The sequence below is a fragment of the Arvicola amphibius genome, chromosome 6, assembly GCF_903992535.2.
Source record: "Arvicola amphibius chromosome 6, mArvAmp1.2, whole genome shotgun sequence".
NCBI classification, from domain to species: domain Eukaryota; kingdom Metazoa; phylum Chordata; class Mammalia; order Rodentia; family Cricetidae; genus Arvicola; species Arvicola amphibius.
This window is the reverse complement of record NC_052052.2, coordinates 136124572-136195864: the sequence shown is the minus strand read 5'-3', so window position 1 is coordinate 136195864 and position 71293 is coordinate 136124572. Positions and strand designations below refer to the sequence as shown.

Here is a 71293-nt window from a genome sequence, read left to right as displayed (position 1 = left end):
TGCCCACAAGGCAACCACACCTATCAGATAATGCCAAAACAGCACCCCTGGCTGAAATGGTGTCTGAGGAAGCCTCCAGTGTATCTGAATAGGAAATAGCTAATAATCAAGTTGAAAAAAATGTAAGCTATTCCACTGTTAAATGTAAAACTGATCTTTTTTCAGTGTAACCATTCCACAAGGGTTTTCTTGAGAAGTAATATCAAGCTTATATGAGGAAAAATACCTTGACTCACAAGTCAGCTGGACTACAACACTTACTTTGACTGTAACAATCGCCATCGTTCCCAGCTGCAGTTCTAGCTTGCTTAATTATCTGGAACTGTGAATCCTTATCTGAAAAAGAAAAAGCCAAATCAAGGTCTATAATCTCAGTAAGAATTTTTTTTTTCCAGTCCACTAGGTGATCAGTTTCCAATTAGTTCAGAAAACATAATTAGGCATTCAGGATTAGCAGGTATAAATTTAAGCAACTAATAACTAATATCTCTGAGAGTCCAGACAACATTTGAAGTGTATTAGAATTATCATAATCTTTAAGGTGTGGGAATAGTGTGCTTCCCTGGAAAATAACAGACTCTAGGTTCAGTCTCCAGTACCACAAGAAACAATGAAACTTAGGCAATCAACAGGGCAACAGTGCACCAAAAGTCACCTACATACCTGAGTTGAATCAGGACGTCTGTTTCTAGAGATCAATCAAGACTTTGTCCATATACTGCAAATAACTGGAACACATTTCCCATTTTCATCTTTACCTTCAGCTCCCAATGGATGGACCACGATCCCACCCTCCCTTGTACCTTCAGTCATTGTTGTATAATCATATTTTTGTTACAACCAAGAAGGGAGGCATGTACCCTACTATATAATTGTTTCTTTTTGTTGTTTTGAGACAGGGTTTCTCTGTGTAACAGTCCTGGCTGTCCTGGAACTCACTCTGCCAGACTAGGTTGGCCTCAAACTCACAGAGATCCTCCTGCCTCTGGCTCCCAGATGTGTGCCACCATGCCTGGTCTACTACACAAAATCCTGCAGTACTTTCACCTCTGTTAGCGTGAGCCCAATCCTAGTTTTACATTACACGAATTATCTTCATTGTGTATTAATTACTCCTATTACCACTGATCACAAGCATGTCTATAATATCCATTCTTTTGCTAAAGAAAAATATAAAAACTAGACTATTTTTCAATTATAATCTAATATACTTACTCAAAGTAACTGAAGGAATCTTCAAATTCTCATAGAAAAAAGCAGGATTACACATTTCATCCTAAACAGTGAGAAAACAAAAAGAGAAACGTTAGCTAGTATTCTTAAAGACTGCACAGTTGTCTGCTTTAAGATTTGATAGAAATAATACCACTACTGAAGTTTCTAACAATTTGTGAAGTCAGGCAAAGTACTGTGTTCTAAAGGGATCATAATATACCCTCCTGACTTACTGATGAATGGATTACACGATATGATGCAGTAAACAAATGTTACCTCTTCCTCTTTGGCATAGCCCAGCTTCCTCAGTCTGCAAGATTCCATGTGCTTTGCTAATGATGATTTAGGCATATGATGATTGGAATCATAAGGGCATATTGTGATTTCATCCTGCAAAAATCAAACAGAAGGAGGAAAATAGTATTTAAACAACAATCTAGTACTTCCTTTTCTGCAGATCTCCCTTATTTAAAAAAATTGTCTCAAAATTCTAAAGCCTCAGTCCTCTTTCCAGTCCTTCAGAGCTTAACTTTCTTATTTTTGCTGTTGTTTGTTTGTTTTCAAGACAGGGTTTCTCTGTGTAGCCTTGGCTGTCCTGGAACTCTCTCTGTAAACCAGGCTGGCCTCAAACTCAGAGATCCGCTTGCTTCAGCCTCTCAAGTGCTGAGATTAAAGATATCTGCCACTATTATCCTCCTGAGCTTAACTTTCTTAACGATTGATTCACTATCTTCCCAGACTCACAGCCATTGGTATATGTTTATCACTACACCTCTGTCATCACTACCCGACTGACACCAGCCATTAGTACTCTTCCTGCTACTGAAACCAAAGAACATGTCACAGTTGTTGTATCTGAGCTCCTGGTGCTGGTGCGCCTGGTAAACTTTGACTCTTCTTTATGTACACACATGTGTATAGGAGCACGTGTGTGCAAATGTGCTTGTGGATGTACACACATGCGTATAGGAGCACGTGTGCAAATGTGCATGTGGATGTACACACATGTATATAGGAGCACGTGTGCAAATGTGCATGTGTAGGCTGGAGATCAACCTTTTTTTCAACCGCTCTCTATTTTTTGAGACAAGGTCTCTTACTAAATCTGAAGCTCACCTATTTGGCAAGACTGGCTAAACAGCAAGCCCCTAGGTCTCTCTCCAGTACTGAGGTTACTGGTTCTAGGAATTCTCACGTTTCTGAAGCAAACACATTATCAACTGAGCCATCTCTGCAGCCTTTGTTTTGAGGCAGGATCTTGCTATGTAGCCCAAGCTGGCTTTGAACTTAGGGCACTCTTCCTGCCTTAATCTCCAGAGTACTGGGGATTACAGGCACTCATCACCACATCTAGCTTCTGATAAATGTTTATTTCTGCCCCTCTGGTTCTTGAAGTTGCTCCTTTTCAATGTTGGTATTTCATGCAATGCTAATTGTTAGCCTCTGTCATTCGATAACATGCTTCCCAGCCAATACTCTGCCCTCAAGTCTCACTATAGCTTAGTTCCCAATCTATGTCATGAGGTCATATCTCCCTCAGGTCCCTTATACTAGGATCAAGGTGGCTCAAGGGTGCTCACCAAGCAAGTCTGATGATCTCAGCACAATCCCTGAAACCCATACAAAGTTGGGAAGAGAGGAACTGATTCCACAAAACTGCCCTGACCCACCCCGCATCATACAAACACAATAATTTTCTTTAATAGTTTTAATAATTATTAAGTATGTTGTACTAAAAGCCCAACATGTACAAAAATAAATTCAATATATTCATGGTTTGTGTGACGTTTGGTCTTAATTGTCAAATTGATAAAATCTAGACTCACCTAGGGCCTCTGAGCTCATATCCATGGAAAAGCATCTTGATTAGGTTAACTGAGGTTAAAGACTGTGAGTGGAACTACTCCCGGGGCCAGGTTTCTACGCTATATTCTTGGTTCCAGAAGCAATGGCCAACTGCTTCAAGCTTCCCTATTAGCACAGACTTTACCTTAAAACTGTAAGCCTCCTTGGTTTTGCATCTGTTGCTGTGATAAAACACCTGCAGAAGCAACTTAAAGAAGAGCTCATTTGGCTCACAGTTCCTGGTCACTGTCCATCTGCAGAGAAGCCAAAGCTGTGCAAACGCGAGGTAGCTATTCACACCCACAGTTACGGATGAGACAAGAATGTATGAAACGCTAGTGTTTGGGTTATTTTTCCCTTGAGTTAGTACAGGGCCCGGCCCATAAAATGGTACTCCCCTCTTCAGGGTGAATTTCCCCACCTTAATTAATCCAATTAATAAATCCCTCCCTGAGATGTCCACAGGCCAACCTAATTTAGATCATTTCTTATTGAGACTCTGTCCCAGATGATTCTGCATTGTGTCAAAACTAATCATGACACCATCCTTTCTTTTTTTTAAATGATTTATTTTTATTTTAGGCACATTGGTGTTTCGCCTGCATGCACATGGGTGAGGGTGTCAGATCTCCAGGAACTCGAGTTACAGGCAGTTGTGAGCTGCCATGTAGGTGCTGGGAAGTGAACCCAGGTCCTCTCGAAGAGCGCCAATGTTCAAGCACTGAGCCATCTCTCCAGCCCCACACCTTCTCTTAACCTTGCTAATGTTGGGTATTTTATCACAACAACGCGGAGGTACCTAAGCCTCCTAGCACCCAAAGCTGCGTTCTTCCCATTTCTGTGAAAGGAGCCACCTGCCCAGAAACTGCCTCTTCCCTTGTCACCACATCCAAGAATTGCCTAGTCCTGACGTTTTTACTCTTAAATGTCTTTGAAATCCTCTTCAGTCTCTCTATCCCCAGCGCCACTTCTCCAATTCTAGATGCTCCAACCACCTCTCTGGATAACAACTGCTATCTAATTGTTCTCTATCTCTGCTTCTGGGATGGCTGCTCTCTACCCCAGTCTCCACAATGCAGCTATTTTTGAAACCCTAGCTCTGCCATTTACTGACTATAAGATACTGGGCAACATAATCAACCTTTCTTTGACTCAGTTTCTTCATCTATAAAAGGGGAGCAATAGACCCTCATCTCAGAAAGATAACATGGAGATTAAATAAACATAAACACGTGGGTTTATACACAGAAAACATTTGAGTAAGGGCCTAGCACATGGTACGTACTAAATAACTTTCCACATATCGACTAAGTACACGCACTCTTAGAAACCACAAGACCTGCATTCAAACCCCAGCTGCCAGTTAGCATCCGTGTATCCACTCTGATGGTTTTGCTTCCTCATCTGCAGAATGCTGGCAATCATTCTCGCCTCAGAGGGTCATGGAGAATGTTAAATGGGGTAATGTACGTGCCGTATACAAGACATTAGGTGAGGGTTAATATCCTTTTGCTGAGCAAACCATGACCTAGAAGGGGGAGATGGGTCCTGCTCAAAGGCCTGGAAATTTCATAAATCATCTAATACATAGCTCAAAAATAGTCCATTCTCCCCCAAACCCACTTTACAGCACCGTCACTAGGTTTTAATCCATGAGCTGTAATTGGTTATTCATAACTCCAAAAATAATTGTAAAGGAACAATGGAGGGTATTTTCCTTCTAATTGTCACTTCAATTTTAAGATATGTACATCTAACATATCTTAAATATTTCCATTGGCTGGCTTAAACCTTGCTATTGCAGCATAGTAAACGCATGGGAGTATAAGAAATCTCCATGCAATGCAAATTCCCCTTCATCCTGGGCCGATCAAAACAAGTCAGAATAATTCACTCAAATACACTTCTTTAAGGGTCAGCTGCTAACTACCATTCCTTAGTGGCGTCCTTTCCAGAACCAGTACTATCCGAGTGGAAGGCGTCCGGATTTAAGGCAGAGAATAGCGAACTCGACAACCCCCCCTCCCGCCCCCGGCTTTCCTGACACTGACTCTTAACGCAATGCGAAATCCTTATGACAGATGACAGAGCAAATCACCAAGCCCACAAGCAGCACCCCCGGGACCTGCACCCCACGAGCCCCATCCGCCTCTGCACCGCACCGGGGTGGAGCGCTCGGAGAGACCTGGACCGAACGCGCATCTTTCCTTCGGCGAGAAGCCCACGGCCCTGAAAAGGCCAGGCCACCGCGTCCCTCACCTCGGCCGCCGCCTCGTCCCCAGGGTCCAGCTGGTCCAGGCTCCATCCCAGGGACGCCGTCACCTCCTCCAGAGTCCGGCAGCAGCTCTCTACGAACTCGCTCAACTCCTCTTGCAGCCGCCGCCGCTCCTCCAAAGGTGGAGGCTCAACCTCCATGGTCGCTGCTAGCCTCCCGCAGGAAGTTGTCGAACGGCTGGCCGCGCGCGCGGGTTTCTGGGAGCTGTGGGCGGGGCCGAGGGATGACGCCAGCCTATAGGAAAGAACCGCGGGAGCCGTAGTTTTGGAAGGTGTCTTCCCGGTTCTTCGGGGCCAGATTTCGTTTGCGAATAGCTGGTTTGTACTTGCATTCTGGTTTACCAGAGCATCATTCTCCACGCCTCTTCAGCGTCTTTAGGAAAAACGATTTATATCGACAGAAATGCTTAAAGAAAAACAAAAAATAGTATCGGTATAGCCTTCCTCCAGCTCATTAGCATTTTGCCACTTTTAATTACTCTAAATGTCTTCATATCTTCTTGACTCTTCATCCCTGATGTTAGTATGCACGTCCTCAGAACATTTTCCTACATAATTGCAATGCATGAACAAACACACAATTCATAAAATCGTGTAACGTATAGTTTATCTTCCGAATTCTTCTTACAGCAATTGCATTACGTTTCAACCAATTGACTATAATTAGTTATAATCTCTTAATTTAAGACAGCCTCCTCTCCTCTCTCTACAGTTCACCCTTCCCCTTTCTGAGACAAGAGTGTCACTATGTAAGGTGGCTATCTGGCCTGGAACTCAATTTGGATACCAGACCTGGCTCTGCCTGCTTCTGCCTTCTGAGTGCTGAGGTTATAGACTTGCACCGACCAGTCTGGGGTAGTAATAGAGAAGCAAAGAGAAAGAGGACTGAAAGTTTTCTTTGGGGCCTTTGGTGGGCGGTTACAAGTGGTAGCTAGGAAAACAGAATGATGTAATGTCAGATGACAGATAAATATTTCTCACTCCCAATCATTTCTGAGCATGGATAGGACAGAGAAAGGAAGAATCTTTTTTTTTTTTTTTTTTTTTTTTTTTTGGTTTTTCGAGACAGGGTTTCTCTGTGGCTTTGGAGCCTGTCCTGGAACTAGCTCTTGTAGACCAGGCTGGTCTCGAACTCACAGAGATCCGCCTGCCTCTGCCTCTGCCTCCCAAGTGCTGGGATTAAAGGCGTGTGCCACCATCGCCCGGCTGAAAGGAAGAATCTTAAACAACAACAAAAAAAACAAACAAAAACAGTTACTTTAGTTCTGGAAACCAAATTGCTTTAGCTTCAGCAAATATTATTTTTTTAACCAAAATAAAAGAGCTTGGCAAAAATGGTATGACCATAGCTAACATAGACCCTAAGAATATATTCCCTACGTGTTCATATGACTCTCCACTGACCTTTTGTTGCAGGTTTAAAATGATTCTTCCCACATAGTGTCATGTGTTCACATTTATTAATGGGCATTTGTCTCAGTTTCTTTAATGAAATACTTTGACAAACTCTATTTAAGAGGGGGTGGTGAAACTTCCCCAATAGGTTTATATGTTTGAATACAGCAACATAAAAGTAGCTAATACATGGGGAAAGGGTTTGTCTGGGTTCCCAGTTCTGGGTTACAGTCCATCATTCCAGCAGAAATCACACTGGTAGGAGCTTGAGTTGTCTAGCCACACAGCATTCATGGCAAAGAAGCAGGGAGTGTGCCCCACACTCAGCAACCTCTCCCCTTGTCATTCAGTCCTGCCATTCAGCCAGTGGTACAGACTTCATTTAAAGTAGCAGCCAGCTCAACCTGGCACGGAAGAACCTTGGGAACGACCTCCTAAAGGATAGTGGGAGCAGACAGATCTGACCAAGCTCATCTTCGCAAACCACCAACTTCAGTCACTCTTGGATGGCTTCTGACTCGTGTCTGCCCTCGCTGTTATTGAGATATGCGATGATCAGCTGTCGTTCCTTCCTTCTGCTGTGAAAGAGCTAGAAAATCTCCAGAAACCTAATGTTAGCCATAACAAACTGAAAATGTGCTCTAAAGAAACTAGAAAAATAAGAAACCTGAAGGTGCTGCTTATCTAGCAAAATAAACTGACTTGTGTACTGGAGGGTTTTGAACCTTTCTAGTTTAGAAGATTTAGGTCTTTCAAACAATCATCCGAAAACTCTGCCTGCTATTTTTGCTTTGTCTATCCAGTCTGCTGCAATCCTATCTGTAGAGTAGACAGCTGAAGAGTCTGCCCGCAGAAATAAGCAAGCTAAAAAGATTAAAGCATTTGGGTTATAATTCAAGTCTCTTGGAGCCTGTGCCTCCTGGACTGGCCACTGTGGAATTACTTTATTTGCAAATAAATAGAGTATTCTATTGGAATCTCATCTATGCAGGCTATTGAAAGAACTACGTGTAGAGGAAGAATAGACTGAAGCATCAGAGGCAGTGGTTCTCAATCTTCCTATGCTATGACCTTTGACCCTTTAATTTAGTTCCTCATGTTGTGGTGACACCCTGTGGTTGTTTGAAAGAAAATGTCCCCCAAAGGGAGTGGCACTATTAGGAAGTGTGGTTTTGTTGGTAGGTGTGGTCTTTTGGGGGGAAGTTTGTCACTGTGGAGGGGACATTGAGGTCTCATATATGCTCAAGCTATGCCCAGTGAGACAGACCACTTCCTGTTGCCTGAAGGGTCAGGATGTAGCTCCTTCTCCACCCTCAGCTCCTTCTCCAGCACCATGTCTGCCTCTATGCTGTCATGTCCCACCGTGATGATGATAATGGACTAAACCTCTGCAATTATAAACCATCCAATTAAATGTTTTCCTTTATAGGCATTGCCATGGTCATGGTGTCTCTTCACAGCAGTAGAAACCCTAAAACACCCCCCACCCATAAAATTATTTCCATTGCTACTTCATAACTGTAATTTTGCTTCTGTTATAAATTGTAGTGTAAGTATCTAATATGGAGGATATCTGAAATGTGACTCCCAAAGGGGTCATGACCCACAAGTTGAGAACCACTGCATTAGGGGCACTGTCTTAAGTGCTGGATGTGATCCTTGTGCCAGACCTGAGGGACAACAAGTTAAACCCTCCCAGAGGAAAGAGCCCTGCTGTCATCTTCAGGAAAGCTTGGCCTAAGCAACAATGATATTAGTAATCTGCCCTGTCCATTGGATATCCTCCATTTGAGGTTCCTGATCCTGAACAGTAATCCTTTACAAACCATTGAAAGATAAATGGTAAGAAAAGAAGCCACGGAGTCCTAAAATACCTACAAAGCAAGTGTGAAGATCAAAGACTGTGTACCTGAGACTGCCTTGGCATTGCCAGTGACTCCAGAGTCGGCGATCACACCATTGTCACACTAGGGCTGCTAGGCTGGAGTGATAGACAAGCAGCCTTCATTCCCAGAGATGTGTCTGATGCTGTAGAAACACCGTCACTTCTGCAGTAAGAATCATCTGTGCGAAGCTGTATATCTAAAAGATTGACAGCGGATGCCAATCTTAGTTTTCACAAGTCTTCCTTTGTTCCCTGGGAGTTAGGCGTTTTCCGCAGCTTGACAATCTGTGACTGAACTTTTTGAGTTCTTTGCCTGAAGGAATCAGCGTCACTAGCAGAACTACAAACGATCCGGCTTCCCTTTGACACCTGCAGTGCTGCCTGCAGTGTGCTCCCCACCTACACTGAAAGTGGCTCCAACCTGCTAACAATCGGGTTGGCTCCGTGGACCTCCAGACAGGGATGCTGGTGGAAAACGTGAGCGCCTGAGCCTTCTGCACAGTGACATGCTACAGACTCTACGGCAGCTTGGCGTCTGTGTGTGTTTCGAAACACTATTGCCGGATAGAAATCCGTTCCACATTCCTTGAGTCATCATATTAAGGAAAGGCACAGCCACTGTGCTGGAGTATGAGAGATCAAACTCCTGCCTGACTTATATTCGGCTTCTCATCTTGGAAAGGCCAGGGCTGACCTCTGGTGACTATCTTCAGTGTCACTAGGTCACCTGCCACACAGTATTCACTGCCACTAAATGTTGGCTCGTTGACCACTTAACAGTTTTAAAGTGTCCTGTACATTCATAATTGTGTTCGTGACATATAGTGCTGTAGTATTCAGATAGTATTCATAGATACTGCTTTGAATATTTTTTTAAGAAGTGTATTTTTATGTGTATAGGTGTTTTGCCTGTATATGTGTCTCTGTACCACATGGATGCCTAGTACCTTTGGAGGTCAGAAGAGGGTGTCAAATCTGCTGGAGTTAGGAGTTACAGATGGTTCTGACCTACCATGTAGGTACTGAGAAATGAAACTTGGTTCTCTGGGAGGGCAGCAAATACTCTTAATCTCTGAGTCTTCTCTCCAGCCCCTGTTTTGCATATCCATTCCCTAGTAACATCGCAAGAAATTTTAGTTAACGGGATTTAATATTTTCATAGTGACACAGTAATCATTTGTATGGAGGTGGCCCCTCCCTCTTGCTTTTTTTGTCATCCATATAATGTAACCTGAACATGCTTATCCAGCTATAGCTCTTTAGGGATAAAAGCAACGACTTTATTAAGTGTTAGTCTTCGAGATTTAAAAGAAAATATGACTTTCCATCACCTACAATATGACGTCGCTGTGTGGTTGGTCTCAGGACATGTTTGTGTTTGGTTTTTTGTTTAAGCTTTTTTTTATACATATAAGATTTTATTTTTTTATTTTTATTTTTTTTGTTTTTTTTTCTTCATGGTTTATTTTTTTATATTTAAAAATTTCCATCTCCTCCCCTCCTCCTCCCCCTTCTCGTTTAAGCTTTTAACTTTTTTTTTTTAACTTCCTGTACGTGTGGGTGTGCTTCTGTCTGACCTGGTCTGTCTTTCTTTTCGTTTCAGCACTTTGACTTCAAAGTCTACTTAACACCGTGCAGGTTAAGACTAGAGTAGCAATTATGTGATCATTCTCTAAAACGGAGTTTGATATAGGCAGGCTTGATTCAATAGGGCAACATGTAAACATTTTTGTTTATAATTAAATTGTCAGAAGCAAGTTTCTGAGTCACCACGTGATTGTGTCAGCGGGTGCGACCTTACGGATGGCTGGGGCGTGTTTATCTAAGGAAAGGTCATTGTTAAGGAAGATACATGCTAAACGTTTATAATAAAACACATGAGAAAATACTATCCCTCACAGAGGGGTTCCTGCTCAGAGATTCATCTCAGGTGACTCCAGATTTTGTCAGCTTGACGGGTAACACCAAGCACCCTAGCATTCTGTCCATGTCTCTATTTTATTATTTAATAAAAATTTGGGGGGTGTTTTAAATTTGGGTTTTAAAATGTAGTATTATTATTTCACTATCATTATAAGTCTTGTTAATAGCCAAGTTGCCGTAAATCTGACCAGTGGAAATCATCCCTCCCTCCTCCATGTCTGTGACACAGCTCTGTTAGTGTTCCGCGCTTCGCTCTGACCCAGGCGAATCTCTGCTTTTGTAGGACTCAGCCTTTCGTCTCCCTGTCTTATTTTGATCCCCCAGAACTGAATATCTCTCCTTATCAGATCCATGCTCCCCTCCCGGCTTCCTTTACCACCAAGGGAGAAACTATGAGGGAAATTTTGGTTGCCAGTCATTTCCAAAGGCAAATAGTATAGCGCCCACCTTTTAATTTTAAAAAAGAGTATCGTCATTCAGTAAACAATAAGAAAAGAGTGTTGTGAGGAAAACATGGCGCCAGTAGAAAGCGAAGGGGGTCAGCGGCTTCAAGCGGATGTGGAGTTAAGGTTGAGCTCTAGGGTCTTTATTCACGCTCTGCCCAGAGTCGCTGCTTTTTGTTTCATTTTCAGAGCCAAGCGGTAGATGTTGATCACAGACTCACTAGCTGTGCCCCCTTCCTTTCCCAGCTCTGCCCTCACCTTCTCTTCCAGAATGCAGGCCACAGCTAATCCCTGCTGTGGAGGTTAGAACACACAGATGAGGTGGGTAGGCAGCAAACCAACCAAGCCCGCTCCCACCCCCAGAGCTGCATGATAAATTTACGGTTCTACCGGCAGAGGCTCCTTGGCATGTATGTGGGGTGGAACTTCGCGCCAGCAATCCTAAACTAAAAGTCAGAGACTCCTTTGTTTGGGGAAAGATTTCTCTGAAGATTTGTTCTCTGTTTCTCCCCAGTTCTCCCTGTCCATGCTGGCCACAAAGAAGTTTTGTTTGTTTGTTTGTTGTTTGTTTGTTTTGGGGGGTTCAAGACAGGCTTTCTCTGTGTAACAGTCCTGGCTGTCCTGGAACTTGATTTGTAGACCACCTTGGCCTCGAACTCACGGAGATCTTCCTGCCTCTGCCTCCTAAGAGCTGAGATTAAAGGCCTGTGCCACCACCACCTGGCAAGGGAGACCTTTTCTAATCGTCCACTTTAAGCTCTCCTTCCTAACGCTGTCTCAACCCAAGGCCTAATTATAACTCCACTGGTTGTGATGTTTTCTCACCAATAAAGCTCATTATAAAGAGAAATGAGTGAGTCTTGACTTCCGTATTCATCCAACTGTGGCTTCTTTCCCTTTGCTCTTTATTGTAGCAATGGGGAAATCTTAAGGACAGTTTTGAAGATGGCATGATGACGGCTGTAGAATGTCTGCTTATATGGATGCCCAATGTGTGCGAAAGAAGTCAAAACCCCACCGACGGCAAGTACGTGCTGTTTCTACGACTGTCCCATGTTTTTAAAGATGCGTTAACATTTATTATCAATATGTGCTAGTGAGGTTTTGTCAATATAACACGAACTAGAGTCACCTGGCAAGAGGAAATCTCAACTGAGAAACTGTTTCTGTCAGGTCGACTGTGGATGTGTCTGTGAGACATTTCTCTGATTCATGATGGATGTGAGCAGTGCCATTCCTGGGCTAGTCCCAGACCATAACAGCAAGCAAGCTGAGCAAGCCATGGAAAACAAGCTAGATCCCCTCGCGGTTCCTCATTGAGCTGGTGCCTTGGGCTGTAAGATGGAATAAACCCTTTCCTCCCCAAGTTGGTTTTGCTCAGTACCAAAGCATGTATGTGAAGGTCATAGGACAGCTCTGTGGACCCAGTTCTCTCCTTCCACCTTTTCATGGCTTCCAGGGATCCAACTGCAGGCTTCAAGATGGCACAGCAAACACTTTTATGCACAGAGCCATCTTGCCAGCCTAAACGTTCCACCTAAGAGTTCAGTTACAGAAACCTGGAGGACACAGGGAAATTTTGCCAGATGACCCTATTTCTCTGGTTACTGTAACCCCACTGATTGTCTAGGTGTCTCCTGTCCCCATGCAAACTGCAAATGTCTTGCGGTCAGTAAATTCTATTGAATTCTTGCAGAACCTTGCCCAATACCAGACACAATATGTGTTTGAAATGTCTTCCACAGCCTTGTCGTGGAACGGTTGGTCCCCCAAATGGTAGAGCTACTTAGCGATGTTGGAAATTTTAGGGGGCAGAGCCTAGATAGAGGAATTAGGTTACTGGGCGCATGCCCCTCCCTTCCATTTTCCCGCCCCTTCCTGCACACCCTGAAGTATCCTCTATCATGTATCCTCTGTGCCATGAAGTTCTGCTTCCCTGTGCACTCAGAAGCAATGGAGCCCAGGATTATGGATGGAAACCATGAGGCAGAATAAATCAGTCCTTGCAGATATGCTCATATTTCATTTTTCAGTGTAGAGTCAAGAACTCTTCAGGGACCATTATCATAGATCCAAGAACACATTTTTTCCTTTTGAAGGATAAAATGCAATATTACTTATTTTGAGGCTTTCCAGAAAGAAATCTCAGCCATTTTATTTTTTCCCCAGTATTATGATTTTTTTTTTTTTTTTTTTTTGCTGAACACATTATCCAGCACAAACCGGAACAGAGCTTTGGTCCCTAGAAATATTACTTCCATAAGCTTCTTTCCAAGGAGCTAAACTGAAAGAACTAAATTCAGAAGGCCATCTCTTCTTTAAAACAATAAATTCCAAGCTAGTACTTTCAGGGGTTTTCTTATGAGGTTAGTTAGTAAATAGTGGTTGAAACCTATTTTATAACACATTAAAATCAGTCACTAAATGTCCTTGTATGTATAAGGCCTAATTAAGTCAATACACAAAAATTTCCAAAGTCTGAAAGTTTATTGCCAGAACAGCAAACTTCATAAAGACACCTTTTTAAAGCACATAGAAAATGACAAGCCAAACAAACAGAAAACCTTGACTAACAAAAAAAGCAAAGTTTGCTGCTGCTGTGGACATAGTCAAAGTAATACCAAACCGAACAAGTGCATGTAAGAGGATTCAGGTAATACAATCTATGCTCTCAAACTAAAGGAAACTTGGGCCAACATGCTTGGAGTGGGGAGAGAACAGTCTTCTCCTAGTACAGAGAGATGACTATTTAGGTGGGAAGCAACAAAATGAGGACTAAGGCACCAGCAGTCAGCTTCACTTCTATCTCCAAGTGCAGAAACTGGACTTTATAGGCCAAGAAAAGTTACAGAAAAATGATCAAAACACAGAAGAGAAGCAATAAATTCTAAATTCAATCTGTGCTATCCTTACAAGTGATTGCCACTGCACATTCGCTACAGGGAAGGACACTACATTAGCTGAGCCAAAAGCTGCAGAGCCCAACGAGCCTTTGCTACGGGAATTTTATTGCAACTACCTTTTAAGCCTAGAACTTTCTACCGCTATACTGCAAGCACCAGGTTTTCTTTGTTATTTAAGATAAATTCGTACAAATGATTCTGAAGTATGGCCACCATTTCTGACCACTAGTGCCCAATGGAGCTACTGCTAAATGAATAGGAGTAGGAGTAGGAGGAATTCCCGGTAGCGTCGAAGCTTCCCCTCCGAGACCCGCTGCGGGAACCAGAGCGGGAGCCTGAGCGAGATCCGGACCGCGAACCAGAGCGGGAACCTGGGGCAGACATGTTATAAGGGCTGGGCAAGCCCTTGGAGGACACGGAGGCAGCTTCCAGAAGGCGCAACCCAGTGATATCTTCCACCATGGAGCGATTCATGGCATCCTTGTAGGAGATTTTTAACTTGGTTTTGGGGCAGGTGAGGATTTTGGCATAGCTGCTGATGTCCTGCAACCTCTGCGCTGCACGGCCATCAATGAAACCTTTCCGAATGGCTTCTTCGGTGCTGATCCTCCCATGCACTTCTGGGTCGACGAGGCCTCCCGTGAGGAACTGGAACTCCAGGAAGCGCTGGCCTGCCTCATAGGGGAGCCATTTTTCTTTCACTGCCTCCGCTGCAGACATCTTCTTCTTTCCCTTCACACCTTCAAAGCCAATGAAGGCTTTCTGGGCAGGCTTCAGCCTGGTGGCCATATCTTGGTCGATGAGACCCTGGGAGACCGCATCTTGAAGAGACAGCTTCTGACCCGTGGTCGGGTGGATGATGCCGCCAGTGCAGGCCTGAGCCTCCAGAAGCCTCTGACCAGTGATGCTATCCACAATGCCTCTCTCTATACCTTCTGTAATAGAGATTTTCTCCAGGTTTTCTGTGTCAAAGATGGCCGCAATGGGGCTTGACTCCTCCAGGGGTTCAGACAGAGAGCTGCTTCTGATGGTTAAATTTCTAACACTGGATACGGTGGAGATCTTACTTACTGACTCATGTCGGGAGCTGCTAAAAACATCATCGTTGACACCACCGCTCAAGCTGCTGCTATTGCCAATGCCATTTTTCAAGGAGATCATATCAGCAAACTGCGTGAGGCTAAGGCTGCCGGATCGGTACTGATCAAAGAACTTCCTGTCCACGAGGCCTTTGTCAATAGCATCTTGAATGTCATACTGGCTGCCTGTCTTCCTGTCTACCAGGACCACCCTGGTGGAGCCATCTGATCCCGTGATGGTTATTTCTTCCCATTCACACTCCTGCTCACAGAGCTCTTTGAAGGTTTCGTAATCAATAAGGCCTTTCTTGTAGGCCTCCTGAACCGACATCTCCTTGTCGGTTTCTGGGTCAACGATGACCACTCGCCGCTTTCGGAGGGTGTTCTTTTGTGATGTCTGCACCTGCTTCTTCTTCTCTCTCAGAGGCAAAAGACAGAGCCCCGTCTCCTCGTCTTTGATGCATCTTTCCTTCAGCTGCAGATAGGTAAGGTTTTCTTCAGTGTTTGGATCAAAAAAGCCTTTGGTGTCATCACTTGGGTCTGAGAGGATCTCACTAAGCTCCTCGTTAAAATATCCCCTCTTATATGCCATGTCGACCGGTAAACGGTGGCTCTCCTTTGGATCGATGATACCGCCAGTTGCGATCTGTGCTTCCAGTAGGCGGATGCCATGGCCCTTCTCGATGAGTTCTTTGTTCATCGCTTGGAACAAAGAGATGATGTTTCCGGTTTCAGGATCATTGTACCCAGTGACAGCTCGCTCCGCAGACAGCAGCTTCTCTTTGAACTCAATGCCCACCAGACCTCTCTTGTAGGCTTCCTCCACGGGCAACCGCAAATTGCTGACGGGATCCACTATAAAACCAGTAGCCGCCTGGGCTTCGAGCAACTCCAGAGCAGTACCGGGTCGAACTAAGCCAATCTTCATAGCTTCATAAATGCCAAGCTTCTGCTTAGTGGTCTCGTTATATATGCCTGCGATGCAGCTTGAACCCTGGAGGAAGTCCTTAATTCTCTCACCAACCTCGTCATAAGAAATCTGACCGGATTCCAGTTCATTTACAGTGGAGGGTCTCAATATGCCAGAATTAACCAGTTCTGTGACGGTCACAGGTTGTCTGATTCCCTGGAAGGACATGCTTCTCTTCTGTACTGACAGCAGGAGCAGACCCGTGTGGGGTTCGATTCTGCACCGTTCTCTCAGCTGCATGTAACTGACCTTCTTCTTAGTGACTGGATCCACAAAGTTTTTCTGACTATCTCGGGGATCATTCAGGGAGCGATATAAATCTCTATCAATCAGCCCACGGGCCAAGGCGATATCTTTTGGCAAAAAGACACTGTTGACGGGGTCTACTACACCCCCTGAAGCAAGCTGGGCTTCCAGCAGGCGCATTCCGGTTTCTCTGTCAATCAAATTCTTCTTGATGGCTTCTGAAACAGAGACGGTCTTGCCTGAAAACGGGTCATCGAAGCCAGTGATGGCTTTCTCCGCTGTGTAGATCTGCTGGCGGTCGTCAAAGTCAATGAGATCGCGAGCTATGGCGTTGTCTACAGTGAGCTTCTCATTCCGATGGGGATCGATGATACCACCTGTAGCTGCCTGGGCCTCCAGAAGCATGACCGTGGATTCTGGGGTGATGAATTTCTTTCTCTTGGCCTCCACCAAAGAGTATTTTTCCTTGGGAGAAGCAGAAGCACCAGCGATGGCCCCTGCGCCCCGGAGGAAAGGTTGGATCTCGGAAGCCACCTCCTCCACTGACTTCTTCCCCTTCAACAGCTTGTCCAGCGTGGCCTTGTCGATCAGTTGGCACTCATAGAGCTGCATGGCCGTCACCTTCTTCCTCAGCCCATCAAACACCAATTTAGAGGAGTCCACAGTCCACTCATACTCTGTCTGGGTCTCCCGGTGGGACCCATAAGGGCGCTGCCTGAGTTTGTCAATCTCCCTCTGGAGACGGCAGCGCTCAGTTTCCAGCTGGGACTGAGTCTCCCTGGTAGAATCCTCCAGCTTCCGCCTGCACCTCTCTTCAATCCTCTTGATCTCCGCTTGGAGCCTCTCGATCTCACTTCTGAGGCTGTTCTTCTCTCTCTCGCTCTTCTCTCTTTCTGACTCTATCTTCCTAATGGCCTCCTCCTTGCGGGAATACTGCGTTTTCCACTGGTTCAGGTCGTTCTGGATCTGCTGTTTCTCACTCTCCAAGCGTTGCTTCACCCTGCTTTCTGCCTCCAGCGTTGCTTTGGCACGGTTCAGCTCATCCTCCAGCCTCTGCAGCCTTGCCTTGTCTTGCTCCAGGACCTTAATTTTCACCAGCAGGCTCTCTCTCTCCTGAACCACTTGAGTGCACTGACTCTTTGACTCCTGAATCCTATTAGATGCCTAGAATTTAAAAAGAAAGAAATGGAAAAAATATTGTTTAGATGCTAACATCTGATCATTATAATTTAACCTCTTTTCATATATATATATGAAAAATATATATATATATTCATATATATATGACATAGTCTCATTTTCATTTTCCCTGTCTGTATTTTCCCTGCATACACTGTTAATTTGTTACAGGTCTGGAAAAAATCATGAAAATGTAGATTGCCACTTTGGTAAATGGCTTCATACTTACTGTTTTGTGTTCCTTTTCCATAGACAGAACTAGAAGTTGTAGGCCTGCCTTACTTCTAACAGTAATTATAGTTTGAAAAGGGGGGGACAGTAATTTTCTTCCAAGTTAACATCCCTGCTGTACCTACATCTCACCTGGTATATTATACTGAAATATTTAATAAAGCAGTACAAATTTACAAATACACACACAACGCCCCGCCCCACACAAATATTGTTCATAGAGGTCAAATATATTAGAGGTTATTTTAAAATTAGAACGTGTTATAAGAAAAGTCAAAAAGAAAAAAAAATGTTAGGTTCCTAATCAAAAGACAATATGGTAATGCATGCAGAAAAGTCATCTAAGCAAGGTGGAGATTTAAAATTGTGTAAGAATTAATAAATTTCACTGAGAAAAAAATTGAATTAAAGATATACATATAGACCACGAAATAAGAACCATCTCCTGTTTTAGTATGTTAAAATTTTGATGTTGGGAATTGAACCCAGGACCTTGTGCATGCCAAGTGCACGATCTACCACTCAGTGAGAGCCCCAGCCAAGAGCTACCTTCTAGAAGGAGAGTGGGACATTCATGGGAGCATCTTAGATGTTTTTCTCATGCTAAAGCTTTTAAAGTAGGGCCAAGCACAGGTTCCCAATGGACTGGCATTCAACGCAGAGACAGGACAGAAGGGCACATGACATTAGATCTAACAAGTAGTAAGTGCGTGAACAGGAAAAAGGAAAAATTAGATATTCTGAAGAAAACAGCAGCAAGAGAATAGGTCAGATTAGAGCTAGCGTCAGGTATTTAAGAAGCAGTGAAGCTTTGATCAAATATTTGTGAATACCTCTAAAGCCTGCTTTTGGAATTTCTCAATTTCCTGTCTCAAATTTTCCCTCTCTCTCTGTAAATCATTAATGAGCCCCTGTAGTTCCAGGGTTCGGTTGTTGCTGATCTGCAGCTGGCTCCTTAGCTCCGAGATGGTTGCGTTTTTATCGCTGTCCGCTTCGCTTCGGCCTCTTCGTAGGTCATCGTACTCCAGCCTCAAGTTGCGCAGCTCTTCCTCCAGCATCAAGTGCTCCTTGGTCAGGTTCTCAGTGAGAGACTGTAACCTCTCGATCTCTATTTTACTCTCATTGAGGCTTCTGCTTTTGTCTTCTATGGCCTTCTGGAAATGCTCATTCCTCAAGTGAGCCTGCTTGACATTCTCCTGTTCCTGAACCAACTGCCGCCGGAGGGCCTCCACATCCAGGGAGAGCCTCCTCAGCTCCTCCTGGGTTCTCTGCTTCTCCCTGAGGTGGCCATCCAGCACATCCCTCTGCTGTCTGAGATCGTCCTCGCTCCTTTTCTTAACAATGGATGCCTGTTCCAGTTGCTGGGTCAGGCTGGTGATTTTAATGGCTTGCTCTTTCAGCGACCTCCTCATGCCTTCCAGCTCCTCCTCCAGCATCTTCCTCTTGGAGGACTCATCGGAGGCCGTTCTTTTCAGCCTGTTCAGCTCCTCTTCCACTTTCTGCTTCTGCAACTGCAGATCCTTCAGGGAGCTCTGGAACCTCGTGATGTCCTGATCCTTCACGGTCCTCTCCTGGGAAACCCTTTCATAGTCAATTCTCAGGCGCGTCAGTTCCTGCTCCTGCACCTTCAGTTTGCTGATGGTCTCGGTGGCGCTGCTGTTGGCTTTCTGCAGATCATACTGCACTCTCTGTAACTTGGCATTTTCATCCTCCAGACATTTCCTCTCATTGGTCTCTTTCTCTACCAGTTGTTTGAGCCTTTCGATCTCCTTGTTTTTATCCTGGATGGTCTTGGCAGCATCATCTAGGGACTGCTTGTATCTCATGCTCTCTTCCGTTCGCATCTGTGTGACCTGTCGTAGCTCGATCTCCAGCTGCTGTTTCCTCTGAGACATCTCTGAACCAGTGGCCTTTTGCTGCTGGACATTTTCTTCAACCCTCCTGAGATTCTCGGTGGTCTGGGCTAGTGTGTTCTTCAGCCTCTTGACCTCCTCGGACAAGCTCCTGTTTTCTCTGGTGAGATTGTCTATCTGAGCTCGGTAGCCACTGGTGTCCTCTTCCTTTTGCATGGTCAGCTGGTGGATGGTGGTCTTGGTGATGTTGATCTCCGTCTCAAACTGGTTTTTTAAGCTAATGATCTCCTCATCGTAACTGTTTCTTACCTTACTCAGTTCATTTTCGTATTCCCAGCGGCGCTTGGCCTCATCCTGAAACTCGGCTTTGAGCCTTTCGATCTCTTTATTTTTGTCCTGAATCGTCTTGGCAGCCTCCTCCAGGGACTGCTTGTGCCTGGCATTGTCCTCGGAGCGCTGCTGGATGACCTGCTTCAGTTCCATCTCCAGGTGTTGCTTCTTTTGCATGATTTCGGAGCCACAGGCTTTCTGCTGAAGGGCGTTTTCCTCAGCCCGCCTCCGCTGCTCCGTGGCCTGCAAGATGCTGTCGTTGAGCCTGACAATCTCATCCTTGAGATCTCGGTTCTCCCGGGTGACTCTGTCAAGCTGGTTTCTGAGATTCTTGGAATCGTCTTCCTTCTGCATCGAGATCTCCTTGATGGTGGTCTTCGTAATGTTAATCTCTGTTTCATACTTGTTCCTCAAATTACTCATCTCCTCATTATAGTGGTTTCTTACCTTTGCCAGCTCATTTTCGTATTCTCTCTTCCGGGCGCCCTCCTCCTGCAGCAGAACCCTCAACCTCTCTATCTCGTACTCCTTCTCCTTGATGGCTTTCTCAGACTCCAGCTTCTGCCAGCCAAGGTTCTCCTTCTCACATTGCCTTGCCTTCTGCAACTGGTCATAGTCATTCTTCTGTTGGTCAAATCTGTCTTCCACGGTCTTTCTCCTGCGCTTCTCATCTTCGATCTCGTATGTCAGCCGGGTGATCTTCTCATTGAGCTCCTTGATTTGCCCATAGCACTTGTCTAGGTTTTGCTTGGCTGATTTCCCATCCAGCTCAGCTTGTCTCTTCAGCTCCTCTAGGCTCACAAGCTTTGCTTTGAACTGGGAACACTCTGCCTGGTATTTCTGCAGGTTCTGATCCAGGAACTTATTCTTATTGCAGTTTTCAGAGTTGGCATCTCGGGCCAGTCTTAGCTCCTCTTCCAAAACTTCAATCTTGGTGTTTTTCAGCTGTGGATATGAAATTAGACATCATATTGAGAAGAAAGCACTTTGTACCACAAGGAAGAAACAGCACTTTTGCTCTTCAGACCTGTGTGTATTTTATTTACACACACACACAAACACACACACACACACACACCCTCTGTGCCTATCGTAATCTTCCATCAGCTACTCATCTGATCTTAGGAAACGACATACCAACTTTGAACTCCATTCTCCCCCGTTTTTTAAATGAAGTAGTTTCCCTCACGATCAAAAGCTTATGATTAACTGTGCATGGTGGCACATCCTATAATCCTGCACTTCTGAGGCTGAGGCAGGAGGATTGTGACTTTGAGGCCAGCCTACTTTTGCTTTTTGTTTCAGAAACAAAATCCAAAAGCTTATGACTTGATACATCATGTACCTTTTAATCAAAAGATACAGAGCAAATATCCATGTGAACCAAATTCCTCTCTCAAAAAGGGAGAACAAATTAAATAATTACTTGATATTAAAGACTAAAAGCCACCTAGTCCATGGTGAACTTCTCTAAAATTTTATGTAAATAAAGCAAATTCCTCAGCTAAGCACTGAATGAAAACACAGTTTGGGCAAAGTACTGTAATCACAATTTGGCAAATACTATCTAAGTTAACTTGGAGCAGCCGCACAAGAGCACAGCACTGAGCCCAGACTCAAACCGTGTCAAACCAATGTTTGGAGGAAATGCAGTTTGACCAAACCATGTTATAATGAAACAGAAATAATAAGGTTCTGTGCTGTTTCTTTCTTTCTTTAAAAACAAAAATACAACAAAACTCCAAGAAAATGAGTTACCTTCAGATCCTCCAAACTCTTCAGCATCTCGCTTAAGAACCTATAGTAGTCTCCAGATCTTGTCAGCAGTTCTATGTACCGTGCATGAATATCTGCAGCCTTGGGAAAAAGAGATAAAATAATACATATATAGATATCTATGTATACTGCAGTTTTAAAAAAGTTCTGTGCAAGCTGATTAATGGTTGTTTTATTAAAATAATAATAAAACAGTGGCATCATAACATGAAGAGTGAATTCCCTTCGGTCAGTTGTGCTGGATCCAGAATCTAGAACTATAGCCACACAAAGGACCAGCGTGCTCTGTTTCATCCTCACCATTCCAGGCTTTCCCCGAGCCCACAGCGGACCTTCTCTGACATCTCTGGGGAAAAGCTGTCTTTTAGAAATGAACTATATAACATCCACTTCTTAGGAGTCTACCTTATCCCAAATACAGCGGGTCAAGTCCAATATATACACCACACACGTGGACACCCAGGATCATTTCCTAAGCTGTGTCATGTGTAGATGGCTCTCAGGAGAGGGAGCCTAGAACTGCATGTAAGCCTTGAATTTCAGTGGATCCTCTATACCAGGAATGTATTCAGGCATGGTAGGGAAGCTGGGCAGGAATCAGGGAAAAGACAGGCAGGAGGGACAACAGACGTGAAGAGATAAGCAACAACTTTTGATGGCAGACATTAAGGGTGATGTAATGACTTATGTACCTCCTGAAGAATCACCCCAGATGGGGACTGAACCATGGTCCTCTTGATAGGTATGTTCAGTAGAGTTTCCAGGCCAGAGGTGTATGATGCCAGCTGGAGTTCATAATCCTGCAGGATAACAAAGTTTAAGAAAGGCATCTTTGTTTTGGTGGGTATTCAAACCCAGGATCCTGCGTGCCAGGCAAATACTACCACTAAGCTATACCCCGGCCTTTGTCTTTGTTTTTGCTTTTGAGACAAGTCTCACTCTGTTCACTCTGTTCCAGAATGGCCTGGAACTCACTGTCTTGTTCAGGCTGGCTTGAATTCACAGCAATACTCCTGCCTCAGCCTTCTGAGTGCCAGGGTTGCATATGCAATCCATCACATCTAGCTTAAAAAAGTCTTAAGAGACCTAAAAAAGGTCACTAACAGTTTATAATTCCACAGATTTATATCACAAATTATCTCTTAAAATTACCTACAAAGGCCATTGGCAACAATCAGTTAATATTGTTATGAAATGAAATGCTCATTTTTGAATAGAGCACCAGCCTAACGAATAAAGACTTGCCCTTTGCACAGGGATATTTCCAAAATGCAATGATTCAAGTAAACAGGACCCAAACTTTGCCATTCAGAAGTGTGGGCCTTGAATGGTTGAGGGATCTCTCCAGCCTGAATTCAAGTAAATGAATAACAAACTTCCACAGGTTCTTCAGGCCAGAATATATACAATTACTACCTTTACGAAGTTTATAATCTTTAAAGCAAAAAACAAATAATGAAATGAATACTATTCTTGATGAAATAACAACCTTTCGATTTTTGAAAGATTTACTTTGAGGTTATGCTTGTGGAGGTCAGAGTACAGCTTGTAAAAAGTCAGTTTTCTCCTAACGTGTGAATTCTGGGGATCAAACTCAGGTTGCTAACTTGGTGGCGAGCACCTTCCTCTAAATGAGCTATCCTGCCAGCCAGCACCAACCACTCCTCTTTCTTCGATTCTTTGGTAGTTTCATACATGAATACGGTGAATTCCAATTCTAGACCCTCCCCCACTGTACCAGCATTCTTAATGAAACCAATATACCTTAATTGAGTTTGCGCAAAGTTCAGCAATTTTACTGACTTCTTCTGATTTATCTCGTTTGCCGGATATCTCACCGTGCAGGTTCTATACAGAGAATGAGACACGTGCAGATGTTAAAGCATACAAACGGAAGTGTTATTTCACTTTTACAGTGGTTATTTTTTTCTTTCTGTTTATTGCTCTGGGGACTCACGTTCAGTAATGGCTTGAGAGAACTTTTCTCCATTCAGAAAGGAAAAGAAAGCCCTGCGATCTATTACTTACAAGGGGATACTTTCAACTGGCATGACTTCACACACCTATCATGTCTTTTTTACGTTTTCTTTTCTTTTTTGAGATAGATCAAGGATGGCCTTGAACTCAGGGACCTCCTATCTCAATTCCCAAACCCTGGGACTACAGGCATTTATGGCATCAGCTCAACTCTAACGGTTCTTCACCGTGACATGAAAACAACCTCCGTCGTTACTATTTTCCAGTTGTATTTCTTCCTAAACATCCCAGTGGCTTCTCCTCTGTGCACGCTTTAAACATTTACAAGGTAGATTCATAATATGAAATATTCATCATTTCAAACCAGGCACAAAAACAGTTTAAAGCCAACTAGTCTCCACAGAGCGCTTCGGAATGACACGTGTGTTTATACCTTCTGCTCATTCAGAAACCGCATGACTGTGTTGGAATCTCCAAACTTCATGGACTCTAAAGAGTCCTGGCGGCGTTTGGCATCATAGAGCCACTTGCAGAAGCTCTGATAGTTATCCCGGTAATTCCTCAGCTGTTTGATCTGTTTCTCCAGGTCCCACAGTCTAGGGAAAATGGATAAAATGATTGAGACTCTCTTATTAGTTTCTAAAATTCTTCTTAAGAAACTGAAAACACACAAACACAACTTCAATGGGAATATCCATCATCGCTTGTTTCGTTTTATTCCAAATCTAAAACCGCAAATGTCCATCAGCTGTGGTACCATTCCGAATAAAAGGAGTAGTTTCGAGCCGTAAAACGAGATGAAGAACTGGGTGTGGTAGCACTTGGGTAGAGGCAGGAAGACAAGAGTATAAGGCCAATCTTGGCTGCATAGGGCATTGGAAGCCAGCCAGTATCATACAAGGTCTGTCTTACCACCTCCCCTACAAAAACCTAAGAAATAGTCCAAGTTCAACTCATGGAAAGTTAATGCCATTTTTTTTTAAAGACAGATGAGAAAAAAGGACTCAAGTGAATCCTAGTACTTAGGAGGCTAAGGCAGGAGGATCGCAAGTTCCAAACCAGCCTAAGCTACATAGTATGGCCCTATTTCAAAACCCCTAGGGCTCGGGGAGTAGGTCAGAGGAAGTGCACTTGTCTAGAAGGGGCAAGGCCATGGGTTCAATCCCTATACCAAAGACATAAGCAGATAAGATGAAATAAACGAGGTGCACAGAACATGCCACAGTAGACATGAAGCGTGGAAGCGACTCACAAAAGTCTACACGCTGTATGAGGACACTGTACAAAACCAGGGACAGAAAGCAGGCTGGCCAAGCAAAGGCTCTGCTTTTGGACAATGGTGGTTTCTAGTGGCGTTTGAACCAGCGAATGGGAAGGCCACGGGCAAGGATGCTGACACACCTGAAGTCTATCTGTTTGTCTATCTTCTGCCAGCGGTCCGTCAGCTGTATCACTTTCTCACTGAATTTGCCCAGGTCCAGGTCGTAGAGTGGATACTGCTGTGAGGACTGAGCGTGGATCTGCTGGGCCTTCTGCAGCTCTGTCTTCATGGTGGCCAGCAGCGACTTCTTCAAGTTCAAGTCACTTTTTATTTTCTGCAAGTTAAAGGGGGGAGAAGTTCATACAAATGAATCTCTTCCTCCATTGCCTGCCACCCCCAAGCCAAGTTTATTTTGTTTACTTGTTTACCTATTTCTGGTGCTGAGGCAAATAGCATCCTACCACTTACCACAGAGCTGCATACTGGCTCATATCATTAACTGTGAAAGAGGAAGGCCTAGGGGTACAGCCCGGCCTTGGATCAGGAGCTTAATGATCACAAGGCTCTGGGCTTGATCCTCAATATCTCAAAGACAGTAATCCCTCTGCCTCTGCCTCTTAAGTACTGGGATTACAGGCATGAACAACCACATTTGACGGAGAGGTCCCAAAGGGAAGAAATCATTCCAACTCTGCGCTCCCTCACCAATTCCCGCCACAAACCGCTTCCACGCCACACCACTGACAACAGAGCTCCCTGTCAGGGACCGACATCAGTCGCACGTGGCCAAAGAAAGCAAGAAAGCTTCGAACCCCATAGTCCTAGGTGTACATAGGAATAAAGCATGGGCTGTGGGTGCCGCAGTGCACACCTGTAGTCCCAGTGCAGGGAGGAAAAGGCAAGAGGATCAGGAGTTCTAGGCCAGCCTCCGCTACACACACTGGTGCTTTTGAGACCAGTGTGACGTCCATGGGGTGATTTCTTTAGAGAGGAACAAAAGCTGTGGATTTCAGCCTGTAGTACTATGTCATACCCAACTCACCAGTTCTGTCAAACAGACCACACAAACACATGATGCTCACCCCAGAAGGAACCAGGCCCAGGGTGTATGGGCTCTATCCTGCCCATTTCCCTGTAAGCCTGTAATTATTCAAAGAATAAAGTGTATTTTCAAAGAGTGAACTAAAATAAAACACTCATGAAAATGGAGTGAGGTTTTGCTGCCGAGGGCCAAGTCCCCAACACTTCCTGGAGGCCGGGCTACAGCCACGACCCCTTGCGTCACCTTCAGTCCGCAGCGGTAAGCCTCCACTTTATCCAGGTCCAGACAGACAGTTTCCTCCTCTGTCAGCCTCGCTTCGTAGACCTTCAGCATGTCTTCTGTTTGCAGGACAGCCTGGAGAAGAGCTCTCACGGAGCACAGGCTGGAAAGAGCAAGAGAGGCGGATAAAGTTCCGAGTGACATCATCGGAGAGTGACATCAGCTCTCATCACTGTCCAGGAAACAGAATGGTGCTAACGCAGCGGGGGGTCTATAAGGCACAGGCTCCAAAAAGCCAAGCGCATACAACAAATGAAGTCAGGCAAGAATGAAGCCTAACGGGGCTGGGTTGGGGATGTGGCTCAGTGGGAGAGTGGTTACACCGGATCCCATCCCACTCCCACCCACACCAACAGGGAAGGCAGAAGAAAACTTGAAAACGCAAACTACTCTTGAGGGATATTAGCCGTGCTCACCTGTTTAGGTAGCCATCTGTGACACCGTTGATATTTTCCAGCTTCTGAAACAGTCCGAATATCTCGTTCTGCAAATAGCAGTATTTTTCAGAACCTCGGAAGTTGGCGAGCATGTCTTTCAGCTGATTGAGAACCTCAGCGATGGCTTGTGAGTCATTCTGTACGCTCTGTCGGAAAAGAAGGGAAGCGCATCTCACTAGCTGTGCGATTGTTTTAAACTCATTTCCGTCACGCGCCTTTAAGGTCTGCAGCATGCTGTTCTGCTCTGCACATGTATATGCATATGTATGCATACGTGTACCATATATACATATGATAATAAGCATATATGCAAGTAACGTGTGAGGTGCCTGACAGGTAAGAGCACCCAAAGTCTAATCCCTCAGCAACATTCAATGAGTACGTTATAACCCACAGTTCCCGGCTGCATGCCAGATCCCAGACTTACCTTACTGCAAGTGTGTAGCCTCAGACCTACATCTCCTCACTCCCTCCATGGCCCCAACCCTGGTCATTGCTATCCATTGTTTCTCTATGTTTGACTCCTTTTTAAACTGCACACATACGTGAGATCACAGACTGTTTGTCCTTCTGCACTTGGTCCATAACACTCAGCATAGCATCCCCCAGGGCCACACAATTCTCAGTTTTTCTTTCTCCTTTAAAACTGAGATTTTAAAACTAGTATTCCATGTTAGGCTGGAGAAATGACTCAGAGGTTAGGAGCCTGCACAGCTCTTGCAGAAGACCTGAGTTAGGGGCCCCAGCACCTACCTGGGGCAGCTCACAATTGTCATCAACTTCAGCTCTAGAGAATCTGACACCCTGTTCTGTGGGTACCCATACTCATGTGCCCATAACTCTCTGACCTTGCCATAATTTAGAATAAATACATATTCAATAATGTAGCTATACCACAAGTTTAGCAGCCTGCACACATACAATGCACTGTAACTGTGTGATTTTTGGGGTGGGGAGGGGACTGGGTTTCTCTGTGTAGCCCTGGCTATCCTGGAACTCACTTTGTCGACTAGGCTGGCCTCGAACTCGAACTCACAGAGATCCGTCTGCCTCTGCTTCCTGAGTGTTGGGATTAAAGGCATGTGCCACCACCGCCCAGCTGTGATTCTTAAGATTAGCTTTTAATCTTAAAAACATCTCTAGTGTAGCAGTGGAAAGCAAATACACTTGCCTGTAAACATGTAAGCCATGGGGTTTTTCCTCATTTACAGATAAGCATAAGGCCCCGTGGACTCAGGAGATTAACGTGAACAGATCCTACCTTGAGTTCATTGATTTTCACTGTGATGTGATGCGTGGAGCCTTGGTCTGTGAGCAGGAGATTTTTAAGTGTCATCCTGCCCTCGCAATGTTCCATCTGCCTGCGGATCTTCTGCAGCTCCATCAGCAGCCACGTCTCCTGCTTGTCGTTCTCTCTGTTGGTTTCAATTACTTTATTGTGGTTGACATCTTGGCAGGAGCCCACATGGGTGATTTCTGTCTTGGTGACTGTAAAAACAAATTAGGACCATAAATACAACAGACTACCCAGCTGGCAAGGTGCTAGGCACCTCAGCTGTATAAAAATACGCCTACTCCCCGTGACTTAATTCTAGAACCCTGGCGTACAAAGTATTTCCTACATCTGCTATGTAAAAGATAAGGCTTTATGTATTGATGTGCTGGAAGACTGGGCCCTAATGAAGGGGAGCCTTTGAGAGGTGGACCTAGTATAAGACTATTAGATTATGAGGGTACCACACTCAGCAAGGACGAATGCCTATCTCCTGGGTCTTGGTTAAGTTACGGCACTGACTAGTCCTCAACAGAATCAGTTATTCTAAAGTCACTCCAGGAATTCAGTCCTTTCTGCATGTTACTGTTCCCCTTCTACTTCTCCGTTGAATTATGACAGAGCCACGGACCACTTCCCAGCCTCTATACTGTCCCCCAGCCTTCTGAGTAATGAACGAAACAAATTTCTTTTCTTCACAAACCATCCAACTTCAGGTGTTTTGTTCTATCAACACAGAGCATCCTAAGCGTCTTTCCGAGGAACAGCTTACACAGCACCACCTAGGTGACTGATAGAAAGAGAAAAGGTGGTCCGGGCTGACCTGTCTGGTGCTGGGGATGGCCAGGAAGCTGAATGACCAGGGTCTGGTAATGCTTCTGGGCATCAGTGAACTGAGACTGCATCCTCCGCTTGTCATCATCCCCAAACATCTCCGAGCCTTGGCTGTTTTTGATGAAATCTTGGTAATGGAGCTCGAGGTCTTCGATGGTCTTCATGTAATCCTCCTGTCTCATGGTTTTCAGCTGGAGGTGAATAAGGCACAGTGAGCTGAGAAGGCATGAATGTCCTCATATCCCCATGCAAGAAGAGGGCAAGACAGAGGGGGCAAGGCAACACTCATCACAGGCCAACTAGGATGGAAAAGGGTTTGGGGCTTCATCCCTGTTGCTAAGGGGTACAGCAGTAGCTTGCCAGTGGCTTTTCCTTCGAAGCATATTTTTCTTCAAACAAAATATTGTGCAGAAACTCAAATGCACCACCATCCCACGAATAGAAAGGGGCTCCAGGGCCCTAAAGCTTCCTAACCTGTTTCCTTCTCGCTTCTCATTTCACTAAGGGACTCCTCGACCTAATGCTCTGCCAACCATACCCTAAGAACATCTGCCTTAGAGAAATGCTTTTGGGAATCTCCCAAGAATCATCCTGACTTCCTCCTCTGCAATGTTTCCTTGGATAGGTATTATTGCTGGGTCCTAATGGACCTCATTCCCATCATTTTTAGGGAGCCAGGGGCCCACACTGTCTTTTTCCATAGGTATTTGTGGCTTTTCAGGTCACTACAGTGACCTGTATAACCAGTCCATATGCCAATTCCTTCTTATTTTGGGGTACTAGCAGAAGCACCCAAGGCTTCACGCATGCTAAGCAAGCTTTCTACCCCTGAGCCCCACCCCATTCTGTACGGTACTGAACAGACCAGTCCTGTGGAAGACCAAGAGGCCTCCTGTGGTGAGACACAAAATCCTCTTTTGTCCAATGAATTGCCAGGCGGCGAGGGACCCTCTAGGCAGCCCCAGGGACATACCTTGGCAATAGTCATGGCTCTGATCTTCTCAATATCAATCATGCAGTAATGCCAAGACACCAGGCTCTTCATGTTGATGTAGAGCTGGTTCCACAGAGCCAAGATGGCTTCATAGTACTGCTCAATCCTGGAAGGCAGAAAAGGAAAACACTCCAGCCCAAACTGCCCAGAAATCTAAACCAAACCTTATGAAGTGATTGTGTAATTTTTAAACTGTCAATACTTCAATAGATACAGACTAACCTACTGCCCAGAAGTAAATTCTCAACGTTATCTATAGTCTGTATCTATAGTCTGTATATGACTATTTAGATCATTTAAATCATTCTGGTTGAGAGAGGCTATCTCATTTTTTGGTTGTATTGACTGCTAGCAGTGTTTTGATTGGTAAGTGGCTCAAATGCTGACCACCCCTGAACTTCACAAGAGAGGGAAGGATGGCATTACCTAACACTCCCCAACTCTGTGTAAGGCTCAAGATTTCCCAACTAAAAAATTTGAAAGAATCTGCTTGGACAGTCTATAAAATGCAGTGTTCCACCTGCTGGTGAACAAATCCTGACCTGAGGGGAGTAACTACACACGAAACAGTTAGAAAAGGGAGGAACTTGAAAACAGCAGCTTCAAAGGATATGGCAAATGTCACTCATGCTTGCTCGGGCTCTCCTAAATGGTCAAACATCCTCTTAGATCCGTAATAAAATCCTCAACATAACTAGCAAGACACAGTAAAGGCGACACCATTAAGTTCCCTTTCTGGGGGACCATGACAGTAAGCAGGCATGGCTTCAAGCATCTCGTTCGGGCACAAGCACTCCCCCCGCCCCCACCGTTCAGTGCCACAGCTGCCCGGGACTTCAGAACTTACTTGCAAGAGAGGTCCACAGCCAGTGGGTTTGGAGGAGGGATGATCAGGCCCACGGAAGGAACAAGCATGTCGACGCCTCCGGGCCCTGTCACGTACCACTTGCTACGTTCATTGTTGTCCTTCAGGATGCACTCATCCCCTTTGTGGACAATTTTCTGCCAGGCAAAGAAACAGGGATGAAAAGGAAGCCACGGATACCACGGACACTCTCACGCTTGCTTTCCACCATCGTGATCCTCCCTAGCAGAATCTGTGTAATAATACATGTGAGCCAAAGGGGCCTCTAAAAAGTTAGCTACATCCTAAGTGAGTTAGAGAAGGAAACTCTTCAAAGATCGCAAAGGAATGTGAGAGAACCTCTTCCACAAGGCAAACCCTCATCATATCTTCTTCCTGTTTTGAGTTCACACTTTTTATATTCGACTTTATTTAGTGAGTGTAGGGGGGTTACCGATCTCACTCATTTGCTCTTAACTTTAAAAATAAAAACACCCTGGCATTAATCTTTTAAAGAATCAACCTTCTAAATGAACTTCTGCAGGGCCTGGTGGCTCAGGCCTGTAGCCCCATCTACTCATGAGGCAGAGGCAGGAGAGGTACAAATTCAAAGACTGCCTGAGATATGAGCGAGATTAAGGATAGCCTGGTCCATTTAGCAAGATCATGTCTCAAAATAGTAGGTACAATAAGACCTGGACATATGTGACTGCCTGCCATGTGTGTGGCTTAATGGGCCAATACAATAATAAACAAACAAACAAACAAATAAATAAATTCAATTAACTAATTCCAGCCTTTTTTTTTTTTTTTTTTTTTTTTTGAGTCAGGATCTCACTGTGTAGCCTGGACTGGCCTGAAACTCATTATGCAGACCAGGATGACCATGAATACAGAGATCCTCCTGTTTCTGCCTCCAGAATGCCGGGAAGCTTGTAGCACCACACCTGGCCCTATATGAATTCTTAAGATAAGGGCTAGAGGTACAGTTCAGTGGGTGACAAAGTGTTTGCTTAACTCTGAGCATATCTCTGAGCACCACAGAAGAAAAAAAAAAAACAAATCAGCAAAAAAGCCAATCTACATATTAAGGCAACTATATAAACTGGTAAAACATAAGAAACTGTACTTTTTTCACCTCATATTTCTATCTGATCTTTTTTTCTCCTTTCCTTTTCTCTCTTTCTTTCTTTCCTTCCTTCTTTCTTTCTTTCTTTCTTTCTTTCTTTCTTTCTTTCTTTCTTTCTTTCTTTCTTTTTGTGTGTAGGGGTATTGCTTGAAACAAGGTCTCACTCTGTACCCTGGTCTGGCTTCCAACCTGAGGGAATTCTGTTCCAGCTTCCCAAATGCTGGGTTTACAGGTGTGTGCCACCATGTCCAGTCCAACTTCCTTCTTTCTCACTACACAAGTTCTTGAACATTCCACAGGGAAGACCAGACTTCCGTTTAATAAAGCTTATCTAACCAGGTTAATAAACCAGGTAATTACATTGCATTTCTTAGATCCCTCCTATTCTTATTGTAAGAAAGCAGAACGGTGGGAGTCACACAGACAAGAACAGAGACTATCCCCTTTCTCTGTAAGCCTGTGCTTCTCACAGAGCCTACGGGACTGGCTTGGTCAGACTGTCAAGAACTTGCAGGAGCAATGATAGCGTCACTTCCCACTTCCATTTATCTTGTCTGAAACTTAGAGATGGGAGCAATCACAAATAAGATCCAGGTATCTCCAGAAGGCAGTGGTCAACCTTAGAAAGATTCTAAACCTTCAGGATAACTGTCGTGCAGGTGAAGGGTGGGGCTCAGAGGTGTGAGCATGAAGCGCCACATAGCATAAAGCTTTGCCTTCCTTCTCCAGCACCCATAGAAAGCAGCTACTGTCCCGATTGCTGACAGTCCCCAGAGATTCAGCTAAGTTCCTGCATTTGTTCAACAGGAGATTGCTTTATTTAGAAAAGACATGAACATGATGCCTATTGAAACCAAGATTAGTTTTGCTCTCTTGATTGACGAAAGCTCAGGTAAAGAAAGGGAAGGCTTTACTATGCTTCTGAACACAAAGTACACACCTGGTCTTGTTTGTAGTCACAGAGAGCCCTGAGAATAATGGGCTTGTTGCTCCTGTAGTCTGGGTTCCGAGGTTTCAGCTGCACAATCTTCTTAGACTTGTTTACCAAGTTCTGCACCTGACGCTTGTATTCCAGGATCTTCTCCCGTTCTTTCTGCAATTGCAATGACAGTCTGCCTTAAACACACAAGTGCTCTGTGAGGTCTAGAGACCTTTTGGGGAAGCTGCCATGACATCAAAGTTAAATACGGTTGTAGTTCCACTCGTGGTAATGAGCCATAAATTCATCACAAGGGAAGATAGCCTATAGGAAGCCCTGTTGAATTAGCTGGGAAGGAGAGACCATCTCTGTGAAAGGGCCAATGTAGATAAAAGGAGAAACATGCTTTCCCAAGGAATTTGACAAGCAAAGTCATGGCATTCTTGCCACTCTAGTTTTCAGTCCATTACTGAGCTACTGAAGCCAAGGCCCTTCCCTACCAAAGCTGGGCACACAGCGACGCCACTCAAAGATGCAGAAATCAGGTTATAGGCTCTGGGTGTGTGCTGTACTCCATCACAGCCTGCCCTGGGTCTGGGGTGTATCAACTCCCCTGGAGGCAGCTGCTGAGGGTTTGGGTGTGGCACGGTACCTCCAGCTCTTTGATCTGCTCCAGCAGGTGCTGCAGGGGCATGTTCTTGTCGCAGGGGTACTTCTTCCTGATGGAGTCCTGCAGGCCCTTCAGGTAGGCTTCGGTTGACTGAGCCTCTTCAAAAAACTGTTAGGGATGGCAACAACCCCAGTCAATGAAAAGGCACTCAATGGCAGGGTCCAGATCTTGAATGTCACCCAAAGGCTTTTGGGTTAAAGGCACGGTTCCCAAAGTGGCACTTCATGGGGTGAAATCTTTGGATCATTGGGGTCCCTCAGAGAGAAACATGGGACCGCAGCCTCCTCTTCTTCCTCCCCCTGCTCTGGCTGTTTTGCTCTGTCCTGCACTCCCCACTGTGATTCCTAAGCTCTTCACTGACTAGTGAAATCATGGGCCACAGACTGGACCTTCTGAAACTGTTGCCCAAATACACGTTTTCTCTGTCTCAGTTAATTATCCTGGGCATTTTGCTAACACCAGGGGAATGTTAACCAACACAATCACTTAGTTCTGTTTCAAGAACCACAGTCCCTGCCCCAAGCCTCTGCTAAGTGGCGGAAGGAAAAGATCAGAGCAGAAGCCTTCACAGGCTTGGTGGCAGGGCTGAGTGACAGCGTTACAGATCTGTGTTCCTCTAGGTCAAGAACAGTATGTAGGATTTATGTAAGACCTTCAAGAGTGCTCTCCTGCTTCAAAAACATACTCAGAAGATGAGGCAGTGATGGCATTGCACTGCATATGACCCCATTATTCCCATATCTGTGTAGCATATGTGCTTATTTAATACCCCATCCATACAATGCACGCATGTGCCATATTATTTTAGATTAGGGAAAGTTCCCTGGAGATCGCAGGTCTGATCTCCCTATTTCGTACAAGAGAAACAAGCCTAAAGCTGTGATGTGTTCGAAGATTACACAAATACACGGTAGAAGGGCTGGCTGGAACCAGACTCCATCATTGTCACCAACACTTTGTCTCAGAGTCCCATGGCCACTCTACAATATCAGCCAGGGCCAGCAAGGTGGCTCAGGGGGTAAAGATGCCTGTCACCAGGTCTCAGGAGCACCCACACAGTGGAAGAAGAGGGCCCACTCAAGCAGGTGGTCCTCTGACCTCCACGTGCCCATTGTGGCATGCAACCACCACACACACACACACACACACACACACAGAGATGTGCACACACACACACACATGCGCGCGCACACACACATACATGAATGTAGATTTTTTTTAAGAAAGTTATGCCTAACAACCTGAAAGTAGGCAGCATTTTCTTTGAGATGGACATCGATGCACTTGGTGATCTGCAGAATCCAGCTCCACTGCGTCTGCAGCGTGTCCATGTACGCCTGAAACAAAAAAGCGCCAATGCATCAGCTGTCTCACGCACCTACTCAGAGGCAGAGGGCTGCCTCCTGCAGAGACCCGTGAGCCAGATGGAACAGACACCTCTTTAGGCCACCCCAAGTCAAGCAAACTTTCACCAATGGCTGGAGACAGAATATCCCACCGGAGATCCCTTGGTGCAATCCGTTCTTACAAACAGCTACGACCGAAGGGCTAACAGCCAAAATAGGTCTTGCCCAAATCAAGCAGCTACTGACCAACCAGAACAGACACTGGGGACAGCGCTGGAGTGGGATTCCCTCTGGCCTGTTCTTAGACGGGCGCTCGATCATGGGGAGGTGGGATGCATTCAGGTAGAAGGCTTGAGAGACTTAAGGTAGTAACTTTCACCAGCTCACATGGGCATTTCAGTTTAACAACTGATAGGGCCTTAGCAGCACTACCACCTACATCAGCCTTGAGTCAAGTTCACAGACAGCAGTCTCCAGCAAAAGGCAGCAAATACTGCCCAAGGATTACATCTGGCCCACTGCTTTTAGGTATAAATAAAGTTTTATTGGAACATGGCCATAGCAGCTTTTGTGATATAAGAACAGAGTTAAATAATTGTGACAGAGATCATCTGGTAAAGTATAAAACATTTCAAGATTTTCCAGGGGGAAACAACCTAGCCTAGGGTGCTGATCCCAAAATATAAGATAAAGTTGACACAGCTTCATAGTGGAGAAGCATCATTCACCCACAAAGATGTTATTTTACGAAAAGTTTTTTCCTGAGTGGAAATGTAAATCCCATGAAGCCTACCTCAATTTTGTCTGAAGCTGGATGCTGATTGAGGACAAGCTGGTCACTTTCTTGTTTAAGCTTATTTAGTTCCTTTTCCTTGACTTCCAGTTGGCTCATGCGGATCTGTGAAAGGAAAGACCAACTCCTTTACAGAGAGTCACAGTTAGGCTTCTGTGACATTGCACTATGTAGAGGCGGTGGTACGTGCCAAAGTGTATCTTGGGAATGATTGATGCTAAGGATTCCCATTACATTGTCCTCAAGAATGACAGCGTTTGGATTAGAAAGGGGCTGAGGCAAGACTTCTGGCATGGCCTGACTAAGACCACTCAGGGAATTAACAACATGGCCACTAATACACATTGAGCAACCCTAACTCCAGAAGCTTGGGACCAGATTTGGGATTTGCTATTGTGGAATATTTACATCTACATTGGAGATAGGACCCAAGTCTAAAGACAAAATTCATTTATGTTTCCTACCCACATAGCCTGAAGGTAATTTTATACAATATTTTGGGGGCCCCTAGATTTTGGTTGCCACCTGTCACCTGAAGTCAGGCATGGAATATTTTACTTAGGGTATCATGGTGGCACTCAAAAACTTTTGTAGAGAGTCTTCTGGATTTCAGATTCTCAAATCACAGGTGCTCAACACATTCTGATTCCTAACTCCGGGTTTTGATCCACTGTTCTACAGTGCCCCCCACTCTAGGGTTTCAGGATGGACTAACTTCCACACTACCTATGAATCACGATCTTCAGGGATACGAAACAATGAACTTGTGGGTGGGGTTGCTTAGCCAGCGATGGCATGTCCCCATAGTCCTAGCTATTTGATAGGATAAGGCAAGATTTGAGTTCCAAAATGTAGCAGCCTTACTGACTACCAGAGGGAAACTCCACCTTTACAAATAAAGGGGAAAGGCTGGAGGGATGCTCAGTAGTTAAGAGCACTGATTACTCTTTCAGAGGACCTGGGTTCGAGTCCCAGTACCCACACAGCAGCTTACAAGCGCCTGTAACTCCAGTTCCTGGGGATATAATGCCCTCTTCTGGCACTTGTGGGCACTGCATGCACATGGCACACAGATACACAAGCAGGCAAACACATAAAACTAAATAAATCTTCCATCACAGAACAGTATTCCTAAGGTTAAATTACAAGTGGCTGATCAATTTATTTAAAAGATCGCTCATCCTCCCCCACCCACCACCCCTGCCAGCAACAGGCTAAAGGCAAGGCGGTGGGGCTCTTACAGAGAAGGCCTCCTGCTTCTGAGCGATGTTTGTGTTCTTGTCGCTCCAGTCATACAGCAGCTCCTCCTCCTCGCAGTCATTGATCCACATGATCTCGCGAGAGGTGGCCTGGATGATGTTCTGCAGCTGGCGCAGGTGGTCCATCCTCTCGAAGGACGCTTTCTGCAGACAAGCACGGGAGCAGCGTTAGGATAACAGCGGTCTCACGGACTGTGCAGACAAACCTGTGTCTTTCCTTACCCAGACCATCTGAGGCCAGGTAAAACCTCTTAACCTGCTGCATTCAGCTGGTGTAGGAGAAAGGCCCTGTCCAAATTTGTGACGCTTGTGAGCTTATGGCAATCTCCGACTCAGATATCCTAATTCCAAAGGGTCACTCTCATCTTTTTCTCCCCCGGTGCTGGAGAGACTCCTGGTCTCCCTCATGCTCTATCTCCAGCCTCTGAAGACTCTTGATTTAGACAATGATAAGTGAGGCCAGCCGGATGGCTCAGCGGATAAAGCATTTTCTGGACAAACCCGGTGACCTGAGTTCAATCCCCAGGACCCACCCAAAGTACTGACGACAAAGTTGTCCTATGACCCCCATAGACATTGACACGCACATGTATGCACACCCCAATTCTAATAAACAAAACGTTAAAAGATAATGATGTTTGGGTTTAATAATTTTAGATAATTAAGGGGAACTAGACTCCGGTAAATCGAGTGTTTTCTCTTAGGTAAGTCGCTTTGCCCGCATAAATTTAAGGTGCCATCAGTGTTATGCCCATTCCGACGGGAAAAGTCATGTGCTCCCAGTAGCCACACTATTTTAAAAGCATTGTGACCAGCAGGGAAATATGGAAAAGGCGAACCTAAGAAAGCACAATTAGAAGAGTGGAAGCCTCTGCTTAGGAATGATGGCAGGCTGGCAAAATCTGTGGGGAAAACCTGTTTTGTCTCTGTTTATATTTGCTCAAAAAGGCTGCACTCCTTTATCACCCCACACCCATCTAGCAAAGAGTCATCGGTGTGAAATTTAACCAGAAAACAGAAAACAGAGCAGTGCTAGGCACTGCCTTCAGCAACAACCAAAACAAAGCCTTCGAAACGTCACTTCTAAAAGAAAATCAGCAACAACAGAATGATCATCCGTGAACACTGGAGCCAGTGAGTGTCCAGGCTCTTCGGTGAGCACTAAGCCACGTGTGTGGTCCACCAGAGATGCTGGCCACTTGAGGAACTGAACTGATTTGGCAATAAAGGCTAAATGGGCTTACCAGCAGGTTTTCATATTCCTCCTCCAACTGGTAGATTGCAGACTTCTCGCGCTGGGAAAAAAAAGAAAGTGCGGGTAATTATTCCGTTCCCCTCGTGGAGTTCTATAGAAAGTAGAGCCCCTCTGTGCCTCTTTGTAAGATGCTGGCCTCAGCTCCCTCAGAGAAAAGATGCAATTGCTCTATGAAGTCCTTTGCCCACAGTGACCTTTCCCTGGATGGTTTGAGAGCCCCTTTCTGGACATTCATGCCTTCTCCACAAAGTAGATATTTCATCACTTAAAGACTTGCTGAGGAAAATAGACTCTTGGATCCTCCGGTCCTTAGAGACTTGAAGGAGAAAGCTGAGCAGATACTCAAGTGGGCAGGAGTAAGGTGTAAATTGTAAAAGAGGCAGAGTAAAGTGAAAATGAAAACTCTGGTTTAAGTTTTACTGCTAGTGATTTCAGGGAAGGGGCAGTGGGGACAGGACACAGGGACACTAGTGAGCGTCGAGATCCGACTACCGTCTTGTGCTGTCACCCCGCACTTGCCCCAAGTCTGATTTTTATCCAGCACAGGAGAGGCATGAGACACAGTTTCCTTCGGACAAATGTGACTTTAGTCTCACCCAGAAGGGAACTCACGGAGTTACCAGCAATATAAGCTACATGCTAATTTCATTTTCTTCTGATAGGTGATGCTTTGCTTTCTACAGTAATGGTCTACCTACCACCTCCCCAGAGACTTATTCATAAGCCGTAAACTCGTGCTATCCCGTACGAACTCAGCATTTGGTTCAACTCCTTCTCCGATTCCCATAAATCTGTTTCCACTTCTCTTTTACACAATGAAGTTTGTTTTTTGGTTTTGTTTTGTTTGTTTTAATTTCTAGTCTCTTGGAAAGAAAACAATAGCTGTGTGTTTCAGACAGATTTGCCTAAGTGATACACCCTGCTAGCGACCCCAGGATGAGCGTGAGGAGTACCAGGTCGGCTTTGATTTTGTCCAGCTGCCAGCGGTAGTCGCCAATGGCGTTGTGGATGCTCCTGTGGCTGTTGATGTGCTCTTCCACTGCGGCCAAATCCACGCCCCAGGCCATCAAGTCCATCTCTGCCTGCAGAGAGAGGGTGGGGCACACCCTTTATTGTCCCGCCTCCTCCACAGACTCATTTCTCTATAGCGTCAGGGAACAAGATAGCATGCACAGCTCTGCTTCAGAAAAAAACAACACAAACAACCACCCAGGAAGCTAAGGCAGGAGGATTGCTCGAGCATAGGTGTTCAAAACTAGCCTAAGTACACAGAAGGCCCAATCTCAAAAAGGGAGGAAGGGAGAAAGGGAGGAAGGGAGGGAGGGAGGAAGGAAGGGAGGGCGGGACCAGATAATAGTATAAATATGATACATTATAAGCACTAACAGACATCTCTTGATTCAAGCATTTTAAAAGCGTGTCAGAAATCATTAATGACACAATAACGCACTGCCTCTCAAACTAAATCACTAACCTAAAAAAGTTGTCATTGTTTTCTCTTAGGTGGCCGTGAGGCTACACATCCAGCCCTAAGTAATGCTGATGAATGTTATATAGTTAACTGCTGGCTCAGAAATACAGCACATTAAAAACCCCTTTCAAACCATAAAAACTCTATGGTCCACTTCAAAGGGAAGTTCCTATGCAAACTCAAGACTCTTCATTCTGATTAACAATACAAGGATTATGGGCTTACATTTGCTTTTTAAATGTGAAACCCAACAAGATTCATCACTTAAATCTGAAATTTAAGAATGTTTCACGGTAAGAATCAAATATCTGGCAAGTTTCATTCCGGTCCAGTCCAGCGTCTCTTCCTCCTTTTGCATGAGCACATGTAAATGTCTAAATCACCTGTGTCATCTCTCGGGCATGCCAAGGGCAAACATCCCAAGCTGGGTAGGCAGCAAGAACAGAACGCAATTGTCCTAAGCCACACCCATGTTCTTAGTGCCCTTGGCAAGGCTTCAGAGAGGAGCCCTTCCAGAATCCGAGAACTGAAGCTGAGCAAGAACTTTGCCCTGGTCTCCTGCAACTGCAACTGCCCATGCCTCAAAGCAGAAACAGCAGGTGCTCCGCTGGGAAGGCAGAGATGACCTGGGGCCAGCTCACATAGATCATTACCTGCCAGGTGTATAGTATCTGGCCCGCCCATCAGCAGAAGCCCAGATCAGGGAAACAAAGCAGAAACCCGGCAGGGAGATGTGTGTCTGCCTCCTGAACACACGGCTGGGGAAAGGGCTTCTCTTATCAGCTGAGGCCCCAGCTGGGTCTCCTGGGAGCCATAAAGAATGCAGACTATGTGTGGGGGAGGTGGGCTGGGAAGGGAAAGGCCACACAGAATCCCAGCAAGCCTACAGCAGGAATCAAAACAGCTCTTAGTTTGCTCAGAACCCTGAGCCACCTGACAATATTAAAAGCATGGTTCACGGAGGGGTGTTAGAAACTGATGGAACAATATGTGTGTGTGAGAACGTCACTTCCTGAAGTTTAAAGATGTAGAGATTTTTCTACCAAATATTTTGTTTTAATGTGTGTGGTGTGTGTGTGTGTGGCTGTGGCTGTTGTTTGCCCATTTGTTGGTGTTGGAAACAGAGTTTCCCTATGTAGCCCAGGCTGAAATTATAGGCACACCCAGCTCTGGAAAGAATTCTTACAGTACTACGCCCACAGGTATACTGAAAATGACTAACTCTGAGCTGTCACTTACTATAACTGTCACACCGTCTCAGAAGACATCAGGGGATATGACGTCTCATAATTACTTTGGTTCAAAGTTTGTCCTGCCACTAATCAAGGATCCTTGAGGGTACAGGCCAAGCCCCGTGAATTCAAGTCTTCCTCAGGACTGAATACCACTCTCCCCCAACTCCTGAGCAAGATTTTATTATAGCTCTCACAAGGCGATTATTTGGCATTTGACGTGTATCTTGTTGCCATCGATAATATTCATGTTCATAACTACGGACCATAATTTTTGAGCCCTCAATTTCTACCATGGTGCCAATATAGATAAACCCTCAAGAAATGTGTGTTCAGAGATGGAGGTCAGGGCCTGGGCAGCTCAGAGCCATCCTGAATTCCATAGCTAGTTCAAGGCAGCCTGGGCTCTATGAGACCCTGTCTCAAAAAAAAAAAAAAAAAATAGAGAGAGGGTTTCAAAGACTTGCGGGGAATCTGAAGACATGCAAACAAGTTTATAGTTAAGTTTCTGAGATAATCGCTGTTTCTCCACTGTGTACTCCACCTTCCAGAAGAGTTTATGGTCTTCATAATAAAAATGGATTTGGGGATAGGTGTGGTAGAACACGTTATAGTCCCAGTATCTTGGAAGATGAGACAGGAGGGTCACAAGTTCAAGGCTCACCTAAGCTACAAAGCAAGACCCTGTCTCAAAAACAAAAGCAAATAAGGCCTGGAGAGATGGCTCATGGGTTAAGAGCCCTGATTGTTCTTTTAGAGGACCTGGGTTTGATTCCCAGCTCCCACATGATGGCTCACAACCCTCTGTAAGCCCAGTTCTAGGGGATTCAGTGCCCTCTTCTGGCCTCCGTGGGCACTGCATGCATGTGGTACACAGAGATATATGCAGAGAAAACACCATACACATAAAAAAAAAATGAAAAGAAGTCGGGCAGTGGTGGCGCACGCCTTTAATCCCAGCACTCGGGAGGCAGAGGCAGGCGGATCTCTGAGTTTGAAGCCAACCTGGTCTACAGAGTGAAGTAGCTAGTTCCAGGACAGGCTCCAAAAGCTACGTGGAGAAACCCTGTCTTGAAAAACCAAAACCAAACAAACAAACAACAACAAAAAAAAAAAGGTAAGTGGAAAAAATAACCGAATGAGTGAGTGTATGAATGATTAGTGGCAAAAGAAATCGCCACACAAGAATACACCCAAAGCCTTTAAAGGCTGGGTTGGTGTCAGTGGCACTTTGCCTGTGGTCCTAGATATTCTGGAGGTTGACCCGGGAGAATGGCTTGAGTCTGCATGTTCAAGATTAGCCTGGGCAACACGATTCAACACAGACTCAAAGAAGGAGTAGGGGGCAATGGTAAAATAGCTAAGAAATTTTAGAACCACTTAGAAATTGGTCCAACAATTAATCAAGTTCTTACAGCATTACATAACAATCTCCCCCACAATGTATCATTCTAACGTATCCACGTCTCAAAGAAGGATGGCTCAGTAGAAGGTTTTCATTATAAAATTCCCATCTACATGATTATGGCATGTTTCCCTGGCCACCTGTTCATTATCGGGCTTAATTACTACATAAAACAACAAAACAGTAATTAGCATTGAAAAATACTTTGTAGAAATTCCAGTTGCAGGGAAAGGCTCAGCACATCCTTCTGGTGCCATGACTTGACTTCACACCCACACGAGTGACATGAGCCTTGCACAGCTGGACAGCTGAACTTCAAAAAAATCACCAAAGGTGTGGAGGAGGGGACCATGAGGGAGCCCACACCAGAACACCCAGTGTCACCGTGTCCAGCTCTTCCTACATGATAATATTTTATAACTTATTTTTTAATTTTAATTTTTCTTGCTCATGTGTTACTATTTCAAATTAGCCATCAAAGAGTTCTTCCTTCCCTCCCTCCCTTCCTTCCTTCCTTCCTTCCTTCCTTCCTTCCTTCCTCCCTTCCTTCCTTCCTTCCCTCCCTCCCTCTCTCTTTCCCTCCCTTTCTCCCTCCCTCCCTCTCTCTCCCTCTCTCTCTCTTTCTTTCTCTCTCTTTCATTTCAATTTATGATACAGATGAGGCCAGTTGCATCTCAGACAGAACGACCCCGTGACTTAGCAGGTTGCTGCCACTGAAGGCCTGCGGTTGAACTACCTGGGTTCATGGGTCTGAGAACCAGCACACATGGGTTTGCCTGGCCGCCACTTACCCTCTGCTGCCTCATCCAGCCCAGACACTCGCCGGTGAGGCGCTTGGTGAACTCATCCCACCCAGAGCCGCTCTGGCAGGTGTAGCCTCCGCCTCCCTTGGAGCTGGCCCTTCGGACGCGAGGGACGCTGATGGCCTTGTACAGGGCTCGCATTTGCTCCTGAAGCTGAAGCAGTCTGAAAGGGACGGCAAACGACGATGTCGTCACAAGAAAACAGCCTACGAAATCCCTTCCCTGCGTTTCCTTTGGGTCCATCTACAGCCAATGGGGGTGCATTGGAGGATTTTTTTTTCTTTACCCCATGACCCCCAACTTGATCACTTGATGGAAGTATCAATGCTAGAAAGCCACTCGCACCCTAAAACGTCATGAGAAGGGTCACTGCCTGTGCCTAGCCTCGATTTCTTGAGTTCCATCCAGGAATTCATCTTTCTAGTACCCCGGGCCTCAACAGCATGGGAGCAAATTTGTACTACACGTCTCTGCCATGGAGTGGTCTCTTCCAACTTCAAGAGTCTCACTTGACTACACAAAGCTTGGTACTAGCCTCTGGAAAGGTCAGCTGCTGCACCGGAGGCCTCTGCTGCCGTCTAAATGGAGGGAAGGCTCATGACCCATTCAGCCTCTCAGACCATCATAGAATTTTTACAGCACTGGGGACTGAACCCAAGGCAAGTACTCTACCACATCCTTTGTCCTTCTTTAAAAAGCAAAAGCCATTTGATTAATTAATTAATTGATTTTGAGCTAAGGTCTCACTAAATTGTCCAGGCGGGCCTTGAACTTTTGATCCTCCTGCCTCAGCCTCCTGAGTACCCAGGATCTCAGGGCTCTGCCTGCTACCATTCCAAGAGGAGATAGAGTTTTTGAATGGTTATTTTCTTGCGGGTCTATTTAATTCTCGTAGCATCTCTGGGGTCCACAAAAGACAAAGATTGCAGTTTTATATTTGAAAGGGATAACACTGCAAAGCTCCAAGCAAGGGAGATGTTCTTGTAGCATGTAAGGGCTTCCTCTGGAAAAAGCCTGAGGTCACCTGCTGGAGGTCCCCCAACCATGCTCTGCAGACCATACCTTTTCTGATAAGCGTCACAGGGCTGGCCCATCTGCCGCATCTCCCGGATCAAGTTATCTGTGATTTCCATCTGATCGTTGGCCTGTGCGAAGCACTCGTCCAGCTCCCTACTCCGGGCCAACTGTATTCCATCTCCATACTTAAGTTCCTAGCAGAAGGGATTTGCATGAAAATGTGTAAACTTGTAACGAAAAGTTTCGCATGAGTCAACGAAAGATGGTACAAACCCAGTATAAACTGCTTATTTCTAACTGAGCTGAGCATGGTGGTACACACGCTTAATTCCACACCTTTGGAGACTGAGGCAAGAGGATCGGGAGTTTGAGGCTGGCCTGTACTATACAGAGAGACTCTGTCTTAAAAACAAACAGAGCCAACGAAATGGCTCAATGGGTAAAACTGCCTGCCACCAAGCCTGGCAATCTGAGTTTGATGCCAGGCACCCTCATGGTGGAAGGAGAGAGCCAACTCCCGGATGTTGTCCTTTGACCTCCACACTCATTCCCTGACACTCACTGACATACACAAGCATGTGTGTGCGTGCACACACACAAATGTAATTAAAAAAATGGTCCAAAACATTATATACATAAATATGTATGTATATAATATGTGTGTGTGTGTGTGTGTGTGTGTGTGTGTGTGTGTGTGTGTGTGTGTGTGTGTATTTATATGTGGGGTCAGTTCTTTCCTTCCAGACTTATGCAGGTTCCAGGAATCAAGCTACAGCCGCCAGGCCTGCACGGCAAGAGCCTTTACCCACACCCAGTCCCTGTCTACCATGCTTTGACTGAGCTAAGATGGCTGGACCATTTCCAAGGTAGGCCTTCTAAACACCGCTGAGCCTTCCCTGTATGACAGAGGAACAAAGCTTTCTAGCTTTTTAAGAAAAAAAAAAAAATGACAAACTACAGCTGTGTCAGATGCCACCAGTGGAGGGGGCTGGGTGCCAGGTGCCAGGTGCGTGAAAGCCTCTCCCCTCCCAACCCCCCCACTTCAGTGCCATTCAGAGGTTTGTTCTCCATCTTCCTCTTGCTGCTCTCCTCCAGCGGCAGCCAAACGAATCTTCCTTCTGTACACAAAGGCTAGCCAGTGTGATACCACTTCCCAGGCACTCTTTGTAGTATTCGAATGCATGTCAATAGAAGTAAACTGGGAGGCCGGGCAGTGGTGGCTGGCGCCTGCTTTTAATCCCAAGACTCAGGAGGCAGAGGCAGGTGGATCTCTGTAAGTTCGAGGCCATCTTGGTCTACAAGAGCTAGTTCCAGGACAGGCTCCAAAGCTACAGAGAAACCCTGTCTCGAAAAACCAGAAAAGAAAAACAAGAAAGAAAAAGGAAAGAAAAGAGATAAACTGGGAACCCTACGGCATTACACTGTGGGTAAATGTACCCATGGTCACCACAAACTAACACACAGGGCTTCATGCATGCTCTAAATTGAGTGCTGATACTCCTATCTGCTTTGGATGAAGGAGTCAGTCAGTCAGTAGGTAAGCGACTGGACTGACCCCCAAATCCGTTTACCATGAACTGAAAACTTGTATTTTCCTCCTCTCTTTCCCTCCGGCTCTCCTTTGCTATACCATCGATCCCTCTGGTTCACTGGGAGAGTTTCACTACGTAGCTCAGGCCGGCCTCAAATTTAGCATCCCCCTGCCTCTGCTTCCTATGTGCTGGCTGTGATCACCAGCATGGAGCAGCACACACAAATGGACATAGTCTTTGAGTTGGGCGCTATGAGAATCTACACAGTATCTAAATTAAAAAATTAGAACATTAAGATAATCTTCAAAAAGGAAAAAAAACCCATAAATTTTCTGGCTTAAAATGCCTGCAGTGTGGCAGGCTCTGGATGCAATCCAAGCATTAATGTCAACCCGGGGGAGACTAAATCTCAAGTCCTGTGCTGAAAACACACATCCCTCATGAGGAAAACAGAAAAGGTGACTACCAGCCATCATTCTCAAGCCAGTTTTTAGAAAATCCAGAACTGCTGTGAGCGCTACAGTGTTTTAAAAAGACTTAGGGCCGGACAGATGGCTCGGTGGTTAAGAGAACACACTCCTCTTCCAGAGGATCCAGGTTCGATTCCCAGCACCCACAGGGCTGCTCCCAACCACTGATAACTCCAGTTCCAGAGGACCTGAGTATCCTTCTGGCCCCAGTAGGCATCAGGCCTGTGGAGCACAGACATACACGCAGACAAAACACCCAGACACAGAAGATAAAAGTCAAAATAAATCTTTTAAGAAGTGAGAACTTCAAGGGGTGACTAATTGTTACATGTGATTAGTGGATGAATAGGTTATCTTTGGAGTGGATCTGTTACAAAAGCTAAGTTGGCTAGAAGTAGTGAGTGCTCTTTGTCTGTTGCCATGTGATGCCTTCTGCCACCTGGGGACTCTGCCAGGAAGGAGGTCATCGCCAGACGCTGCCCTGAGCTTGGGCCAGAACCAGGAGCCAAACCAAGCCTCTTTTCTTTTATAGTTCGCCCAGTCTGTGGTGTTGTTGCTAGCAACAGAAAAGAGATTAAGATACTACCCCTGCCTCGTCTGGTCTGAAAAGACCATCGCAGGACACTAATAATGTGAGAGACCCAACAACAGGGATGTGCAGGCTGTGGCGAGGGCGTAAGCTCCTCAGAAACCAGCGTGGGCCAGGACCGGACTCTGAAGAGTGAGAAGAGAGCATTTACCGGCTGGGCGATCAGCTCCGCCCGCATCAGATAGTCCGCGCAGTTCTGCAGCAGCTCCTGGATGGTGTTCTGGTTCTGGTGCCTGGACATGGTGCCAGTTTGACTGTGGAGATAAAGAAAACAGACAGGAGATGATTTTATCCATCTTAAAAACATATCAAACTTTCATAAAAGTTGCACAAACTGGCCCAGATGTGGTTCTGTGATCCCCACTCCACAATTGCTCACACATCCATGTTTCCCCCCATGAATATGTGTGTGTGGTTACATCACCCTTTCCTGACCCATTTGACAATGACAGTGCCCTCTCACACCACATTCCAATGTATATTTCCTAATAATGAAGACAAATAGTGATATAAACCACGGCACAATTGTCCAAGTCAGGGAAATTAAAATGGGTATCATACTATTTTTTTTAACCTATATAGAACTTTGTGTTTTGTTTCGTTGGTTTTGTTTGTTTGTTTTTGAGACAAGGTCGCGCTGTGTAGTCCTGGCTGGCCTGAAACTCACTGTGTAGATCAGGCCGGCCTTGAACACATAGAGCTCTGTGTCTTTGCCTCCCAGGAGCTGGGACTAGAGCTGTGAGCCACCAAGATTTCATAAATTAACTCAGAAATGTCCTTCGTAACAACAATTTCTCCTCAGGTCAAAGATCTAATCCAGAACAACTTTCTGACGTGCAAACACACATGAGCAGCAACTGCAGCCAGTGACCTCATCAGTCTGTCACTCCCACTCCCTCCCGACAGTCAAGTCCCCGGCTCATGTCCTTCTATGGCAAGATGTCAGCAGGTCAAGCACAGAGAACTGAGATGTCACTAGCAAATCCAGTCATAGGAGAGCAGGAGACGGGAGCAAAGTTGACTCTACAAAAGTATTTTCCACATTCGCACCAAGAGGCAGGAAGAACGAAGGGATCATGGTATGGGGGAAAGATGGCAAATTTAAGCATATTGCGTCGCTTTCAAGATAGCCCCTGAGTAGAAGTTTCTTCCCACAATGAGGCTCATTCTACGTCAATTTGATGATATGAGTCCAGCTGCAGGCCTGCCTACTGCGGCTTGTCTTAAGAGAGATTTAAAGCACATCAAACTGTATGTAGTGTGTGTGAATGGGTGGATGAAGACGCTACAAGACGCTGAACTTCGGGGGTAGAGAGTTAGCTTAGTGGTCAAGGGCATTCACCCCTCTTGCAGAGGGCCTAGATTCAGTTCCCAGTACCCACACTGGGCAGCTCATACGGGAAGTGTCTGTAACTCCAACTCCTGGGCTCAGACACCCTCTTCCGACCCCCAGGAACATCTGCATATCCATGCATATACACATACTTTAAACAAATTTCAATTGCTTATCGGGCTTCGGAGGCACCTGGTCCTTCAGTTACCTCCGATTTGTACCAGTTTCTACCTGTTCGGTAACTCTCTACCAAACTGAGATCTGTGTGTGTGTGTCCCTCTATGTCTTGTTTAAAAAGGTTTATCTAATTTTTAATTATGTGCCTTAGTGTGTGCAGAGCTGTGTGTGCATCTGTGCACTTGAATGCAGGAGGACATTTGATTCCCTGAGACCGGTGTTACAGGCGGTTGTGAGCTACCCAACATTGGTACTAGGAACTGAACTTAGGTTCTCTTCAAGACCAGTTGATGCTCTCAACAACTGATCCATCTCTCCAGCCCACCCTGTAGATTTTAAAGAAAGAATGCCACTGTTAAAAGAAACGGGGCAGCCGGGCGGTGGTGGCGCACGCCTTTAATCCCAGCACTCGGGAGGCAGAGGCAGGCGGATCTCTGTGAGTTTGAGACCAGCCTGATCTACAAGGGCTAGTTCCAGTACAGGCTCCAAAGCTACAGAGAAACCCTGTCTCGAAAAATCAAAAAAAAAAAAAAAAAAGAAAAAGAAAAGAAACAGGGCGTTGAGCTAGGGGTTCAATTCAACGACACAGCCCTTGCCTGGCATGTGCCCTGGGTTATACAAGCTTAGCATTGGGAAAAAAACTTAAGAAAACAATAGCTATAACATACCCAGATGGGGAGGCCCACATGAATGTGGGAACCTCTCCCACAGTGCCTGACTACACATTACCACACCACAGGAAAGCATTTTCTTTCTTTTTTTCTGCTACCTATTTGGGGTTCCTCCCTGCAAGCAAGGCTCCCCAACAAGCCAGCACTAGCTGGATGTGGGTGAGGATCCCAGCTTTCCCTGGGAACCACTCCCAAATGACGACACTGGCTCCTTGAGGCAGGCCCAGGCAGCGCACGGCCTGAGCGTCCACCTGTCAAAACCTGGACAGCCTCCTCCCCTCCCGCACCGTGAGTACAACCAGTCTCGCTTCCGCTCGGCATTACACAGGAAATCTGGCACAATTCCCACACCGCTGGGTCGGAGACAAGATTACATCTGTTGTCCTGACTTGTACAGAATTCCAGCTGCCTTAGAACACTTTCCCAATGTACCTGCCAGGAAGCAGGAGGAAATGTAAGGAACAAAGGGAAAAAGAGAGAAACACAGGGACTTCATTAAGAATTCTAGGACAAAGAAGAAATCACAAAGGACATTTGGGAGGCTGGGGTAAGAAGATGGCTTGGGTTCAGGAGTTCAAAACCAAGCTGGGCAATAGTGAGATTTCACATAAAATAAAAAAGGGAGGGAGGGAAGGATTAGATTAAGTCCTGTATAACTACATTTGTTTTCTTTATTTTTCTTCCTTTTTCTCCCTCCTTTTACTCTTTTGGTTATTTGAGACAGGGTCTCACCCCATGGCCTAGACAGGCCTGAAACTCACTATGAAGCCCAGGCTGGCCTCATTCTCATAGCAATCCTCCTGCCTCAGCTTACTGAGGACTGGGATTCACAGCCAACTTGTTTTCTTCACTAAAAGGTGAGTACCTTCCTTCTGGAACGTTTGGGAAAGTTCTGTTCAACAAGGTGGCTCAAACAGCGATGTCCACAGAGAATGCAACTTCTAGGCACATGAATAAGAGTTGTCTCTCCACAGAATAAAAGTCAGACTTTCTTAACTGACTTAACAAGGTATGCCACAGTAAAAACTGCAATAACCTGAGCCATAAGACAGATAATTAGGGCACCTGGGTATGGCATGCATTAGAACTTTGTACCAGCTTGGCAACTTCCCTGTAAATCAAAATCTACTTCAGAATAAAAATGTATTAAATAGGGGTTTTGGCTGGTAGAGGATGTGCATAACATGAGCAAGGCCATGGGTTCAATCCCCAGCACCGCGCACACACAACACACAAAATATATACAGACGCAGGAAGTTAAAACTCAATTATGAATAAACATATCCAGAGTGCCATACACGTTTTATGTCAGTTTATAAGGTGAAATTCTTTGGACCACAAAGCATAAATTCTGGAGCTTCTGAAACCCCACTATTAGGCAGGACACGACACTCACAGGTGAGTTGCCACCAGGGAGTTGGGGCAATCACACTGGGTGAGAGCAGCCAGGTTGCTCAGCTTCGTTTTGCCCTCGTAGTGTGGAAGACAGTTAGTTCTATTACTGGAGATCTGTTGGATCCTACCTAAGACAAGACGTCTGACCCTCTCTCCCTGCCCACACGTATGTGAACAGTCTTTACAAAGGTGGACTTCCGTGTGCTGTTAATAACTCTAAACAGCTCTAAACCCTTTCCTAAAGGACTTGCATGTGTTCACCAAATGCCCTGGCTACACGAACCTGGATTTTGCCTTGCATCTTAGTAGATGAAGAGGGATACACAGAAATCAGGTTTCTTTAAAACTGAAACAAACAAAGCAAAACAGGGAAAGACTAAATTGTTTGAAGAGTGAAAGTAAGAACTCTTGCCATTGTTTTCTGCCTACTTTACTATATCCAAGTAACCGAGCACTAAGACTCTCAGCAAGATGTCTGAAACCTTGGTGAGAACTAAAATCTATGTGTTGTTGAAGTGGCTTCTCACTCTGTAGCACAGGCTAGCCCATAAGCCACGATATAATCAGGCTGACTTCAAACTCATGGTACTCCTGCCTTGGCCTCCTGAATGCCGCAGTTACAGCCACGGCCAGGTGTGAATCCTGTTTCACTGTAGCCTCTATTTTCACAGGACCGAAAGCTATCGTTTTTCCTGTTCATACATATATATGAATTAGGTGATGCCTAGTCTATAAAATGAGGTACAATGAGAGAATAGTGATAACAAAACAGAACTGTCATACTTAAATGTAACAACGCATTGTAGTAACGGGCATTTCAAACGTGAGAATGTTTGTTTCTAGAGTCATCCAGTTTTTTGCTTGTTTTGCTTTTTGTATGTTGGTTTTGAGACAGGACCTTCATGTGTAACCAAGGCTGGCCTCCTACTGTCACGGCAACCCTCCTCCGTGACAGTCTGTTGAGTGTTGAGAGTGCAGGAGTGAGCCACTCCCCTCACCCTACTTATCTATTTATTTTTTGAGACAAGATCCCATGTTCCCACTTTGGCCCCAAACTTGGTCTGTGGCTAAGGGTCAACTTGAATTTCTGACCCTGCCTCTCTCTCCCCAGTGCTGGGATTCCAAGCATGAGCCACCACTCCTGCCTAATGTCCGTTTGGTGGTTTTGGACAGTGGTTGACCAATAGGCAACGGAAAGAGCAGAAAACAAAGCCATGGGTAGCAGAGAGGAGTCTTATTATCTCATCCTTAAAGGAAGCCTCCTTAGCCAGTGTTGGAAGCAGCTTCAGGAAACACACTATTTTTTCTTTTTCTTTTTCTTTTTTTTTTTTTTTTTTTTTTTTTTTTTTTTTTTTGGTTTTTCGAGACAGGGTTTCCCTGTAGTTTCTAGAGCCTGTCCTGGAACTAGCTCTTGTAGACCAGGCTGGCCTCGAACTCAGAGATCCGCCTGCCTCTGCCTCCCGAGTGCTGGGATTCAATTTTTCTTTTTTCTTTACTTTTTTTGGTATTAGGAATCGAACCCTTGTCTTGAAGCAAGTTAGGCAAGTGTTCTACTGCTAGCTTATATCACGAGTTACTTGAGCTTACTCTTATCCAGTGTACCTTGGCGGCCCTCTTTCTCCACCTCTGAGTGCTAGGCTCAAAAGGCTATGCCGCCACACCCAGCTTATGTGGATGTACCCAGGGCTCTGTGCATGCTAGGCAAGCCCTCTGTCAACCAAGCTTCATTCCCAGCCCAAAGTGACAAGCTTATAAACCACATTCGGAATTGAACTACGTTCCACTTAAAAAGATGTGTTTTGTTTTATAGACACTGAAGGTAAAAGATATGGGGGGGGCGGGGGAGAGCTCATGTGGGTTCAATGATAAGACTATTGATGGCTAAGCTAAAATTGATAGATATTCTTGGGTAATTAAAGAGTCAACCTTAGAAGATGAACTCTTCCGACATTGTTTTATCTTCAAACTCAGAAAGACAAATGACTCATCCCGCACAGAACCTGCCTGTGCAAACATTTTTAAAAATTCATTCTAAAACTTGTTTAAACAAGAATAGCTCTAAGCTTTTGTAAAAGGATCCCTTCATCAGTGGTTAAAAGGAAAATGCGCTCTGGAGTTCAGTCCAAAAACAGACCACACAATTGTGTATGTGAACAGCATCCAGCTATGTTTTATCTCAGCATGTTCAAATAACATTCATTTTTTTAAAAAAGGAAAAAGACTCCAAAATTAGCTATCTTAAAGCATTTGTTGAACATCTGCTTCTAGAATATAATACGAAAAAAATGATGACAGACACAAATCATTTCAAGGCAAAGTTGTGTTGCTTTACAAAATAACTTTGTAATTATTGCTCATTGGCCATCCATTCTACCTTACTAGATTTCTTTCTGTGTGTACACAATCTTCCATATGTTACAGCTTTCCTTCCTCTCTCCCTCCCTTCCTCCTTTGTGCCATTTCAGGTCTTTTAGGTATGCCCGAAATGAAGTTGAATATCTGTCTGTATTCAGATTCATCGAATAACGCCACCCCCCAAAAACCTCAGTAAATGTCTGTGGGAAATTGCAACTCTTATCTTCAGGCCTAATCAATTCTCTTTATAATTTTCAAAGTGGTCTTTCATGTATCCTACATTGTTAGCTTCTTCCAAGAATCTTAAGTAAAGCAAAACAAAAAGTATAATTTTAGCCTATCAACGCTGAACTCACTCAACACTCTCGCCATCAGTTGGATTGTTGGATGGCCATTCCTCAGGAGTGACCCAATGACACCTCTTCCCTGGGGCTTACCCACACTCCTGCACGGACTTATTTACACACAGGTGTGGATACCCCACACTTTCATCATCTTCCCCTCCTACAAGCACTTAACAACACAAGGCTTTGCATACTGCCTGGCGCTTGATGCCTGCTTGTTGGGCTCAGTAGAGCGGAAGAAAAACAAAGGTGAATATGTGACTATTTGATGACATTAAACTGATCTCCCTGATTGAGAAGCTCAGCCAGGGAGTGTTCCCAGTCGCTGTTCCCATGCAACAAATGAGGGGTAAAGGACTCTTTCCGTACAGGTTTAGATGACCAAGTCTCCTCTGACCTTAAATTTTGTCCCAGTATAAGAACTGTGGCCGAGTGGTGGTAAAAGGCACTCGGTGGCTCACACATTTAATCCCATCTCTCGGGAGGCAGAAGCAGTCCTGGTCTACAAAGCTAATTCCAGGACAGCAATGGTTACATGAAGAAACCCTGTCTCACAAACAAACAAACAAAAACCGTGAGGGCAGTAGTCCAATAAAATGCCCATCTTCTTTTGGGGTGGTCCTCCACCATTTACTACACGTCATGTGGCTACTGCAGATGAAGGGACAAACTGGTCACACCTGCCACAACCTTCACAGAGACCAGAGAGTTGGTACCAGGGGAGCTCACTCCCAGCTGTATAGTCTATGACTTTATAACGAAGCCGGCATACTACTCCAGCTGCTTGCCTGACTGCCTGCATCTCTAGCAGGTGGGAAACCCCCCTCTGCGGGGGGTGAGGCTTAGGTGTGCAGTTAGGTCTACCGAGGGCTGTAGAAGTAGACTTCAGGGGCTCTGCCTGTGGTGGCTGCTCCTGATGTTATGGTGTGGCTCTGAAATTTCTTTTTTATGCTACCGTCTTTGCCCCAAGCTATTACTTTCAGAACAATGTGCAGAAAAAAAGAAGACAAGGAACAACAGGAAAACAAAGAAACAATTGTGGATTCATACATTGAACTTCTGCTGCATCCTTTGTGAAGACATGCAATTTCTATGCTGCAATAGAGTCATTAAAATAGTGTATTTTAAAAGGGAAGGAGGAAAGAGGGAACAGATTGGGTATTAAGTATGCAGCGTCCGGGAGTCCTGTAAGACTCAAAAACAACTTTCAGGCAATGAGGTGAGAATGATGTGTTTTAGCAGCACAAAAGGATTCTTGAAGGAGTAAGAAAATTCAGAGAAAGAGGTTTTCCTTAGCTGTTTGTTTTTATTGTTCAGTGGAAATGACACCAAAGTATTTGGTTCTTACAAATTCAATGCCAAAATAGAGATTTCTGGTTTGAAATATTTTCCTATGTGAAAACGTTTATTTTATTGAACCTAAAAAAAAAAATCATCTATATATTGTCCTGTCATCCCTGAGGATGTCAGCTCCTTCTTCCCCAGACGGCAGATAAAACCGGAGGTGAGATGTTTATGTGTCAAAAATCTTATTTCCGTGCAAAACCTTCAACTGTTTGCTGTTACTTCTCACTAACGGGTCCTATGCTGATGAAATGTAGCCTTCTCGTCCATGGTTGCAAAGTAAATGGGCCCCTCCACCCTGTGGTGAGGTGTAAATTGATGTCTGAACTAGCATGTCCTAGGATGTTGCTTCCAGTGATGGCTCATTGTCTTGGTGTCTTGGTCTTGGGATCTCTGGGGCTGTGGCTTCACACCCAGCACCTCCTCTGATCATTTCCAGTTTCTAAGAGTCAGGGTCACTGGGACCCAGGAAGATGGAGGAGGAGGAGAGCTGAGCAGGGAGCAGAGCTCCCAGCCACTCATCCAGACAGAACACTTCTAAAATCTTCTAGAAGTTCCTCATCTGGAAAGACTGGTTACCCGAGCTAAGGTGGATTCTCAGAGTCACACCCAGCTTCTCTTTGCTCCACCTTAAGAAGTCAGCGCTGAGACATCAGAACATCAGCAGATCTTCTCTTCCCAAGACATTTCAATCTCCTGAACTACAATCACACCATGCCCATGTTTAGAAGAAAAAAAAATAAACTACTGTTGAAAGCTGTTTTGTTCCATTAAAAAACAATCAGACAGCATCATAATACAGAATCAACAATTAGTCTGTGTAATACAGAATCATGTTGGGTGGGGGTTTTCTAAACACATGAAACTCCTCAAAAGGACATTAACAAAACAATGCATTAGAAAATAAGTATCTCACCGAATGCAGAATGAGGATGCAATAGAATTAAAATGAAGTCAAAAGCTGTATTGGCTAGAAAAAGGTTGCAGGTAGAAAAGATGAATTTAACGACAGAGGTCTGATTTTTGCTTGGCTGGCCTGATGATCTGGATAATAAATTAAACCACTCTTTGGCTGCAAGACCTTGGGCAAGTGTTTTCCCATTTTAGCCTCAGTTCCCCATCTGCAAACTGTGATGTTGGTGGCGAGGTTTGTGATTACATGAGGCGTGCATAATATCTGGCTTATCGCAGGTGTCTAGCAGGTGACGGGAGCTATTATTAACCATGGATCTAATGTTTTATAAAATATACAATTTACCCAGGCTTAATAACAATGCCAACGTTATCTTCCATATATTGAATTTACCTGAAACTTATTTTGCCATCATATTAAAAAATTAGAATATGCATCCTCTGAGTTACCTAGGCTCTGAGCTCTGTCCTCAGGTTCTCCTAATATCTCACACCAGGTGAAGCGTGACCCCACCACCTGGGCAGTGTCTACTTTCCCATATGGCTTGCTGCACTGCCCACACCCAGATTTCCCTTTCGTCCTCCTGCAGTGGGGCAATGGCCGTCTCACCCAGATTTCTGACAGGTTCACACAGGGCACTACCCTCCTCAGAGCAGCCACAGAGGGAGCCCTCCTCAGGCACACAGACCACCACACTTCCCGGTGCTAGAGAATGGAGGAGAGTCTGGCGGCAACGAAAACCTGGCATGGATTCCATCTCTAGCCAAATCCCTCCACCAGGCTTTCCCTAAATCCTTCCTCCTTTCTCCTTACTGTTTTCCACTTTTCAGTGAATGTTCAACAAGGAGCCCACTCCACACACCTCTTGAACTTTGCCCTTGCTCTCTACACCCGCCTGTACCTGCTGAATTACTACACTAAGTAAACACTGCTTTTTTATAAAGTCTCACCAAGGCCCCCCCATGACAGATGTTATCTCTACCTGTGAAAGCTTTGAAGCTATTTTCATACCTCCAGCTTGTGTGTGCTCTTGTGCGTGCATGTGTGCATGCGTGTGTGTGCATGTGTGTGTGCGTGCACGCGTGTGTGTATGTGTTGCAAGGGAGGCAAGCCAAGTCCTTGAGATTGCTGGGCAAACACTACAGCGCCAGGCTATACCCTCAAGTCTACCCTTTCGTATCTTTGTAGTTGTATGGTCTGGAGCACACACCCCTCTCATGTTTGCTCATCTTAATTCTCCATAAACTTCACACATGCATGAAATGCTCAGAAAATACTTCCTAAGTCAATGAAAAACTGGAATTTTACATCTATTAACAAGTAACAACAGGCCTGTCCAGTCTCGAAGTCAGTGTGGGAAGACTCAGGTGAGGTTGGGTAATCCTTAGTTTAGAAGCTTGTTTCTGGTTAGTTTTGGTTTATTTTATTGCTACTACTTTTATTATTATTTTGTTTTTGCTGTGCTGAGGACATAGTATGCTAAGCAAGAGCCGTTCTCCTGAGCCACATTCTCAGCTCCTGTTTTGGTTGTGAAATAATGAGATCTGGACAGCAATAAGCCTTGATATTACAACCACATATTTCTGAAGCTGAATGCCTACTGCTTTTAATCCGTCCACAAAAATCTACACTTGGATTGGTGGAAGAGCTGAGAATGAGATTTGGTTATTTTGGTGACAAATATATTTTAGTGATCACTATTTCATTTTAGCTACAAGAATAAGATTCCAGAAATTCTGTTTTCATTGAAAGGAGCATTAATATGATGTCTTACAGAAAGAAATCCAAAATTTATTTTCAAAATTCAGACCTTTTATATTACCAAGTGTATAAACTCTGCTAAGAGGAACACAAGGAAAAGACAAAGTAGATATGGGTCCCATCTAACCTAAAGTAAACCCGGGACAGAAGAGGGAAAGAAGAGGCTGTTGCAACGTAAACGTGATCTAACCCTGTTGTGAAAATGAGCAAGAGTTAATAATGAAACGGGGACAGAGACACTCCGAGGCGGCTTCAATGGCAAAAAGAAGATCCGAGTTCTCTACAGTGACTGGTTTACATAGGAAAGAGCCACACACACTTAACTTCAAAAGTCACCGACCGAATTCAACCCGTCGACACAAGTAAGTTTAAACTCAACTCGCAGTTTCTAAACGGAGTTTCTGTACAGAGAGGAAGAAACAAATACTTATTAAATTTTTCACTGTTCACTTAGCAGAGGTCTCCGACTCTCTCAGGCAGACAGGGCCTCCCTACTTCTGCAAAGTCTAGGCAATGAACAATCAGCTCCCTCCACGCAAAACTAAACCGCGACCAGAAAAACAGGTCTGGGTGCACGGTCCGACTCCCCACTCAGCCTCCATTAATTGAAAATGCAGAAGTCAGCACTTATGGCCATTTTCTGTTCAGCAGCCCCAGGACAGGTCCAACAGGCTTGGGGGAGGGGGCTCTATCACCTGGGACTCAAGAGAAGAATGGCAGGCTCTGATTCAAGGTCCACCCCCTGACGCAGCATGACCAACATCCATCCTTAGGGGGATAAAATCCTTTCTCAAAGTGAGGTCATTTTCCACTTTGGTCTGTTTTCCCTTCCAGAAGCTATAACGTTCGACAGGCTTATAAACAGGCTTTTCTTTGGGGGGGGAGGGGGAGAACACAGAAATACCATACAAGGAAAAACATCATTCCTCCACCAAATTAAATGTTTTAAGGAAGAATCCCAAGGAAACATGTATCTTTACACAGCTCACATATCAGTGGATAAGTTAAAAATATTACTTCTCTATAAAACTTCAAGAAGCCAAGGAAGTAAAATATCCAATTGCTAGGCACTGAGGGTTGTCAGTTTAAGAGGGATAGGGTGTAGATCAGGAGGACACTTGCCTACTGTGTGCAAGGCCTTGGGTTTGATTCCCAAGACAGCAAAAATAACAAAAGATAAGAAAGCTAGGCTAGTAGAAGCAGACTAAATAATAAGATTAATAATAATAAAAACTTGGTTCATAAAGTGCTGAGAAGAACTAACTACTAAAGAATTCCTATGTATTAAAAAAAAAAAAAAAGGAGGACGCGGGGGCTCCATAATTCCAGGAAGGCTAAAACAGAAAGTAAATTTGAGATTTAGATGGCCGGCCAAATTTTAAAATAAACTTTTAAAAACCAAGTTTTAAAACCTGGTGTTACCGGACACAATCGTTCGTGGGAAGCAAAGATCTCTAAAAATGAGGAAAGGTACCCTGATGCTCGAGAAATAAATAAAGTTAAGGAGAAAACAGGTTGCTACTGGGAGGACTGTCCGGTCTCTAAAACTGCTTGCAAAACAAAACTCCAGCGGAGCCGTCAGGTTTCTCCTCCTCCGCCTGCGGCCAGAGCGCTGCGGAAGAATTAAGGCAGTGGGAGAGCCACCTCTTTCCCAGAGGCGCGAGCAGGGTTGGGCTGGGAAGGGGCGGGTCGCAAAAGTCCCACGGTTCACGTGGGCTCGCAGAGATCTGCTCTAGGGACTGTGTGAAGGGATGCTCATTACCTTCTCCCACCCACCCGTGACTCCCTGGCTGTATTTCCCCGACGGTCCCGTGAGGAGGACCCAGCCCTTTGTGCCGTGGGTTCCTCTGCGGTTCCTTGGCCTGGGCGCCACGGTGCTTTCTCCAGGGTCACCCTCTCATCCAGAACTTGAGCCCACTCTCTACAGATCAAAGAGATGACTAATACTTATTACAAAGTCGCTCAGGAGACGTCTCCGCTAGATTTTTTTTTTGTTTGTTTGTTTGTCTTTTTAAAGAGGCGCGGAGCCTCGCGTGCGATCGGGGTTGCCAAGTGACCGGAGTGGGGAAGTGGCACCCCGCGCCCAGAGGCCAAGCCTGCAGAGGAGCCCCGTTTGCGGGACAGAGGAGTCTCAGGCCGGGCGGAGGACGCAACTTCCATGTAAATGCCCTCGGGTAGCCAAGTAACCTAAGCACCACCGCTGCCATAGCCCTGGAGCAACCATAAATTGTGAGTCCCGAGTCCCTCCAAGGCCTTCGGACGGCAAAGGGGACCCCGCCCCTCGACAGTTTACTTTACTTTGTAAGCTGCGTTTTGTGGTCTCTGCCCAGCATTGCCTGACCTCCCACCTGCCGGCTGGAACAAAGGCGACCGCAGCCGGGACCACCGAGCAGGGGACAGCGGGGGGGAGGGGGAGACGGGGAAGGACACCACGGAGGAACCTGTGTCCCTGCCGTCTACAGCTCCCCTTCACAGTGGAGACGGGAAGGAGTAGGCGCCCCTAGGGCCACGCTCTAGGACAGAAGCCAGGTGAGGTCCGTGGGACCCGGCCCAGGCTCACGGTGAGGCAGTTGCCCGGGTTGCCCGGGCACACCCACGCTCCCTGGTCTCAGTGGAGAGCGCTGGGCGTCTGGACACCCGGTCCTGCGCTTCCGTGACCTGGGGCAGAGCACTTTCCTAGCCTAGACCTGGGTTTCCTGGTCGGCCCCAAAGGCGGGGCCCCTCCCTGGCCCAAGATCCAGGACTGAGTTAGGCGGCGGCAGGCGGGTACCCACCAGTAGCCGTCGGAGTTCTGATCGTTGACGGTGCAGCGCCGGGTGTAGTACATCCTGCTGGTGCCACCGCCCCCGCCACCGCCACCGCCGCCAACGCCGCCACAGGTCATCTCATAGCGCAGGTCAGGGCCGGACTCCGCGCGGGTCATGCGGCCCAGCGTGTTGATCCGCGGGTGGGAGCCGCCGTTGCAGCTCATGTCGCCGGTCACTCGGAGAGCAGCTCAGCACCGCGGCACACGCGAGGCGCTGCCTCGGACCACACGAGGGGCTCCCGGAGAGGAGCGCGGGGCGCGGGAGGCTGGCGAGGGCGCTCAGCGCTCCAGCAGGGCGGAGACGGGGACGGCGACTGGCTGGACGCGGGAGCCGGACCGGAGCTGTGGCTCGGAGAGCGGCGAGGGCTCAGAGGAGCTGGGTCGCGGCTGGGTGTTGGTGTTGGTCGAGGCGGCGCGAGTCTCCTCCCCGCTGGCACCAGGCGCCGAGGCCACACCTGGCCGGTTTCTTCCCAGGGCCGGGTGCGGCCGCCTCGCCTCCCCCGCCCCCCGCGTGTCACCGACGCCTGGGGCCGCCCTCCCCAACCTGCGGCTCCGCCCTGCGCCACCTAAGCCTGAGCAGCCAAGAGAGGCGGGCGGGCCTGGCCACCCGACCTCCTCTGGGCGCCTGGACCGCAGGAGACTTGCTCCAGCACTAAGTGTCCAGCTCGGCCACGGTGGCCCACCTTTTGGGGACCCTCTACATACCAGGGGCGGAAATAAAGTCGGCTGGAAGGGACGACTCTAGTGAAACATTAACTTTTTGCTTATTCCGAGGAAGCCACGCCAGCTTCTATTTAAATTGCCCCAGGAGTTCGATTTCTGTTGCGTAAAAACAGTTTTTACGGAGAATCCCCAAAAGGTCTTCTCCAGAAATAACTTGTGGTGAGGATAAAGACATTTCTTCCGCTGTTTTCCATTGAATTACAGAACAATAAAAGTTAGTTTCTTTATTTTCCCTTTTGACTCTCGTTTTTACAAGAAGCTGTGAAGATTTAAAACACAGGACCTAAGTTTTCAACCTGGTGTTGTTTATAATCCTGGCACTCCCGAAGCGGGACTGAGTTCAAGGCTAGGGCTACATACAAGGACTTTGCCTCAAACAGAAACCAGACACGGCCTTCCATTTTGCTAAAAGAATCATGAGTGTGCTTGCCATAAACTCCTGAGCCCCAACCTGGGTCCCTTTCTGTGCCCTGAGAACCGTGGACAGATAGCGTCGCAGATGAGTAAGCCCAGTCAGGACATTCTACCGATTTGTTTCAAGGCCACTCCCAGTGAGTAGACAGTGTTAACTAAACCTTAGTCTCCATGAAGTGGCTTTAGATACAGACTCAGTACACTGGACTGTAAAAGCTGTTTGGATTACTTGGGACAGCTTGGATAACAACGCTTAAAGAACTTTGTAATAAATATTCCTCATCTTCCTAAATAATGCCAGTTAGTTTTCCTGGTTGTTCACTGTATTCTCAAATGCTTATAAACTGGCTAAAGCAACCCAAAAAGTAAATATCAGCTGGGTGGTGGTGGTTTTAATCCCAGCACTTGGGAAGCAGAAGCAGGTAGATCTCTGTGAGTTCGAGGCCAGCCTAGTCTACAAAGTGGGTTCCAGAACAATCAGAGTTGTTACATACAAAGACCCTATATTGCAAAAAATCAAAATATTAATAACAATAATAAAGATCAAACTACCCTGACATGGGGGAAGGAAAAAAGGAGGAGTTCCTAACTGCCTAAATGTGTGTCATAGCTACTTCTCCATTGACACCTCAAACTTTTGGACACGAATTCTGACAACAGATCTTGCTTGTGCTTCTGTTTCATTATTGGCCGGAGCAGACCCACTTAAATCCAAGGAAACAAACACACCATGAGGTAACAGTTTAGTCCTGTTAACACCCCCACTAAATTCTTCTGCCATCTCAGTTTCTTCTCGTTTCTAATAAAGACTTCACCTGGCCAAAAAAGCGTAGACAAAGCTGCTTTCTCAGGAACAGAATCAGTATCTGGTAGTCAGCCTCCGCACAAACAGCCCATAACATCCGCAGACATTTGAGGTGTCAGTAACTAATGCAGAAGGTTTGATTTGGGATGTTTTTCTCTCTTAAACATCGTGTTTGTCCAGCAAATAACTATAACACACGGTATGAAAGGGCTGGTATCAAAGGGAACAAAAGACAACACAAGCACATAGCGACAGTCCTCATCAAAGCTATAGGAGAACTTCAATTGAAACAGTCAGAGAGCCCCTTTCTCCAGTACTAAAAAGGATATACAACTGACCTGGGAATTCACCTTACATACAAGCCATTTATCTGCAAAAAACACCTCACAGCAAGAAAAACCCTTTTCAGCCAAAGGTCTGAGCGCTCACATTGGCTCGTCAGGAGCCAGGCTCCCCACACCACAATTGATCAATCTATTTGCAAAGGGGGAAAAAAAGTGAAAACCGCAGCCCACCTGATGTAGATTTGTGACCATCCTTGCTTCCTGACCTACCTCACTGCATCTTGCTCCTCTTCTGGTCCTCCCAAGAATATCGTGGCTCTAAAACTGACCAAACATACCTGCCTGTGAAGATGGTGATTTCGTTTATCTTTTTCTGGGGCGAGTCAGATAGATAACAGGATGAAATAAGTAGGTTGACCTGCTAGGAAGATGGACTCCAGACATACACACAACATTAGTTGTTTAGGCTGGCTCATACCATGATAAACGTTGAACATGAGAAGGCCATCGTTCTGACCTTTGTGCTATTATAATTTACTCAGCCAAGGATGCAGCTCAGAAAATGGAAATCGCAATATCTGCCTTGCCAACCGTCTGTAGTGGACCAGAGATGAAGTACCACATGGAATCGTTCTTAAGAATGGAAGCTGTAAGCCGGGCGGTGGTGGCGCACGCCTTTAATCCCAGCACTCGGGAGGCAGAGGCAGGCGGATCTCTGAGTTCGAGGCCAGCCTGATCTACAAGAGCTAGTTCCAGGACAGGCTCTAGAAACTACAGGGAAACCCTGTCTCGAAAAAAACCAAAAAAAAAAAAAATGGAAGTTGTAGGCTGCAGCCAGGATGTAAAATAAATAGATGAGCCAGGTGGTGGTGGCGCATACCTTTAATCCCAGCACTAGGGAGGCAGAGACAGGCGGATCTTTGTGAGTTTGAAGCCAGCCTGGTCTACAGAGCGAGTTCCAGGACAGACTCTCCAGAGCTACAGAGAAACCCTGTCTCAAAAAACTAATACTAATACTACTACTACTACTACTACTAATAATAATAATAATAATAACAATAATAATAACAATAATAATAACAATAATAACAAGTGATGAATAAAAAGAAATAATGGAAATTGTATAAAAAACTTAAGGTACTACTCACTGAACCAAAACTCTTGGCTAGGTATGAAGTTTTAGTGTTTCCATCTTGATATCTTCTTGTTAACATACATTCCTATGATGAGCCATATTGAATATATAGCATGGACCAGCCCACAGGCTCAATGCTAGACACACGAAGGTAGAGAAGACACAGCCCTTGTCCTATAGAACATCAAAATCTGCTTTAGGAAAGCGACCACAACAGAGCATCGCATATGCTATTCTATTCCTGGAATGGTGGGGACACAGTACAGGGCTGTAAACCCTGTTTCTTACAAATGGCTTTTCAAAGTACAGGACTGGAAGTCTGGAAGTCCTCACTAGGCAGGCTGACTGAGGTCAGCTATTTTTTTCCCTGCCACTTGTAGATAGCTTCCCTTGTAGTGATAGAGACAGTTCTCTGACAGGCAACCTTGTCTCTGGTTAACGTTAGAAATGACCTTGCAGCTAGGAAAGAGCCCTAAACTGTCTCCCGAGCAGATTTAAAACACTAAACAGACCACCTGGATTTCAATGAGATTAAGAGATACCATTTGTTGGCTCAGAACCCCACAGGATCCCTCATTAGCTCTTTGTAGGAAGTGACACACCTTTGTTCCAAAACCATTTACAGCCCCCTGAGTTCAAAACAGCCAGTCCTCCTGGGAGAGGAAGAGGATTTTTATAAACTAGATCACACAGAGGCTTAAACAAAAGTGTGTGCAATAAAGTAAAAGCTTTATTAAAATGGCAGATCATCTTTTAGTGGCAGAATATGTAGTGGTTAGAAATTGTGATTCTGGGGGAAAACGCTTGTCTGACACATTTGAGCCTGTGCTTGATCCACAGCACTGCAAACTCTGTGTGTGTGTGTGTGTGTGTGTGTGTGTGTGTGTGTGTGTGTAAAACACGTAAATATATATGACTTTTTTGATAAAGCAAATAAAATCTACTTCAGAAAAAGGAAAATGTTCAAATATCGTTTTTAGGCCAAAATTATTTTTTTAATTTTATTTTTCTTGGTTTAAGTTTCCTGATTAACAGGAGAATTTTTCTGTCTGCAGTGACTTTTGTCTGTTTGTCTATTTTTTATTTTATTTTCTTCAGCAGAGTCTGTAAAAATTTTTTTTATTTTGTGTGTATAGACGTTTTGCCTGCATGTATATCTGCCGCACGCATGCTTGGTTGTAGTCAGACTTTCTTTGGACCACCAGCTCTTAAACAATGACATGAAGAGTTTTTAATAAGTATGAAAGCCTTGGCCTTAGCTTAGGTTTTCTTCCAACCTAAATTAACCCATTAATATTAATTGATATTCTGCCACATGGCTCCTCATTACCTCTCCTCCATACTGTATGACTGACTTCCTCTGTATCTTGCTGGCAAATCTCTGCCTCTCTGATTCTTCCCCTGAGTTCCTATCTCTGTCCAGAAGTCCCACCTATCCTCTCCTGTCTAGCTATTGGCCATTCATCTTTTTATTAAACCAATCAGAAGGTATCTTGGCAGAGACACATTTTCACAATGTACAAAAAGATTATCCCACAATGCTTAGTGCCCATGGAAACCAGAAGAAGGCATCTGATCCCCTGATACTGGAGTTACAGATAGTTGTGAACTGTCATGTGGGCGCTGGGAATAGGACCCAGAGCCTCTGGAAGAGCAGCCAGAGCTCTTAACCACTGAGCATCTCCTCAGCCACACCCTACCCCTTGGGCTTTTGGAGGGTAGAGCAGGAAAGCCTGGCGATCTAATCTAGGATGGTAAGGGAGGGCCTCAGCTTTAATGCCTTGCTCTCTGTCTTGCCTGCTGACCACTCTTCAGAGAAGACATCAGGTATCTCTGACCTCCTCTCTGGGCAGGCACCAACTACACAGACTCATCACACTCCCACCACCACCGCCCTGTTTCCTTTTTAATATTCTCGCTAAGTAATTTTCTAAGCTCTTCAAAATTCCTGTCTAGTCAAACATGAAAGAACACATTTCTGAGCAAGATTTGATAGCCACCTGAAACCAAGGAAGTGTTCTATTAATTGCTATTTTCCTAAACTAAGTGAACAGAGTGTCTGGGTACTCGATAATAATGAAAAGATGGGCCTGCTGCCCAAGTTCACACAAAGCACAGGTATTTTTATATTTGATCTTATTCCTCTTTCTCTTGGTGATCTCAAGTCACAAAGCTTGAACAGCCAGAGTTCTACAAAACCCCTGTCCTCCCACTATCAGTAAACAGACTGAACAAAAGCTCCTACACGGAGCAGATACAGAATTCTGTCATTATTTCCTTATACAGTATAATAATTACAATTTCATTACATTGAGTACTATACATAGCTAGAGATTATTTAAAAGATGCAAGGGACTTGAGCACACATGCATTTTGCTATCTGAGGAGAACCCTAGCATTAATTTCTGACTATTACAGAGACTATATTTGTTTGTCTTTCTGTGTGTATGTGTGCAGGTGTGTGTGTGCAGGTGTGTGTGTGTGTGTATGGATGTCACACTTGTGAATAACAGAAGATAATCACATGTTGTTACACAGAGAAACCCTGTCTCAAAAAAACAAACAACAAACAAACAAAAAAGAAGAAAACTTCAGGGGTGATTCCTTGCCGTCTACATTGTCTATAAAAGGTCTTTTTCACCATTTGCCACTATCCTGTGTACTCCAGGTAGCTGGCCAGTGAACTTCCAGGGGCATCCTCCTGTCTCTGCCTCCCATCTCACTGTAGAAATGCTGGGATTACAGACACACCTCACTGTGTCCAGCTTTTGCATGGGTTTCAAGGGTTAGACAAGTACTTTTTCTAACTGAGCCATCTTTCTCGGCCCCTTGGCCCTTGGTTTGGTTTTGAACACAGTTTTTATTATGCAGAAAAAATGAAATTAGAGGTTTATATACTAAACAACATGGATTCAGATTTGAAGGCATAATCTAGTTTCTGAAGTGACTTTTTTAAAGTCCTAAATATTCACAAGCCCCCAATAGACGAGTTCCCAGCACCACACACCATTACCTAAAGCATATACAGTGATACTCTGTCCCCCTGCCCTGCCCTCACCCCTACTGTAAAGAGGAATATTGGCATCCAGGAGACTAAAGAACTAGGAAAATAACCAATAAAACACAATAAGTGAGCATCTAGATAAAGCACCAACTGGGGTCGGGGGAGCATTTTAACTGAGTCCTCTAACCTGGGGATCCCGAGAACTTCCCCCAGGGAAAAAAAAACATACAAAAGTCACTGCTTAAAGTCCCAACCTGTGAGACTGCAGTAAAGCTCAGGTTAGAGACAAGAGCCCAATTAGCAAATCAAATAAGTTATCTCAGACAGATGAACCTGAACTTGAAGACTGTTTTCCTCCTGATCATACAAGTGTACATTGGCTGTAAAACACTCACGAAGGCAGTGGAAGTGGAGAGAAGGCTAAGAAACTGTATCTGTGCCAACCAGCCAAAGCAATCGTGCTAAATGTCGTTGGCTTGCGCCCAGGTTTCCTCCCCGACAATAGACATTTTTCCTAACTGATGTCCTATTATATGCGCAGTTTTGAGTTTAGCTTCTTATTTGAACCTTGTCTATCATAAGCAACTTCTCACCTCATTTAAAACATATTGTTAGTATCGCTTTTAAAGGGTGCATGTGTTTTAGTGGTTGTTGGTTTTTTGTCTCGTTTTGTTGTTGCTGAAGGCTCTTTGAAAATGGCCAAGCACACATCTCAGCGCCTCCCTTGGAAGTGACGGTTTACCTTTGTTCTAGAATGTTTCATATTCACAGTAAGTAGGATTCACTTACACAGAGAGGGAAGGCAGTGAGCAATGACTTGGTGTAAAGCAGTTACAGCCATCATCAAATGGTGGTTAAGAAAACTCTGAGGCATGCAGGCGTTTCCTTGTAGGGTTCCCAACAGTCCTGAGCTCTCAGCATAGGGCTGCAGATGCCAGAGATGGGATTACCTTCACTGCCTGTCCAGTTTCTTGAACTGCCGCCTCACAACTTTAGCGAAAGTCCAGCAGGAGAAAGTTGTGCACATCATCCGGGGAGCCAAAAGGACAGTTTCTGTGCCCCACATCCAGCCGCAGTCACTTGGTGTGTTGTCTACGTGCTTGTGGGATTTCACTCTGAAACAGCTAAGCCAGGCTGTCAGGAGACAGACCCACTTCAACTCCAGGGAAGCCTAAGCTTGTTCCGCGCAGGCTCCGCAACCTGGTGAATCAGTTTTGTCTTACAAAGGTGGGTGTCGAGAGGGACACGTCATTCTCGCTAAACCAGCCTGACCGCTCCTGAGTTTTAACTACTTAGCAGTTTGCCTTCAAGTGGACTGGAACAAAGCGTCCTTTCCCACCATGGCACCCAGAAGAAATATCTTCTGTCATCGCCCCCAAACCTTCGACTGTGGTTTACTAAATAGGGGAAAAAAAAGAATTGCATGGCTTTAAAAAGAGACTCCTGTCTTCTCAACAACTATCACAACAACAAAAAGCCAAGACTCCTGTTTGCTTCCCCGGAGAATGTGATATGCAAAAGGAGGTGTTTGAAAGTTTCCTTTTTAATTATGAGGAATTTGGCTCTAAAGTGGTACTTACCTTAATATGAAACATTTTTCCAGTTATTGTTACAAATACATATTAAGAAAATGAGCACATTTATTGTTATACCCAGACTCTTGCCCCCTAAAGAGACCACCAGGGAACTGGGACTTGGATGCAAAAGCAAATTTTATTCCAAAGCTCAGTATGAGCCTAGGCATGGAACTTGTCCAGCACACTCAACGCAATGAGGGCGGGAGGAGCTGCCTTCCAGAGATTACAGGACTTTTTATAGACAATCTTGCAGGCCCACCAGTTTTCACCTAATTTTCATACCTGGACCTAACTGAGGACAGCAAATTCAAAAAGCATGATATCATTATGTAAATGAAGTATGGACGTGAGTATATTCTCAGTTGGCCCGTTCCTATCTGTAGATGAAGCATACTATTAACATATGTTTAATTGGCCAGTTCTTGGCTATCCTTGAAGCAATACTTTCCCAGTTGTGATCAGCTCCTGGCCCTTGTCACGTATGAAGTATTTTAGCCTAGCCTAAACAGCGTGATTCAGGCGGAAAAGAATTAGGTCACTCTGACCTGTTTTTCATTTCTTTCATTATGTGAATACAGACTTGAGAGAAAACAAAATGAAAAGTCTTTTAATCAATGTGTATGTACCTGTATGGTGTGTATTAATGTGTGCATTTGGTTGTGTGTGCATGTTCATGTGTGTGAATGCAGATGCCCATACGCCTGATGCACATGCGGGGGTCAGAGGATAAGACCTCACTTTCCAGCTTGTTTGAGGCAGAGTCTCTTGTTCACAGAAGCTGGCCTGAGAGTTGCCAGAGCTTCTGGTGTTATGCTTGGGCCTGGGGATTCCCACTTAGTCCTCACACTTGCCCTACAAGTGTTCTTGGTGACATTAAATACAACCATGACCATCACCCACCTCCTGAACTCTGGCACCATTTCAAACTGAAACTCCACCAAATGCCAACTCCTCATCCCTCCCTCCTCACCACCCCTGACACCACCATTCTAGAAGACCCTATGAATCTGATGGCCCTAGAGGATGGATTTAAGTAGAATCACAAAGTCCTTGTTCATTTCTGGCCTATTTCACCGATCATAATCCTTCAATAATTATCCATGCTGCAGCGAGTGTCAGAATTTCCTTCCTTCTTAAGGTTAAGTAATATTCCATTGTATGCACACACCGCATTTTGTCTGTCCACTCACCTGTTGACGGACATCTGGATTGCTTCCACCTATTGGCTATTGTAAACAACACTGGTAGATTGTTTTATGCAATAAATTTATCATAATCCTTTCCTATTACAACTTCCCCATCCCTCAGAGCTTTAACTTTTCACCTTTCCTTAGTTGCTGTTGTTATCACCGATCCATCCCCAAACTCCTCTCTTGTTGGGTATCTTCTCAATACATAGCTCGTCTCAGTTATTCTATCCATTTCATTGCCTAAAGGAATCAGCTGGAATCACCGGGCTTGTTTTCAAGTGAGCCCCTTAGCTTCTGTGATTCCCCACTTTGTCTGACCTCTGCCATGCGTGAGCTGTAACCTCTCTCTTCTGGGGCCAGCGGTTTTCCTTTTCTTCACTTACACCCTCACTTTGGAGACACACATCTCCCAGAAACTTGACTGACTGAGCGCATGCAAGGTCCATTTTTCTTATCTAGGACTTGTTTGTCTGAAAGTGTCCCTATCCCAGCGTTCACTTTATTTGATCATTTGGCGAGTTATGGAATTCCAGCTTGGGAACAATTGACCCTCATATTGTCGAGAGAATTACTCTTATCTTCACTGCTTACAGAGTGCTGTTGAGAGGCACAGAGGTACCCTGTTTCTCTGTGCATTTTATAAAACTTTTAGACACCAGAACGTCCCTGTTTTGTCTTGGTTTCCTTGTGGTCCTGGGGACGGGACCCAGGAACTCACGATGTGACATACTCCCAGATCCATCATTTTTTAGATCTTAAACTACAAGCTCTTCTACCTGGATACCCAGTGCAGGAGAGATAGATATTGTTACTGTTCTCAGAGAGCCACTCGCCAAGACAAAGCCTCAAAAGATCGTGATACCTCCTCCGCCCCCATCACCGCCGCCACTCCTCTACCCTTGCCTCATGTCAGAGGCATTTGTTTTTCTTGCTAGAGAAGAATCAATCTTTTCTTATGCTGCAAGGCAGACTTGTACTTCCCTGGACCCTCAAGTCCTTGAGGCTTCCATTCCCACATACTGGAAGCCACCCTTCAGGTGGTCATCAAAGATCTCTGCAGAACTTTTGGCCATGTCACACCCTTCAGGTCCCCACTGCTGTTCTTTGCGTGTCCTTGCAGCTTCCAGGTCTGTCACCTAAGTGCACTTTTCTGTCCCAGATCACACACTATCTTCTAGGAATAAGTCACAACCACAAAGATGGCTAGTCTTTGCCCTGCTCAGGTTTTTTTTGTCAAATTGACACAAGAGAAGTAGGACCTTCCATTGAGAAAAGCCTGTAGGCAAGTCTGAGGGGCATTTTCTTGATTCATGATTGATGTGGGAGGGCCCTGCTCATTGTGGGCTGTGCCACTCCTGGGCAGATGGTGCTGGGCTGTAGACGAGAGCAAACTGGGCAAACCTTGGAGAGCAAGCCAGTAGCAGCGTTCACCTCTAGTCTCTGCTTCGGTACCGGCCTCAATATCTGCCCTGATTTCCCTCAGCGATCATGACGTGGATGTGCAAACCAAAGAAATGCTTCCCTAAGCTGCTTTGGATCAGAATGTTTTATCTGACAGCAAGAGAAAAGCAAGTTCTGAATGGCTCCAGACATCATCGCTAATTGTTCCACCTTTTGTCTGAGTTAATCCTTGAAACCAGCCCACGTTATTATGAGGTGTAGCTGAGGTATGGACATGATTGGCTTGCCTACAGGATAGGACCAAGCTCAGATTCAAACGCAGTTCTCTTAATTCAAAAGTGCTGCTGCACTCCAAACCGAATTGCTGGATTATTTTGGTGAGAGAGCATGCAGTTTGTGGTTATCCCCAGGATTCATACCAAGCTCTAGTCGGCCAGTGCTCCAAAATCTAAGAACATTATCTCTGACCGTAGACTAGTAAGTGGATGGCCTTCTGTATGGTTTTTTGGTTTTTCAAATTGTTTTCTTTATCATTGAAACAAATTGTAATGAAAACACTTGAGCTATAGAAACTTTATAATAAGGAAAATACAATAGAAACCATGTACTTTGTGGCCATGTAAACCAGATTCAGTGTCTTGGTTCTTGTTTGGTTCATTTGGGGCAGGCTGAAAACTCCCAGGGGCGGGAGGGTTGTCCTTAACACTGGTCATCTTCCCAGGCCCTGGATGATGAACTCTAATAAATACAGCTCTCTATTCTTTTGACTCCTTAACCTGCAGTTCCATCTGGAAACCTAGCAGCTCAGCTGCATCCTTCAAGCCCTAGAACAGGTCGCTCCACACTCCACCCATATATGCAGAATGGAACTAAGCAGGCTTCTTTGCCCATGACATAGACTCACAACTGGTCCAGATCACAGGATGAATGTGAAATGTGCCCCACCACCACCACCACCACAGGCTCGTGTGTTTGAATGTTTAGTCCCCAGCTGGTGATTATGTTTTGAGAAGTGGAACTTGGGCTAGCCTAGCTAGAGGAATGGGTCCTTGGGAATTGATGATAATCAACTCTGGTTGCTATTATGTACTCCCAGCTTCCTGACTTCCCACATGATGTGACCAATCACCTCACACTTTCACCACCAGGGGCAAGAATGGGTCCTGTTGCCTGCCTTCTGCACCAAGACAAACTATCCCCTGAGCTATGAGCTGAAATAAACCCTCAGCCTTTGAACAGCTTCTGACATCTAAGGGTACTTAAGCCACAACAATCGTAAAAGT

At 45.3% G+C, this 71293-nt stretch overlaps 2 protein-coding genes across 3 annotated transcripts in view; both read right to left on the bottom strand.

Moving 5' to 3' along the window:
* The window catches only part of Snrnp48 (small nuclear ribonucleoprotein U11/U12 subunit 48), an 18892-nt gene extending 13388 nt beyond the window's left edge, over window positions 1-5504 (bottom strand). Inside the window, exons 1-4 of the mRNA XM_038334983.1 lie at window positions 5320-5504; window positions 1492-1605; window positions 1216-1276; window positions 262-336 (exon numbers count right to left, since the gene is read on the bottom strand). Of these exons, the coding sequence (XP_038190911.1) occupies window positions 262-336; window positions 1216-1276; window positions 1492-1605; window positions 5320-5475 (406 nt within the window). The 5' untranslated portion in view covers window positions 5476-5504. The remainder of the gene's footprint in view (window positions 1-261; window positions 337-1215; window positions 1277-1491; window positions 1606-5319) is intronic.
* A 7944-nt stretch (window positions 5505-13448) lies between these two features.
* Window positions 13449-59973, bottom strand: LOC119816825 (desmoplakin). Of its 2 annotated transcripts, none has more exons than XM_038333803.1 (24): window positions 59446-59973; window positions 46530-46632; window positions 43833-43981; window positions 42759-42933; window positions 38813-38941; window positions 37849-37899; window positions 36587-36748; window positions 35346-35450; window positions 34448-34543; window positions 33189-33314; window positions 32558-32710; window positions 30492-30646; window positions 29624-29750; window positions 28640-28841; window positions 27805-28031; window positions 26523-26689; window positions 26071-26209; window positions 24926-25119; window positions 23958-24120; window positions 23312-23395; window positions 22240-22347; window positions 21530-21628; window positions 18422-20716; window positions 13449-17342 (listed from the first exon to the last, which is right to left on the bottom strand). In XM_038333803.1, the coding sequence occupies exons 1-24, from the start codon at window positions 59640-59642 to the stop codon at window positions 14109-14111; spliced, it is 8640 nt and encodes a 2879-aa protein (XP_038189731.1). In that variant the 5' UTR covers window positions 59643-59973; the 3' UTR covers window positions 13449-14108. The 2 variants fall into 2 exon arrangements, with proteins under 2 accessions (XP_038189731.1, XP_038189732.1); XM_038333804.1 differs by having other exon boundaries at window positions 20219-20716; window positions 59446-59968.
* Window positions 59974-71293: the final 11320 nt, after the last annotated feature.

What these genes read in the sequence shown, in the direction of transcription:
- LOC119816825 (XM_038333803.1), bottom strand. Translation starts at nt 59,642, where the DNA reads ATGAGCTGCAACGGCGGCTCCCACCCGCGGATCAACACGCTGGGCCGC. An exon ending in CTTACCGCTGCGGACTGAAG is followed by an intron (nt 25,120 to 26,070) that starts GTGACGCAAGGG and finishes TTTAACTTGCAG; the next exon opens with AAAATAAAAAGTGACTTGAA. An exon ending in TTTGCGCAAACTCAATTAAG is followed by an intron (nt 22,348 to 23,311) that starts GTATATTGGTTT and finishes GTTATCCTGCAG; the next exon opens with GATTATGAACTCCAGCTGGC.